Source organism: Mustela putorius, unplaced genomic scaffold (assembly GCF_011764305.1).
Source record: "Mustela putorius furo isolate JIRA1106 unplaced genomic scaffold, ASM1176430v1.1 tig00000460_pilon_pilon_pilon, whole genome shotgun sequence".
Classification (NCBI taxonomy): Eukaryota; Metazoa; Chordata; class Mammalia; order Carnivora; family Mustelidae; genus Mustela; species Mustela putorius.
This window is the reverse complement of record NW_025421389.1, coordinates 12,138,236-12,210,324: the sequence shown is the minus strand read 5'-3', so window position 1 is coordinate 12,210,324 and position 72,089 is coordinate 12,138,236.

Here is a 72,089-nt window from a genome sequence, read left to right as displayed (position 1 = left end):
CCACCTGTTTATCAAGTCAAGATGTTGCTGTTAATCTAGACACTCACAGTTATGCCTTAATTCCATGGATCCTCAAGCAGCTTTAAACAGTTAACGCAATTTTAAGATTATTTTCAGTTCTTGAAATTGTTGAATACACTGAGACGAAAACCTTGAAAAATCTTAACTATTTCAGGTCATAAAGAAATCAATACTGGATTTCCCTGTTTTGAATTGTTATTTCATTTTTTTTTCTCACCCCAAAGGTTCTCAGCCCAGGCTGAAGCAAATAAGTTCTCTTTATTCACCTCAAATATAGGATTTGCTGTTTCCTTCCTTATACAACTTCCTACTCAAATCCCCTTTCTTCCCGAAGGCCGTGAACGCATTCTCTGCTCCCTTATCCTTTCAACCAGTCCCAAAAAGTTGTTTCCCTTTTCGTTAAGAGGTATAAAAATGTCAGTGCCACTGAAAATACAATATCTTTATTCTCGTCGTCTAGGAGACAGGATGTGGTGAGGGTGTTAAGTGTCACCCATGTCAGATTTCACTTCCTGCATCATAATCAATACAATATGGGTCTACCAGGGTCCTGCAGTGTCCCAGCCTTTCCAAGGAGATCTTGCTTCTAATCTGACCTGGACTGCTCTCACTTCAACTGCCCAGGGAAAAAGTTAACAATACCTGGCAATATCCCTCTCCTTTATGCACCTCCTGGCCCCTTTTCCATCTTCAGGGTTATAAAAATGAAGGAAATTTGTTACGACTGATTCACATGGCTGGGGAGTTGCTTGCTGAATGATTTCATAGTCTAGCTATTAGCTGTGAAGAAATATAATGTCATCTTTACGTATCTGGTTTTAGTTGGGAGGGAAAGGCTCAAATGAAAGCCTCGGGAGAGCAGAGGGGAATGGAGAGCGAGCGAGCAGTCTGGGGACTCAGTCTGATGATTTAGTGGGGTGATTAGATGAAATATTTGTGGCGTGAATGTTGGAGTTTGGCGTTCTAGCTTTTGTACTTACTGTGTGTGTGCCAGCGTAGAAAGTGACCCCGGGGAATTGCCATGTTAGTCCAGGTGGAGGGAGCTCGTTGGGAGGGAAGGCACAGCTTCTCAACTAGTTGATTTCCCCTGGTGGAGGTTCTAATGATGACTCTGGCAACCAAAGCCAGTGCTCTTGGGTTCAAGTTTAGGTCCCTTTACAACATGGATGGGTGGTCTTGAAGCAAAATACTGTCATAATTAGGAGGTAGGACTCTGGGATCAGGTTAATGAAGGCCCACTCTCTGTGGCCTTGTGAAAATAAACTCCATGTCTTTGTTCCTCAGTTTCCTTAACCATAAAATGCAGATGGTAATTATATATAAATGAGAAAATGTATAAATTATGCCAAACATAGAGTTTGATGAGTGAAGATGTCTCAAAATGCAAAAAAAAAAAAAACACATAAAAAAATAGTGAATTTCTGGGAGAATCCCTTGATTCAACAAATGATTATTGAGCACCTATTAGGAATCACTATGCACCCATAATATTTTGAAAGAGAGAAAGGCATCCTGGCCTCAGCTCCTCTGTGGGGTAATTACGTTCTCAATAGAATCATTCTGATACAACTTACATAACAAGCTATTTAAATAATGAAAGCCTGGGAATTCAGGAAAGGGAGTGATTATTATAAATTGGAGTAAAACATCTTATGAGACATTAGAAATATTTAATGTAATTTAGAAAATATTTAGTGCTATTTTCAGAAACAGCTGTTCCAGAGTAAAAGGGAACATGAATCAGAAGATAGAGACTGGAATCCAGTGGCTTTCTCACCTTTTTATGTGTCATCCTTGGAAATCATTTTACCTCTCTTCATTTGAGAGGAAAATGAAGATAAGCTTCATAGGTTTGGTGAGCATAGACCAAAATAACATGCATTAAATAGTGCCTAGATTTGGTTCTGCATGAGGGAGCATTTCAAGAGGTAAATACAAAAATAATGCAAAGTCAATGCTCCGTTCCTCCATCTTTCACTCAGAGCTACAGCTTTTCTCATTTGATTTTTTGGTCCCTATGAACTTCTTAGAGAGGGATGGACTCATCCAGCTAAAAAGCCATTGCAAGCCTTCTGTGATGGTACACTGGACGACACGTTACCCTGTTTCTGCTGCATCATTTTGCTACCTCCTGCATGGTCTCAGATCAGAGCTCCAATAGTCAGTGATCATTCAAGTGACAGCGCCCAACACTCAGATGGCCGGCCCCTAGTCTTCATTCTCTAAGAGCATCACTGGTGACCCTGGTTAACTTACCCTTCACCTCTTGCCTGTCACAGGGAAGCAAGGGAGACAAATTAGCTAATGCCAGAAGTTATAAGTTGGAGATTCTTCTAGAGGAAAGGCCCTGTTTCAATTTTACATGATTCCTCTGTACTGTGTTATCCTTCACTTCACTGGGTGACTCTGTCACCTCTACCAGATCTAAAAGGGCTTTAAGTAGTGTGATAAAGAGATCCAGTGTTTTCCCTCCAAGCCTCCTTGGCTGCTTTTCTTGGTCTTAATTTCACAACATGCTCCCCTCTCCTCATATGGTATTGTGTTAGAAATAAAAAATACTTCAACAAATCATAGGATCACAGAATATTTGATGAGAGACTTCCTTGAAAGAGCAGAGTGCTTTTGAAAAATGTAGTTTGAAATGGTAGTTTCTTTTTCATCCTATTTTCAATTTTGAAAGGAATCTTCCAAGCTAGTATTTATAATACAGATGGCCCTGTCTTCTACAGGCAAAGTTTGGATATCTAATGGTTATTTTTTAAAGTCTACTCTATAGGTTGGGTGGAGTGCAGATGTGGGTGACCTACCTACATTGTATCGATCTATTATTCTATTACTTTATTTAGCTATTTATTTATTTATTTAATTTTTAAGTACGTTCTGTGCTGGGCGGGGCTTGAACTCACAACCCTGAGATCAAGACCTGAGCTGAGATCTAGAGTTGGACACTTAAGCAACTGGGCTACCCAGGTGTCCCTAATCTATTTTTAATCACAGCTTTATTGAGACATAACTTATATGTCATGCAATTCACTCATGTAAATTGTATAATTCAGTGGTTTTAATATATTCACAGATTTGTGCAATCATCACCACAATGAATTTTAGAATTCATACCACACCAAAAGGAAAACTCATACCATTAGCCATCACTCCCCATTTTCTCCCCAATTCCCTCCAGCTCAACCGAGGCAACCACCAACCTATTTTCCCTCTCTATCGACTTGCCTATTCTGGACATTTCATTTAAATTATTGCATATGACATGTGCTCCTTTTGACTAGCTTCCTTTAATTTAGCATGGTGTTTTAATGTTTATTCATGGTGTAGTGTGTATCAATACATAATTTCTTTTTATTGCTGAATAGTGTTCCATTGTATGGATATTCCAATGTAGGGGCCAAGGCTGGGCCACCCAAAATGTAGCACATGGCATATTAATGATTTTGATTGAAACTACTTTGGAAACAACGAGCGCAAGGAACTTCAAACCCTCCTCTGTTCCCCTGGAAGCAGGTAATAAATCTCCTATATGAAAGGCCCCCTCCTCATACCAAGCAGTAAAAAGGTATCCTTATTACTCAAGATGGGAACTTTAAAGCTAAGAAAGCTACAGAAACAAACCTCATTACATTTTGCTGATCTACTACCTCAGCGCAAATTCCACTTAGAATTCCTTACTAATTAAAGCACTCAAACATCTGTTTTCTTTATCCTGTCACTTTCTCACAAATTAATTTTCTCTTTGTTTAGAATGTATGAAAATAGCTGGCCGTGGTTATCTGTCTAGGTCTCCATTTCTTTATTGGTCCTCTGTGTGCACATTATAAAACTTGGGGTTTTTTTTCTTCTGTTAATCTGTCTCTTACAAATGTAATTCTTAGTCCAGACAGAAGAACCTTGGACACAGGAAAATTTTTTCCTTCCCTTCAACACATTCTATTTATCCATGCAGTAGTTGACAGACATTTGAGGTGCTTCCACTTTTTGTGTATTATAAATAATGCTGCTATGAGCATTAGGTATCTGTTTGGAAGTGGGATTTCTGAGTCATATGGTCATTCTCTGTTTAACTTGTTGAGGAGCTTCCTGATTTTCCAAAGGGAAGACACCATTTTACTTTCTCACCAGCAGTGTAGGAATATTCTAATTGCTCTATATCCTCATGAGTACATTTTTTTTTTAATCTGTCTTTGTGATTGTAGCCATCCTGCTGGATGTGAAGCTTTTTATCTCTTTACTGTTTCCTTTTGATCCTTTAGCCATATCCTTTATGATTGTAATTAAAAATTAATCCATGCTTATCTCTTCTCTAAAACCTAAATGATGTCTGGTCCTCAATATCTCCCAGGTGAGAACAGTTCAACGCTGGGAAATGAGGAGAAAATGTCTACCACAGGAAAAGGTTGACAATTTTAACAGGAGAAAGCACAGTCCAGTCATTTTTCTAGGCTTTTCTTTTCTCTGGCCCTATCAGCATTTTCCCCAGTGGAATCACAGAAAAATGGTGAGGGGATAAAACCATGTGAAATAAAAGAACAGTGCTTTGTATTTACTACTTCACTGAACAAAGGATGCTAGCAAAGGGGACTCACTACTCTTAATACACAAAAGCTGCAGAAGGGAGACTAACATGAAAGCATCTTTCAAAGACTACATGACACTTCTGGGGAAAAATAAATTACCCAGACCAAAAAAAAAAAAAAAAGGACTAGAGCTTTTCAACAGCCTCCTATGGGACATTTTTCTTCTGTTTTACTCACAGAGCATAGCATGTCATGCACATGATAACTGATAGTGTTGAGGCAACTGGGTTGCAGTTATTAAAGGTAACATTAATGAGTACTTAATAGATGTCAGACATTGGGAGGGGTATTTTAAGTATGTTTATGCAACAACTTGATAAACATGTGTGTGTCTGTGTTATTCTCATGTTACTCAGGAAAAAAATGAGGCACAGATAGTTTAAGAAACTTGTATATGGCCACCCCAACTAGTAAGTAGAAAATTGGAATTCAAATCCATTTCTGCCTGATCTGGAATCCTATAAATTACCCATTTTATCTCACAGATTCTAAAAATATCTTATTAAATAAATGGATAATTTCAAATGCCAATTTTAAAACATCTAGGGAAGGAAAAATATTATTTTTCAAAAAATAAAATGTAAGTAAACAAAAAAGATGTTGGAGAAAACTAACCTATACTTATCTATCTATTGATATATTAAAAATTGATTTTTTAAAGATTTTCTTTATTTATTTGACAAACAGAGATCACAGGTAGGCAGAGAGGCAGGTAGAGAGAGAGAGGGGAAGCGGGCTCCCTGCTGAGCAGAGAGCCTGATGCGGGGCTTGATCCCAAGATCCTGAGATCATGACCTAAGCCGAAGGCAGAGGCTTAACCCACTGAGCCACCCAGATGCCCCAATATAGTAGAAATTTAAATAATTTTATATCAAATAATTTATATATATCTCTATCAAATCAATTTATATCAAATAATTTAATATACATTAAATAATTATATCAAATAATTTAATAATTTAATCAGTATCAAATATTTTAATATACATTTCTACCAGTTTTCTTTTTTTAAAGATTTTATTTATTTATATTTGAGAGATAGATTGGGAACACAAGCAGGAGTGGAGGGGCAGAGGGAGAAGCAGATTCCCTGTTGAGCAGGAAGCCTGCTATCAGACTCCATCCCTGGACCCTGGGATCATGACCTGAGCCAAAGGCAGATGCTTAGCTGCCTGAGCCACCTGGGAGCCCTTCACAGGTTTTCCAGCTGTGATTACAATTAGTACAGCATCAATATCAATAGCTTCACAAATGCTATCTCCAAACTGCTCCTACAAAAACTCTGAAAATCTTCAACATCACATCTGGTTGTTCCTTCGAGGGTTATTTTCTGTTTGAAAATAGTTCCTCAGCCTGGGTGGCTCAGTGGGTTGAAGCCTCTGCCTTCGGCTCAGGTCATGATCCCAGGGTCCTGGGATCGAGCCCCTCATTGGGCTCTCTGCTCAGCGGGGAGCTTGCTTCCCCCTTTCTCTCTGCCTGCCTCTCTGCCTACTTGGGATCTCTCTCTCTGTGTCAAATAAGTAAATAAAATCTTTAAAAAAAAAAAAAAAAGAAAATAGTCCCTCAGTTACAATAGCCACGTGGCATCAAGGAGATACTTCCTCTCTTATTTCAGGGCCTTCTTGCGTGTTGCCTTCCTGATTAAACCCAGTTACCATGCTACACATGTTCCTCTCTAGCAGTGCCCGCTATGGAGTAGCTATATCCATGTCAGAAAATCTGCACACACTCTCAAAGCCAGGGTAGAGCTCTCAGTACGTCAAAGCTATGCAGGATTTTGCATAAAGGTGGGTAGAAGCTCCTGTCCTATCCTTCCTCAGTATAATACAGAACTGGTTGTGCTCTAGAACCTTCCAAGAGATTATGACATGGTTCCCATAGCTCAATTATCTTCTAGCTGCATCTTGCCTTCTATAGGACTCAAATATCAGCCACTAACATCTGTCCAGGGACTTCAGACTGTCCTCTGGATATTTCACCCCTGCCCTTGAGGTAGGCTCGTGCAACTTAACCCATCCAACTAGATCCCAGCGTGTTACTCGCCCCACCAGCTTGCCAGTCAAACCCAGGCATATCGGAGGTCCAGTGGTGGGTGTAGCTCAGGCTCAAGCCGAGACTGCTTCTATGTTATTCTTTAAACACATTATTTGAAAAATTTGATCATATATTTTTGTATAGTTTGGTGCGGAGAGAGAGGAAACATGTTATCCTCTGCCAAATATAATTTGAGAATTGCAGCTTAAATATTTTTCCATCCGCAAATGCACCCAATCAAGTAAGATTAGGATGATGGTTAGGAGGCAGCTTGTTAAAACATGAACTTGCCAACGTCATAAAGATGGAATGTGTTTCATAGTTAAGCAAACAAAACTGTGTGTATGTGTGTATGTGTCTATGACTAACAGAATTTGAAATTTAAAGGGTGATATGTAAGAAAAAGCAACAGATTCGTGATTAACAAATAAACTCAATGACAAAGACAAGTCAAAACAGAGATAAAGAGATAATCATTATTTTTATTTTTTAACTAACTAAGATACATTGATTTTTTTTTCCTATACCCAAAGTATTAGGAATAGCAAGAAAAATATAGCACGCCATACAAAATCATTCAAGAAAACATATTTTAAAATAAAGAAAACAATTATATTTGCAGCCCCCATAAAGGAGGGTTGAATCCTCCCAGGATTATCAGTGATAGATTCATCTGAGAAGCTGGCTCACGGGGTGCCTGGGTGGCTCAGTGGGTTAAAGCCTCTGCCTTCAGCTCAGGTCACGATCTCAGGGTCCTGGGATCGAGCCCCGCATCAGGCTCTCTGCTCAGTGGGAGCCTGCTTCCCCTCCTCTCTCTGCCTGCCTCTCTGCCTCCTTGTGATCTCTGTCTGTCAAATAAATAAAATCTTAAAAAAAAAAAAAAAAGAAGCGGGCTCACATTAGGAATTTGGCAGTTTTACAAGGTAGATCAAAATACACAAAGGTACTAATGCTACTAAATTACAAAGTCTAAATAATAAGCATGAGTGGTGGTATGGGGCACCTTCTGAAAAGAGCAATTCTGAGACAGGTTTAACCTCCTATTATGTGGTTTGGCTGGATGACACCTTCCATTCTGCCTTCCCAGACTCACTTAACTGTTTGCCCCAATGCCCTCCACTTAGAGATTTATCCAACCCCAACCACTTAGAGATACTCGGTATCTGAGCCAATAATTGACGGAGAAGGGAACATTCTGCAATCTACCACTTGGAGGTTCTATGGGTAGCTTTATGGCTGAAGGTCCATTATCTCTGTACACAATCAACCCCTAACTTTTTGACCCAGCCTCCACTTCTATCTTGGTTTATCATCCATCTCTCATTTCCTGCGGAGCCCAGGGTCCTAACTTAAACTAACCTGCTTGTCTGGGCCTGAGTCATAGGTCTACTTGCCACTTGAGTCTTCACTCATGATCAGAAACTTAATTCTACCTCCCAGACTGACTAAAGTCCCTTTGACTTCCTGAAAACCCCTGCTATTGCCGCTTTCCAATCAGATGGGCGGCCACTGCCATCAATGTCACTGAGGCTTGAGCTCGCTTTGCCCTCCTTCCTTTCACATTGTATAGAAGTTACTGACTTTCCCCTTCAGGAACTCACCCCAAAGCCCCTGTTTCATCTTCCCCTATTCTCCACCGACCTATGCAACTCATGCCTCCCCTTGAGGTCTAGATTTGTCCAGTAGCTTCACGAATGTCTTCATTCTTGCAACGACAACTTATGGTCTTCACAAACTCAGCACACGTATTTGAAAAAACTCAGTGATGTCTTCCCACCACACCAAAAAAACCCCAGCTCCTTTATATTGCATCTTACAGTTTCTGCTCAATTGCCCAAGCCAGAACCGAGGGACTTCCGATATTTTACCTCCATAGTTACCAGTTAGCTGCTGCTGAATCTGTCTAGTAAATTTCCCATAGTTTCACTCTATTTCTCCTTCCCAAATATTGCTGCCCTGGTTCCTGTCCCAGGTATTGCTTCCCAGACTCGACTCAGGGTTTTCTTGTTAGTACTGCAGTCTGCCCCTTCTTCCCACATGCCAGTCCACGTGGTGGACTGCACCGTTCCTGGAAGCATCTCGGAGTCTGCCGTATTGCTAAGTTGAACCCTGTGATGACACTCCACTGTCTGTAATGTTCAGGGGCAAACTCCTAATACTAAACCTAAAGTCTTCGTAATCCGTTCTACAGCAGCCCAAATTATGGAGAGTTTCCCCCCAAAGACCGTGCTTTCTCACCATCGTTTCCTAGAGTTATTCCCCAATGTCCGTAGAGTTATTCGGCCACCCCATTAAACTTTGAGGAAGTAGTTCTGCACTTGCATCCCACATGAAGCCTTCTTGGACAATCTTTATAGCCACACACACACACACACACACACACACACACACACACACACACACACTTCCTATGTTTTTCCCTTGTGCTACCTCCCTAACTTGTACATATTTTAAATGAAGTACTTAACTGTATGTACTACTGTCATTTTTTGTTCTTTATGCCCTCTCTACTACATGAACTGCACAATGAACTGTTTATGACACCTCGGATTATTCTATATCTATTTAAACTTTCCTCAATGACGATGATATTGACATTTTGGATCAGTAATTCTTTGGTTTGGTGGGATATTCTGCTCATTGTAGAATATTTAGCAGCCTCCAAGGCCCCTATCCAGTACATACTAGTAGAATACTCTCCCTGACCTTCCTATTAGTGACAACTGAAAATGTCCAGATATTTCCAAATGTTCTTTCCAGGAGGGCAGGACATGGAAGAATTAACCCTTCATGAGAACCACTGAAAACCACAAAGTTGTGCCTATAGTGTAATCAACACTATTATTTAATGAATGATATTAGTTAATATTAATAACAAGTTAATATTAACTAATTAATTAATTAATATTAGTTAATATTAATAACTAGTTACTATTAACTAATAATATTCATTAAATAATAGTGTGACTTAATACTCCAGTGAAGGAAAGACTGTGGAAAGGAGGGATAAAGGAAAGGAGAGAGGAAGGAAACAAAGGAAGAAATATATGAAGGGGGGGACAGAAATATATCTCACAATATGATTAGTTGTAAGGAAAACTAAAAATTACACTCCGTTTAGGATCTGTTGGCCTAGAAGCCCAACATTTAACTGTATCTATTGATATCATAGTAGTGATAAGGCACAAGTCAGAAAAAATGAGAGTAGACGTATGTCAGAACTAAACTAGCAAGAAGAAGGATAGAGAGAGGAAGCAGGAAACAGAAGAGCTGGTTGTAGAAAGTCAGGCATCCTCTGTAGCTCCCAAGTTATACCCTGGGCATCAATGAGGGGCTGCATGGTTAAGGGCACAGGCTCAGGAACCAGGTGTCCTGGCATCAGAGCTCGCTCTACTTCTTAATACTTAACTTCAGATTCCTCATCTGTACAAATGACATAACTCTACAGTCTATATCTTGGGCATTTGCAAAGGATATATGAGATACTCTGTGTAAAGGATTTACACGAAAGGTGTCTGGCACATTCTAAGTGCTTCATAAATGGTAACTATATGGGTTCTTCTGTACTTATTTCTTCTGTGTGGTTTAACGGACCCAAATTTGAACTACAAAGATTTGTACTCCCAAATTGATAATAATGTCAAAAAATGATAATCTGGAGTACAGTTGTAAAGTCACCAAAATTCACAATTCCTTGGCATTTATACAGTCAGCGATTCTGCTTCAGGGAATGTTTGGGTAGTACATTTGTGTTTTCAGCCCATGTATCCTTGAGTTTTGATTATCTCTATGTAACGTGTAATTTGGAGCAAAGATTCAAGTCAAGCCTTGAGTCTTTTGACTCTCCCTGTCACTCAGTCACACATGGCTTCCCATGAAAGCTATTAACTGAGAAACACTCAGGTATAGAGCCTAGAAGAACTGGTATAAGGCTGGGCCCGACAGAAGCTAATATATTTACTGCTGTTGACCTAGTCATAAATGTCTTCTCATGCTAGGAGCCTTGGACACTGGGGATTGGGTGCTAGAGGACGGGATGATGACGGTAAAGATTCTCTTAAAAAAGGGAGGTCAGAAGTGAAGACAGGCCTCATTGTCCAATGTGTGCTTGAACAGGGGGCAACAGTCCTATTGGGATGAAGTACTGGCTTTGGGCTCCTGTGGGGAGGAGAGCTTGTACCTAAATCCAAGTAGGAACTTTACTGCTAGTGAGAGGCTCATGAACTGATATCAGCTCATAGGCTGATATATGAAAGTCCCTGTGGCATTTAAGGGAACAGCAGCTGCTTCCTTCCTTCCGCATTCCCATTCCTTCTGGTAGAAAGGAGCTCAGATTGGCTGAGCAAGCACAGTTGAATGCGAAGAGTACTTTTCAGGAGTTTGGTCCTACTTACGCGGATATCAGTCTTTTCAAAATTGTCGTTTCACCTCCCAAGTAAAGGAAGACAGTTGGAGTCTTTGATTTCTAAAACCTCTGAATTTCTGTGCTGTGAACTGGGAGCATGGCAACGAAGAATTGATTGGTCCATCACGCATGGGGGTTTTCTCAGCTGTCTGGATTCTTGCCTACCGTGACTGCAGTGACCCCCTCAGGATGGGGTGGGGAGAGGAATGTCCATCCATGTCTTTGCCCGATCATTCTATATAATCCTGAGGCTCATTTTACAGAATAAGCCAAGGGTTACCCTGGTCTATTTAATGTTCTTGTTTTTAAATGTGCATCATGGAAACATTTCTCTTTGTCTGTTGAATATACTCTAAGTGAGTCATCCCAATGTAAAGGTGCTAGATTTTTTTTTTTTTAAGATTTTATTCATTTATTTGACAAACAGAAAGAGATCACAAGGCAGGCAGAGAGGGGAGGAAGTAGGCTCCCCACCAAGCAGAATGCCCGATATGGGACTCGATCCCAGGACCCTGAGATCATGACCTGAGCCAAAGCCAGAAGCTCAAGGCACTGAGCCACCCAGGTGCCCCAGGTGCTAGATTTTTAAATCCCATATTGTGCGTATATGTGTGCATGCACATGTGTGTGTCCTGGGGCACCAGAAACAGAGAGGCATCAAGCACTGGTGTTAACAGTGTCTATAGAATGAGGACACAAGGAAATTAGAGAACCAAGGAAATCTTCCGCTAGGATCTGCATCATATTTGTGTGTTTAATTTTCTTTCTACCCTCCACATTACCCACATACATGCAAGTTGGGTTTTTGATTCTAGTGCAATGTTTTAGTCATTTTCATGTTCCCTATAGGCATTCACACATAGGAGGTGAATGGATTTAAACCTTCCGAGCCACTTCCTGGAACTTTACCAATGATTCCTTTGGCTTAAACCTTATTCCTGCTCATACATTCTTCTTTTAATAAATGTATATGTAATATATGACATGCCGTTCTAAGTATTTGACATTCTTAGGACAACTCTGTGAAGTAATACTATTGTTCTCTCCACCTGAAGATAAAAAAAATGTATCACCCAGAGATGTTCAATAACATATCCTCTAAGACACAAAGATAGTGAGTAGTGGAACCAGGATCCAAAGCCAGACAGATTAACTCAGGAACTCCTGCTGTTCCCCTGTCTGCAATTCTGCCTGGAGGTTGAGATAATCACCAAAAAGCAGCATATTAGCTATGAAACACTTCCTCACAAATAGGTGTAAGACACACGTACAGACCCCTGGGATCTGGGAGACGAGAGAAGTTGAAATGGTAAGGTAAGAAAAAGCTTGTAGCATTGAATACAAAATTTGTCTATTATATTGTTTTAAAGACAGTGAGAGCAGTAAGAATTTCTTTACCAGGGGTTACATGTATACCACAAAATTTTAACAATGAAATGCCCAATCGACTGGTTTTGATCTATTCTTTCTGCCCACATACACATACATATTCATCAGATGCCAATGGAGCTTCAAAATGAAAACAACACAACAAAACAACCTCAAAAACAAAAATTAGGGGTGCCTGGGTGGCTCATTCTCTTAAATACCTGCCTTCGGCTCTGGTCATGAGGCTCAGTGGGGAGTCTGTTTGTGCCTCTCTTTCTGCCTCTCCTACCACTTGTGCATTCTCTCTCTCTCTCTCAAATAAATAAATAAAATCTTAAAAAACAAAACAAAACAACAAGAACGACTTGCATACACTGCTGGTAGACATGCAAAATGGTACAGATAATTTGGAAAACAATTTGGTAGTGGTTTCAAACAGTTAAACAAAGATACTTAATTTATAATCTCGCAATTATGCGCTAATTATCTATAAATAGAAATAAAATCATGTTATTTATGTAGACTCATCCGCGAATGTTCACAACAGCATTACTCACAGTAGCCAAAGCCCGGAAATAATCCCAGTATCTGTCAAGTGGTGAGTGGATAAGCACTCTGGGGAACAACCACATAGTAGAATACCACTCGGCAGCAAAATGAAGTGTGATCCTGACCCATGCAGCAATGGGGAGGAATCTGAAAATTGCCATCCTTAAGGAAAGAAAGCAGACACAATTACTACATGTTCTGTCATTTTGTTTTTATGAAACTTGTGGAAAAGGGAAAGTTAGCCAGGCAGAAAGCTTACAAGTGTTTGTCTGAGCCAGGTTGGGAACAAGTAATTAACTGCACATGTATACAAGGTAACACTTTGAGGTGATAGAAATATTCTAAAATTGGATCATAGGGATGGTTGTACAAATGTTTAAATTTGGTAAAACAGCTGATGGCTTTCTTAAAATGGGTGAATTGGATGGTATGTAAATTATGTAGCAGAGTAAAACTTCTTAAAAAATATTTAAGTCTACAGATGAACATAGATCAAAGAAAGGAAAAATTAAATGAGATAAAAACAGAGAGGGAGGCAAACCATGAGAGACTCTAACTCTAGGGAACAAACTGAGGGTTGGTGGAGGGAAGGGGGTTGGGGGATGGGGTAGTTGGGTGATCAGCATTAAGGAGGGCACTTGAAGTAACGAGCACTGGATATATTGTATCTAACTAATGAATCACTAAATTCTACCTGTGAAACTAATATAATACACTATGTGTTACTAACTTGAATTTAAATTTTTAAAAAATGAAGTCTTCCTCTGGACTCAATGAACCAGGGTTTCCTGGTATTATTATTTTTTTTTTTTTAATTGTGGGAAAATGCACATAACATACTAAGTCAAGCCTGCTGTGTTTCAGGCTGAATTGCTCCGTATTTGCAACCCATTATACTAAGTCAAGCCTGCTGTGTTTCAAGCTTGGTCACAGCGAGATCCTGCATTCTTTAAGAGCAATGGGTGAGGGGCGCCTGGGTGGCTCAGTGGGTTAAAGCCCCTGCTTCAGCTCAGGTCATGATCTCAGGGTCCTGGGATTGAGCCCCACATCTCTGCTCAGCGGGGAGCCTGCTTCCTCCCTCTCTGCCTGCTTCTCTGCCTCCTTGTGATCTATTTGTCAAATAAATAAACAAAATCTTAAAAAAAAATGCCATTTTAACCATTTTTAACCATACAGTTCAGTGGCATGAAGTACATCACCACCATCCATCCACAGAATATTTTCCTCATCACAAACTGAAACCCTGTACCCATTAAACAATAAATCCAAGCCCCTCCCCCCATTCTTGGCACCCACCATTGCACTTTCATGTCTGTGAATTCGCCTGCTCTAGGTACTTCAAGTAAATGGTATAGAATGTGATTTCGTTGGTGTCTGGCTTATTTCACAGCATAATGGTTTCAGGGTTCGTTTATGTTGTAGTATGTGTCAGAATTTCGTTCCTTTTGAAGAAATGAATTTTTATTCCATTGCCTGTACATGCAACATTTTGTTTATCCATTCATCTGTCAATGAACATTTGGCTTATTTCTTCTTTTTGGCTATTGTGACTAATGCTACTAAGAACATCGGTGTACCCTGGTACTCTTTTTAAAATGTGTAACTTTTCTTCTGGAAGAAGAGAATCCATGGCTTTAATTATATGTTCAAAGGGTTTTGTGATCCAAATTCTAGCCATGTGGCTGACTACAGAGCACATAAATAAATAGAGGTTTCATGAAACGTTTTTTCCCTGAATGGGGAATGAGTTCTAGCAACTCCAAAGGTAATATACTTACTAGAATTAAGGGACAACACAGAGACATTGACTATCTTATTAACCCTTTGTTATGCACCAGGTTCTGTACCAAACACTTTCTATTCATCTGTAGTACTTAGCTCTTAGGACACACTTGTGATACATACTTGTGAAGCCATGGGCAACAAATAATGTGTGCAAGGTCAGTAGAGAACTCTTTCCAAACTCAACTTTTTTTCTGGTGCAAAGCTATGTCTGCAAACTATTCTCAACACTACCTCTGGAGAGATACTGTTGATTGGCTTGAGTAGTTTGAAAATGGCTATAAGTTGGCAATGCATTTTAGGAAAGACTGATGCTTTAGTTCTGGAAACAAAGCAAATATGTAGTATACTTTGGAGACTAGTGAGCAGAATCTGGTAACTAGAAGGAAAATTTACGACTCAAGCAGTGATTATGTTTTCAGTCTGATTGGGGACTTTCTTATGCAAAAACCAAGCCCCTTGAAATCAATCCAGTTCTATCCAAACTAAATCTTCTTAAAAGTCCTTGTACCTTCTTCCCCACATCTGGCGCAGAGAGGAAAGGCCACTTTACCATAGGCCTAGGAAATTTTTGGCTCAGACACCTCCTTTTTGAGAATTCTCTCTGTGATTCCTAGGCAGGTGTCAGGAAAGCAGATACAAGAAGCTGTGTGTGTTTCTACCCCTACGTCAAAGTGGTCTTTCCCACCAAAACATTGACGTTAGCCTGGAAGCAAGTCAGGCAGCCCTTCTATGGATGGAGATTGCATTCAGATGCAAATAAAATTCTTCAGGGATACTGTGGTTGTCCTAGCTTTGACAGCTGCTTCCTCACCTGGGTTTTCAAATAACTCCCTGGGCAGAAGCTAATTGATTCTCCTGTTAAAATACAGACGTCTGTCTGTTCCTTTCCAGGGCTTTGTTTTCTGAGCCTTAGTTCCTATTAATAGAGAATTTGGGGATGAATACCAAGAACGGAAGAAACCGCTCAAGTATGAGGCTCTCTTATAGCCCACGAATCTGATCAAAAGTGTCAGTTTGGAGAACAGAGCAGAACAGAGGATGAATACATATAGGATTTTATAAAAGCAACGTGGCTCATGGTAGGCAGGCTGAATTGCTCCGTATTTGCAACCCATTATACTAAGTCAAGCCTGCTGTGTTTCAAGCTTGGTCACAGCGAGATCCTGCATTCTGTAAGAGCAATGGGTGAGGGGCGCCTGGGTGGCTCAGTGGGTTAAGCCGCTGCCTTCGGCTCAGGTCATGATCTCAGGGTCCTGGGATCGAGTCCCGCATCGGGCTCTCTGCTCAGCAGGGAGCCTGCTTCCTTCTCTCTCTCTCTGCCTGCCTCTCAGTGTACTTGTAATTTCTCTCTGTCAAATAAATAAATAAAATCTTAAAAAAAAAAAAAAGAGCAATGGGTGAGGGGTGCCTGGGTGGCGCAGTGGGTTAAAGCCCCTGCTTCAGCTCAGGTCATGATCTCAGGGTCCTGGATTGAGCCCCACATCCAGCTCTCTGCTCAGCGGGGAGCCTGCTTCCTCCCTCTCTGCCTGCTTCTCTGCCTCCTTGTGATCTCTCTATTTGTCAAATAAATAAACAAAATCTTAAAAAAAAAAAAAAGCAACAGGTGAATTGCCATCATCTTTGGATCCCCTTCCCACCCATCCTCAAACACCCAAGCTTTCTTTTGGCAATAATGCTTCAGCAGTGTTTCTGCTTACTTTTTAAAGACGTCATCAGGGATAACATAATATTTAGTTTACCCTCTTTAAGTGATGTTGAGATTGACAAGTAGTATCTCCCCCCCTCCCCATGGACTGATGATATACCCAGAAAAATATCTCAAGAGGATTACCTTTGTGTCACTGAGGTCTGTGCTTTCCACAAACCCACAGGGAAGTTAACAGACTGTTCTTGTTTTAGTTCTACATCCATTAAAAGGATCAGAGGGATGTTCTCAAAGGGGAAAGAGATCTAATTTGTTCTATTAGAGAAAGGGAGGACTTGTTAGAGGTATCCTGGTCACTGGAAAATAATAGGTTCTGAGTTGTAAGGGAGCAAATAGCACTCTCCCTGCAGGGGCCAGGCTCTCAGGGAGCAGCTGGTTGTCTGAAGTTCATGGAGGCTGGGCACTCAGCATCATGTTTTTGAGAGCTGCATTAAGGATCCACATAATGAACTTGCATTATGACTGGCGTCTCTGTACACCCAGTGACCTTGAAGAGCCCTCACCTGCTTGACGATAGCATGGTATGGCAGAGGGTGATGATGAATATAAGTGTAGATCAGTAATCAATAATCAATAACCATGTGCTTATCCCCACATGGGCTGCAGAAGCTCAGCCTTTGTACCACCACAGGAGGAAGAGGCAGCCACCAACACGGTTTGTATCGCATGTCCTAAGGACTTCAGTGAGTGAGGCTTTGGGGCCAGATTGGCTTTGACCTAGCGAGGGTATGGTCATTATAGCCAACATTTCCTGATGTTTCTATATGGGCCGGGAACTGTTTCAAGCACTTATATTTACTAACAGAATTAATCCTTATATTTCACACATGAGGACCTGTGGTTCAGAGACATTAAGTAACTTATCCAAGTTAGCACAACTAGCAGGTGCCGAGCCAGGACTGGGAGCTCAAACAGTACTCTGGTCCTGAATCTGTGCTGCTCATGTAGAGGAGGCATGATTTCTGTCCATTAGACATTTAAGAGAGTGATGGCCGGGTGGTTCAGTCAGTTAAGAGTCTGCCTTCGGCTCAGGTAATGATCCCAGGGTCCTGGGATTGAGCCCCGCATTCCGCTTCCTGCTCGACAAGGAACCAGCTTCTCCCTCTGCCTCCTGCTCCCCTTGCTTGTGCTCCCTCTCTCTCTTTCTCTGACAAATAAGTAAAATCTTAAAAATAAAAAAAAAAAGGAGAGAAGGAGGAGGAGGGGGAGAAGAGGAAGAAGATGAAGAAGAAGATGAAGGAGAAGAAGAAGGAGATGGAGAAGAAGTTATTTAAGAGTAAGGATGAGACCCTTTCTTAGCAAATGAGACTCTGCCCCTCCCCCATCCCCACCCAAACCTTTTTTCAGGAAATATGTCAATGATTCTCTTGATTTACCCTCAGGTAATGGTAGGAATAATGTTTAGATTGACAGACAGGTGTTGCCCTGGACTGAGGTCCCCTGGAAGCCATCAGTGCTCCACTCATAGTTGTAAGGAGTATCTTGGATACTGAAGAATGAAGTCTTCTTATTTCTCCTCTCTTTCCCCCACATCTGTGTTCTTATTCCCAAGACTCTGGTCTGCCCACTGATAGTCTAGACAGCAGGGAATGGCTGAATACCCAACATCTGCAGAGCCTAGTAGATTCCAACAGCCACGCATGTCCTGCAAATGGAGTCTTACTCAGAAAGGGTAGATACAGTCAGGTCCTTGGTCCTGTTTCTTCTATCAGGCAGTACTTGTGTATTTCTTCCTCTTTTTCTTACCTCCTATCTTCCAAAATTTTCTGAGAAGAAACCCGTTCAGCCCCAGACAACTCAGCCATTTCAAATACCGTCCTGCCCTCTCACAAACAGCTTTACACTCAAGTGAACAGCACGGCTTGGGAGGTCTGTGGTGCTACTGGATGACCACCGGACCCTGCCCAAACCCCATGTACCCCATGCCCACGCTGGGTCTCATGGGGTACATTGTCACATCACATAAGATTTATTGCCTCTGAGCCTTTCAAGAGCAAGAGGGGCATTCCATTTTCCTACCTTCTCACCCTGTGATTTCCACCCCATTCTTTTTTTGGGGGGGGGTCTTTTCTTTTATTTATTTATTTTTTTTAATATAATTTTTTATTTTTTATAAACATATATTTTTATCCCCAGGGGTACAGGTCTGTGAATCACCAGGTTTACACACTTCACAGCACTCACCAAAAAACATACCCTCCCCAATGTCCATAATACCACCCCCTTCTCCCAAACCCCCTCCCCCCAGCAACCCTCAGTTTGTTTTGTGAGATTAAGAGTCACTTATGGTTTGTCTCCCTCCCAATCCCATCTTCTTTCATTTATTCTTCTACCCACTTAAGCCCCCATGTTGCATCACCACTTCCTCATATCAGGGAGATCATAATGGATGAAGGACCTCAATGTGCGAAAGGAATCCATCAAAATCCTTGAGGAGAACACAGGCAGCAACCTCTTTGACCTCAGCCGCAGCAACATCTTCCTAGGAACAACGCCAAAGGCAAGGGAAGCAAGGGAAAAAATGAACTATTGGGATTTCATCAAGATCAAAAGCTTTTGCACAGCAAAGGAAACAGTTCACAAAATCAAAAGACAACTGACAGAATGGGAGAAGATATTTGCAAACGACATATCAGATAAAGGACTAGTGTCCAGAATCTATAAAGAACTTAGCAAACTCAACACCCAAAGAACAAATAATCCAATCAAGAAATGGGCAGAGGACATGAGCAGACATTTCTGCAAAGAAGACATCCAGATGGCCAACAGACACATGAAAAAGTGCTCCATATCACTCGGCATCAGGGAAATACAAATCAAAACCACAATGAGATATCACCTCACACCAGTCAGAATGGCTAAAATCAACAAGTCAGGAAATGACAGATGCTGGCGAGGATGCGGAGAAAGGGGAACCCTCCTACACTGTTGGTGGGAATGCAAGCTGGTGCAACCTCTCTGGAAAACAGCATGGAGGTTCCTCAAAATGTTGAAAATAGAACTGCCCTATGACCCAGCAATTGCACTATTGGGCATTTACCCTAAAGATACAAACGTAGTGATCCAAAGGGGCACGTGTACTCGAATGTTTATAGCAGCAATGTCCACAATAGCCAAACTATGGAAAGAACCTAGATGTCCATCAACAGATGAATGGATCAAGAAGATGTGGTATATATACACAATGGAATACTATGCAGCCATCAAAAGAAATGAAATCTTGCCATTTGCGACAACATGGATGGAACTAGAGCGTATCATGCTTAGCGAAATAAGTCCACCCCATTCTTAATATCAGTTTATGTGGCCTAACCAAAAGAAGAGCTGAAGAAAATCGAGAGTGTTTTCTGCAGAGAGCCCTCAGTTCCCCTTTTATCTTTTCACTCTCCTCCATCTTGCTACCTGAACCCCTCTTGTCCTTCCACCTCATTGTGTTTTATTCCCTCCATTTTGCTTTTCCTTTATTTCTGTACCAGTGCCTTCTTTGTATTTTTTAGAAGATTTATTTATTTATTGGAGAGAGAGAGAAAGACTATATGAGTGTGCAAGCAGGGGGGAGAGGCAAGGAGAGAGGGCAAGAGAGAGAGAATCCTCAAGCAGACTCCCAGCTGAGCACAGAGCCTGACTCCGGGCTCATTCCAATCACCACCACTGAACCTCCCAGGACTGATGATATACCCAGTGCCTTTAGAAGAACACTGGATGGCTAAACAAATAGCTTTTAAATCCTTCAGATTCTTCATGGTTTTAATGGTTACCTCGTAAATACAAATTTAATTTCTTCAGAACTGCCTTGTTACCTCAGTATATGAAGTTGTTGTAATAAGAATGGGTTGGAGGAGTATCAGAGGTGGGTCAGGAGATCAGTTCTGAAGGTCCTGCTCTGTCCCAGCAAGAGATGGAGGTGGCTTGGAGAATGAGGACAGAAAAGCCCAAAAACATTTAGGTATGAGAGTGAGACAGGCAACTCTGTATGGGGAAACTCTTGCTTAAGAAAACACCTACAAGTGGAAATTTAGGTTTGGTCCATTTCTAACATAAAAGCAATCAGAGCTAGTGTCATTCATACTCAGTAGCAAAGAGCAGTGATAATCACATTTTTGTGCAGCTGCCTTCTGCAGGGATAGGAAAACAGCAAATATACCATATGTGAATAATGAGGCAAACTATTTGTCCCAGTGGCAAAATAAATTTATAATTTTTAAAACATGCTCATGGGAGAAATATTCTTGCAGTACTATAGGCTTATAATTTGTTGTTTGGGAAAAAAAATAAAACTTGGTTTTTTTAGGTACTTATTTCATAAGTGAATAATAAAAGGAACCAGGCAGCTGGGCTTTCACTGGAAGTGAGGCTATGCTTGAATTGTAACTCACAAGGACATAAGGTCAAAGGAAGACCTCCCAAATGCCAAATCTCAAAACAGAAGGAAAGAAGTCACCATGAGTGACAGTAAAAATAATAAGCAGTATAATTTTATCTCCAAGAGCTTCATATATTAGAATAGTAATGTGCAAATTGTAAGTGTTAAATAGTTTAATTGAATTGGGAATTTAAAACATGAATAAGGGATGATAGAATATTTGAAAATAACGCTAAAGGAAATTAATTATAGGAATAAAAAATTTATAACTGACATTATATATATGTACATATATATATGTATATTTGGGGGGGGAGAGCACATGTAAGTGGAGTCAGGGGAGGGGCAAAGAGGAAGGGAGAGAGAATCTTAAGCAGGCTCCATGCCCAGTGCAGAGCCAATGTGGGGATTGATCTCAGGACCCTCAGATCACGATCTGAGCTGAAACCAAGAATCAGATGCTTAACCGACTGAACAATCTTCAAGAGATACTTTAAATAGCAGATTAGACAATCCTTCAGAGAGAGTTGGTGAACTGAAAAATGAATCTGGAGAACTTACCAGGATTCCAGAGAAACTAAGAGATCTGAAACATAAAGATAAGGACATGGAGGAAAGACTGAGAAGCACTATCAAGTAGCTGATTGAAAGTCAAGGAAGAATGGATGAAAAACAGTATTTGATGAGATAAATACTAAAAATATCCAGAAAAGGTAAGAAGAAGAAGAAGAAGAAGAACCCTCTGCATCAAGAAGCCCAAAGCATGTTAAGAATATAAATAATAGTAATAATAATAATAAGCCCAGTAAAACTGCAAAACACAAAAAAGAGAAAACAAAAAAGATATTAAAGATTTTCAGAAAGAGGCACCTAAGTGGCTCAGTTAGTCGAGCATCAGATTCTTGATTTCATCTCATGTCATGACCTTGGAGTCCTGTGATCAAACCTCCCCTGGGACTCCAGACTCAGCAGGGAGTCTGCTGAAGATTCTCTCTCTCTCCCTCTCCCTCAGTCCTTCCCCCAACTCACTCCAAATAAATACATACATACTTGCATACATATATACATATATACATACTTAAAAAACATAAAGAGTCCCAGAATAAAAAACCAGACTGTCTATGAAGAAATGACAGACTTATATGTGAATTTTCAGTAGCATTTGTGGAGAAAGACAGTGAAATAATGATTTCAAAATTCTGAAGGGAATCCAAATAAATTATTGTTGAAGGAAGAGAGGGGAGTAAATCCATTTTTATTAAAACAAAACTGACAGTGTTGACTCAAGTGACTCTAACATAAATAATTTCTGAAAGAAATACTTCAGTAAAAGAAAATAATCTCGAAGTCCTCAGATGTAAGAAAAAATAACAAATTGGCTTACGCAATCATAATAACAATGTCTAATTGTGAAGGTAGAACATAGCACCAAAATATTGGAAAAGATAAAATGCTATGATGGAGTAATGGAATTGAAATTAATATTATATGTTAACTTCAATTCCACTCCTATTTTTTAAAAGATTTTATTTATTTATTTGACAGATCACAAGTAGGCAGAGAGGCAGGCAGAGAGAGAGGGGGAAGCAGGCTCCCTGCTGAGCAGAGAGCCTGATTCGGGTCTCAATCCCAGGACCCTGAGACCATGACCTGAAGGCAGAGGCTTAACCCACTGAGCCACCCAGGCGCCCCCAATTCCACTACTATTAATTTATTGTTCCTAGACATTGACTTCAGGTTTGTAGTAAAATATGCATGTATTTAGATGTTACTTAAAAAAAATAACTGGTGTGTAGCTTATAAAACAGTAGAGTGGAAAGGGAATATAAAAATTCAATAAATATATTCAAAGTCAAAAGAGAAACTAACGAACATGAAAGGAGAGGCATAGAGAAAGCAAAAAAAATGTTAGAAATCATAATATGCAATATATATATATATATATACATACACTGACAGCAAATTTTTAAGATAAAAAACAAAACTAGCTATATGCTACTTAAAAGAAATTATTCTACAAATAGAAAGACACCAAAAGGTTGAAAATTTTTAAAATGGAAAAATACATATTGGATACATTTTACTTTAAAAATGTAGTATTTTGCCATTTAATAGTAGAATTCTGTCCTAGCTTGAGATTTTAAGGTATATTTAAATTTAAAGTAAATTATTAAATTTATTGATCTGCAGATACAGAACACACTAACAAAAAATTTTATGAGTTTCAATTCACTAGTACATTTACAAGTACACACAATACATACATATAATCATAGTTAAAAAAAAGCCTTGACATATAAGAAGTAAAATTTGATGGATAAACAAAAGAAACTGAAAGACTCACCAATACGGGAAATATGTCAATATATCTCTCTTAATAACTAATTGATCAGTTAGAGAAAATAAGTAAGGATGTAGAACAGAGGTGGAAAACTATGGCCCACAAATGAAAATGTCACGTGTTTTTGTGAATATAGTTTTATAGGCACAGAGATATGACCATTGTTTATGTACTGTTTATGAACACTTCCCTGCTAAAATAGTACAGTTGAGGAATTGTTAACACAGACAGTATCATCCTCTAAAATATTTACTATCTGGTCTTTTACAGAAAAAAATTTAACAGCCAGTGATATAAAAAAATCAATTAATATTTTTTAAAAATAATGTTGGGTTATATGAAATAAAATACCCAGATTATAACAATTTAGTCAGGTGAGATTTGACAATTGTAAACACCTGTGTAATTACCACTCAAAACAAGATTTAGAACATTTCCATCATCCCCAGAAAGTTCCCTTCTGACCATGTTTAATTTCCTCATTTCTTATTATCCATTCCACCTCTCCAGAGGCAATGATTTTCTTCTATGTATCACTGTAGATTAGTTTTACTTATGATGGTATCATATAGTATGTACCTTTTTCTGTCTGGCTTTTATCACTTTTTTAATGTCATGTTTTTTTAGATTCAACTGTGTATGTCCCAGTTATTGTCAAGTAATATTCCATTTTGTGATAATTCCACAATTTGTTTACCTGTTCTCTTGTTGATGGGTATTTGGATGACACTCAGTTCTGGTCATTGTAAATAAGACTGTTAGGAGCATACATAGAAAAGTCTTTTTGAGGACATATGTTCTATTTCATGAGTAAATATCCAGGGAAACTGGGTTACGGGGTAGACAGATGTTAATTTTATAAGAAACTGACAAAGAGCTTTTTAAATGTGTTATTCTCATCAGCAAAAGATAGCCTCAGCCACCTTTGAGTTCAGTTGCCACATGAATATGAAATGCTGTCACATAGTGGTTATAATTTGCCCTTCCCTGTTGACTTGTAATGCTGAGCAATTTGTTATGTGCTTATGAGCCATCCTATGTCTTCTTTTGAGAATTATCTACTTGAGATTTTTGTCTGTTTTATATTAGCTTATTTGTGCATGTTTTTAATTATTTATAATTTTCCCCTTATATTCTGCACGTAAGTAATTTGAGATATATAGATATCTAGATATCTATAGATATGTAGATATGTAGAGTTATGTAGATATCTAGATATTTATTTATATATCTATAGATATGTAGATATATATAGATCTATATATCTATAGATATATCTGTAGATATGTATATATCATGTATATATATCATATATATGTATCTATGTATACACATATATATATAAATATATAAATTGTATATCTGGTCTCCTTATATTTTGCTTGGCTACCCATTTTTTGACATACAATGTATTATTTGTTTCAGGGGTACAGGTCTTTGAATCATCAGACACAATTCACAGTGGTCACCATAGCACAGACCCTCCCCAATGTCCATCACCCAGCCACCCTACCCCCTCCACTCCAGCAACCCTCAGTTTGTTTCCTGAGATTAAGAGTCTCTTAGGGTTTGTCTCTCTCTCTGGGACATCTTTTGATTAGCAGCATATTTGACTTTAGTTAATCCAATTTATCAAGTATTTTCTTTTATGACTAATGTTCTTTATTTCACCTGTGGACATAATATTCACATTTAGATCTATCTCTAAGTGTTAAAGAAGATCTATAGTTCTATAATACAAGTCCTTCATGTAAATTCATGGCAGAATTAGAAACAAAAATGACCTAACTACTGATTTATTCCCTGCTCCTTTTGGTAAGAGGTGTATTTTTTATATCTTGGTGAGCATGTGTGTCACAAGGGTCATTCCTTTACTCAATAAAACATTATCCAATAGGGGTGCCTAGGTGGCTCAGTCAGTTAAGCATCTGCCTTTGGCACTGGTCATGATCTCAGCATCCTGGGATCCAGCAACATGTCAGGTTCCCCATTCAGTAGAGAGTCTGCTTCTCCCTCTCCCTCTGCTCCTTCCCCTGCTTGTTTTCTCTCTCTCAAATAAATAAATAAAATCTTTAAAAAATTATTTAGTGTTTGATGTGACAAGTACACAATATTATCTGGGAATAATTGTGAGCAATAATTATGCCCTACAAATTGCAATCTCTATTTCCCAAATCATTATTTGAATTTCAAAAATGTATTTCCATTACTGAATGTATGTCTTAGGATTATAAAAGTAAAATAATGTCCAAAGGTTTTGTAGAAAAAAATAAGCTTTTTTTCATGTTTCTCATTTACCTTTCTTTAGGAAGACTCACTATATACCTCTTGCAGATTTCTTCCAACATCAGAAACATTATAAAAAGATCACCCTGGGAAGCCTCCCATAGGAAAGTCCACTTGGAAATTCTCCTATTTAAAATTAAGCAAATGGGGATCAGTAATGAGAGGGACTTCCACCTATACCCCAAGGTGAAACTCAGGGCAGTGCCATTTCCAGGAACATATTAGGAGTACACCACTCTTAGCTTTTAGCTTCTTCTCATCCTCCTCCTTTCCTTGTTCCTTAATATTTAAGCCAGAGCCACCTCTGTGCAAACTTCAGCAGAGGAAGACATTCATATATTCTATTTGAAAAGTCTAAGTCTTAGTAGCATGTAGTTTGAGCATTAAAAGTGTTAAAAATTTTTGCCTCACAATGTCAGTATGAAGACTTGCTCCCTAATGCTGTCAATAGTCTGAATTTCTGCAATTTTGGAGTGTGGGGAGCAGTTAACAATTGTTTTTCAATCACTATTGCATTCAGAGGAAAAGAGATAGGAATTTAGTTTAGCTTAGATTTGTTTTGGCTTTTTAATTTATTTTTTAATCAGTGGGCAAAGTGTTTGCTATGAAGAAGGTTTGTATTTTTTGAGTCTCCTAAAATATCAAGTCATATTTCTCACGGCACAATTTAACCTCTGAGCTATGTGGTTTAAGCCATTTGTTTATCAGTGGTTAGCGCTGGAGTTTGGTTTCCAGTGGCTTTGGGGAACATGCTCTGACCTTTACTCTTGATAAATTTACCTTCACATCCAAACCTGAGGATGATTTATTAGAATAGTTGGCCAACTTTTCAAACCAACTTTGTTTTGGTTCTTTCCAAGGAGTGAGGAGGGGGGAGAAAGATGTTTCACTGCACATAAAAATAAATCTTTCATTGGGTTGGAAAATATTTGTCCTGGGGAGAGTTAAGACCCAGCTGATTTCACTCCATTTTCCTGTCCAAGGATGAAGTCAGAGGTTAATATCTTGGCCAGTTTCTTCCTGAATAGCACCAAGGGGAATAAAACAATTCTCCCCGGAGCAGGAAGGCTCTGGGTCTCACGTGACTTCAAGATCTCAATGATCTCTTTGGAGTTATTAGGAGTCTATAATGTCTTTTGAGAAGAAATGGTATCATTTTAATTGTAAGTTACACATTATTCTTGGAGTTTATGTTCTAAAGAAGTCATTAAAGATGATAATATAATTTGCAATGGTGGTACATACTGATCACAAAGGACTATATACAAAGTAAAGTAAATACGTGCAAAGTTACTACAAAGCAAGATCATGGGGAAGAGTAGCAGAGAATTTCAGGCATGGAGGGGATGCTGTGTGTTAAATAGAGTCAAGGAAGAACTCTAGAGGAAATTCTGAAAGAGAACACACCAGAGAAGAATGTAGCTGTGCAACAATTTGGGTTGAATATACTAACTAGGCAGAAAGGTCAACAAGTATCAAGGTTACATAATGGACATAGATGTGGGATATTCAAGAAAAAGTCAAAGACTAATGCTGCTGGGACATCATGAGAAGAGAGAGAAAGTGGCAGGAGAGAGAGGTGAGGGATAAGTCATATAATGTCTTCTAGGTCATGGTCAGAGATTCGTTTTAAGTATAAAGGAAAGCTGTAGGAAGGTTTTATGAAGGAAAGAAACATTTATGATATTCATTTTTATTTTTATTTAAAAAAAATTTTTTTACCAAGATTTATTTATTTACTTTTGAGGGAGAGAGAAGGAGAAAGTATGAGTAGGAGAGGCAGACAGAGGGAGAAAAAGAATCTCAAGCAGACCCCATGCTGAGCCCAACATGGGGCTCCATCTCATGGCCCTAAGATCATAACTTGAACTGAAACCAAGAGTTGGATGCTTAACTGACTGCCCTTATGATATTCAATTTTAAAAGATATTTATGTCTTCTGTGTGTAGAAATTTCTGTAGGGAGTCAAGATCAAGGGTCAGGCAGAACAGACAGGACAGGTGAGGCAGCCAGGTAAGAGACGAGGTATAAAACAATGGCAGCCTGGACTGGAGATCCTGCTGTGGGGTGGTAACGTGTCAGAGGCAGAACACACCCTGAGGAAAGAACTGACAACATTTGCCAGTGGATTAGATTTGCAGAATAAGGCAAAGTTTTTGGCGAACATCATGGGAAGAATGAAAATAATACTTCATTGCTTTGGAAACAAGTTTAGGAGGAAAAAACAAAAATTTTCTTATTAGTCTTATAAAATTAGTTTGATATGCCTAAGTGATAGCCAAGTGGAAATGTGAAGTGGGGCATATAAATTTCCAAGTCTGAATTCACCAAAGAAGTGAGGGCCAAAGATGTAATTCTAGGAGACACCACGTTAGAGATGGTGTTTATGGTCAGGTTTCTGAGTGAAGGAGAAAATGCATGCAAAAAACAGTAGACTAGGAACTGATCTTGGAGAAGTCCAGCATTTGGAAGTCAGAAGAGAAGGGAGTCAGCAAAGAAGAATGGGAAGAGATGGACAGCCAGCCAGGACAAAAACAAGGAAAGTGGGATGTTCCTGAAGTCAAAGTGAAGATAGCTCCTTAAGGACAGGCAGTCCCAAATCAGAAGCTGTATGAGAATTGAGTAAGATGAAGAGAGAGAATTGATGACGAGATTTAGTGAGATAAATGTCATTAGTAATGTCATTAGTAACCTTGACAAAAACAATGTGAACACAGTGATGGGAGGAAATCTTAATTAGAATGGATTAATGGTGGACGAATTTTAAGGAAGTGGTGGCAATAAATATAGATTATTTGAAAATTTCTGATGTGAAGTGGGGAGAGAAATGAGGCAGGGCTGGGGATTGAAGGTTTTTTTTTTTATTTTTAAGAATATGAGAATAAAGGGAGGGTTTTTTTGGTTTTTGTTTTGTTTTGTTTTGTTTTTTAAAGACAGAAACTATCACAGCTTGATTCTGTGTTGATGGAATAAATAAACCAAGGGAGAGGGGAAAATTGGCTATTAATCTGGGGAGGAAATTTCTTTGGAGGCCAAGAATGGCTGGTGTCCTCTGTGTAACTAGAGAGAGTGGCAGAGAAGGACTGTTCCAGGAGCAGATCCAGGGAATAAAATCCTGTAGAAACTATTTCATAGGAGGGAATAACGGCCAGAGGGAGGCCTCAGCCATAATTTCCTATCTTTGTAATAAACTGAAAAGATAAAGACACTCCAGAAACTAGAGCAAAATGGAAATTGAAAGGATAATCTTCATGTGTGTTAGGGGTAGACTGTGGGGAAGGACACAAATTTTTCCCTTTACCTACTATGCTCTCTAACTGGCCCTGCAAATGAGACTGACAAAGACAGATTAAGAAGAAGAAAGAGGAGGTGCATCACATGTAGGAACAGGTATAGTCAGTGACAAATAACTCAAAGGCATGATTAGAACATGGGACTTACACAGCATCTCAACCAGAAAACAATGATATTGTAGGAAGTGACAAGAAAAGAAAAGAGGGTTTAGACTATTAGGTGGCAAATTATGGGAAGGTAAATATCTGGGAAGCTAATGGAAGCTAAGTGCTAGTAAAGTTTGTTATGTAGATTTGTTCTGTTGCTTTCTTTGGGCTGATAAGGTCCTTACTTTTCTCTAGTGATTAACTTCTGCCTTCCTGGTAGAAAGGAGAGGGGGGACAGCTTTACAAACATTCTTACTTTGAGGCAGATAGGTGGAGGGTAGGGAGTTTTTCTTCTATCAGGTTCTTTTCAGATGCCTTCATTTTGAAGTACTCCTTTGTCACCCAGTGGCGTATTTTGAGGTGACGTGCTCTGAATTCCTTCCGTAGAACAACTGTACTTAGGGAATCTGGTTACTTCCTAGCTCTAAGGAGAGATCATTTCCAGATTTCACTGGTTGGGCCAGACTTCCACTCAACACCCCTGAGCGGAGTCTCCCACTGCAGCCCTAGAGAGCAGGCTGGCTCCGGGGGGCTTGGGCAGAAGGGACTATAAGTATTGTTTGGATTTACAACAATAGTCTATATTGATTACTTTATTGATTGATATAAGAAAGATCGTGACTATTCTCTTTTTAACTGGTTAATGAGTGAAAGCCAGGCATTGCTTCCAGCATCTGAGGGTGAGGGAAATAGCCTCAGAAAGTATGCCAGTTAGCAAGGACAAACCAGCTGGAGATCAGAAACCTCATAAATCATCCTAAGGAGGATAATCACAATGAGAATAACTAAAAATTGGCTGTATGTATAAAATGTTTTTACAAAATCATGAAAGCTGTTAGATATTTTTCAATTTTAACAGTTTATTATTCTTTTCATTTTTTGAGGAAGAGAAGATAATACAGAAATGTGAATAAAACATTGTATATTGTTTAACAGATTATCATAAGTGACTACCCTTATGACTTCACAGAAGATAAGAAACAGCACTACCAAAAGAACCTATCCCCTTGCCCTGTAATCCACTCTACTCCCTCTCTGCTAGAAAGACAATACTGTGACCTGAGTGATAATCATTGACATGCTTTTCTTTGTAGTTAATCATATCTAGAGGCATCCCCAATGCCTCTTTTCTCTCTCTCTTTCTTTCTCTCTCTCTCTCTCCTCTCTCTCTCTCTCATACACACACACACACACACACACACGTGAAGGCCAAGAAAAATTAAGGCCATCCCACCTCAGGTTTAGCCTTAGCATAAGTAAAGCCATCTTAGCTCCAGCAGCCATCTCAGACCCCTGTGCCCAAGGGCTGAACTTTCCCCTACTTTACTTTAGTTCTAGAGACCCCTACCCTGCTGTAGTAACAGGAAGCCCCACCCTGCTTTTGTTCCAGAAACCCCCACCCTGTTTTAGTAACAGGAACCCATAAATACCCCTGCCTTAACTAAGCTTGGGGTCCAAGTCCCTACTCCACTGTGTCGGGTATACTTGGGCCCAAGCTTAAGCTTGTTAAATAAACCCTCATGTGATGGCATCGGTGGCTCCTTGGTGGTCTCTAGGACGTGAAAACTCGGGTACAACAAGACACACACACACACCCTCCAAGGTATGTCTGTTCCCTTCAGTTTTTATTTGTCTTTTTGTCTTCATTTCCCCCTGTGGATATGGCCACCTACATCTATATCTCAAAAGAGGAATTTGCAATGACTCCTTTCAAGGGTTGTTTCAAGGGGCTGCAAGGGCAGAAATGAGTATAAGGCGCAATCAACCAGGTACTTGGTGAGGTGTGAACCCAACCTCTATCACATTATTCAACTTCACACTTGAAGAAAGTCATCAAAGTACTGTTTAAGTATGAACATTCTTCCCAAGGAACCTTAGACCTTAAGCAATTTGTTTTCCTAGACTAGCCCTGGAGAAATTGGGGAACTGGAGAAATTAACCACCCTGTGGCACTCACATTTCTAACCCCTCGTTTTGACAGCTGGTACCCTCAGTGCTGCCTGACTCCCCAGCAGGTGATGACTCCTCCTTCAAAGTTTTTGAATTTAACTTTGCAAATCATATTTCCTTCAAAACTTACCAACTCTTTTCCCCTTCCTGGACTGTCTGATCATCAAAGATAATAACCACATGGCCAAAATTTAGTGAAAGTTTTACTATATTTCAAGTATTTTGCTAGGCATTTTATATCTTTGCATGCATTATATATCATTTTATCTTGACATTAATCATACAAGATATGTCCATTATTAATCCTTATTTTACAAATGAGAAAATTAATCATACAAGATATGTCCTTATTATTCTTATTTTACAAATGAGAAAAACTGAAGCCCAGTATAATACACCTAGTAAATGTCAGAATTTTGACCATTGGGAATATGCAATATTCTCCCTAATTATAGGATACTTTCTTTTTTTCATTAGCTAATTCAAGCTCAGGTATACAAGATATTGTACAAATAGTATAACTTGAAGGTAGTAAGTTGGCTAGTGTCTACTCAAGCTACCAAACATAGAAGAGGTATTTTTAGTTAACCGGTACCTCGTAGTAGTTGTGCAGACTATAATGCATAGAAAATGTTGGTTTTATGCCCAAGGATTTATTGCCTCCAGTTATCTTGGATTAGTGCCTCACCAAAGGTAAATTTGAAAGGATAGAAAAAAATTATATAAAATGAAAATTTATCAAGTAATATTTCATTAAGATTTAAACTGATAAAATTAGGAAAGCTGGACATTTTATACAAGTGTAGGGTACTACAGATTTTTCTGTTACTATACATGGATTACAAACTCTGATGGGTCTTACTATAACAAAAATGGATCTAGATAAATTATAATAAACTTTCAAAAAATAGGGTACTCTCGGGGCACCCAGGTGGTTCATTCAGCTGAGCATCTGCCTTCAGCTCAGGTCATGATCCCTGGGTTCTGGGATCCAGCCCCGCTTTAGCCCCACTGCTCAGTGGGGAATTTGTTTCTCTCCCTCCCTCTCCCTGCTGCTCCCTTGCTTGTGCTCTCTCTCTCTATTCAAATTAAAAAAAAAAAAAAAAAATCTTAAAAAAAAAGTGTATTCTCAAACAAGGAAAATATACAGATTCAAACAGAAACCAACCACTGAAAACATCAACAACAAACACAGAAACTAATAAACAAATGCAAAATTAGTAATTGACCTACAGATAAATGTCATGGCCTCTCACCAAAGGTAAGGAATAGGAACATGAGACTCCCACATTCATTACGTATCCGATAAGTGAGCTAAAGCAGTCTTGGGTAGATACTAGCACACCGTTCCTGGGTCAATCAAATGCAAACTGTTATCGAGTAAATCATTCATGATTTTACCTCTCAGAACACCACATTTTGAGTTGATACTCATCAGTATCAAGTATCCAAGGAAACGAAGCAATAGCAGAAACAAACATAACATCAATTTAGACACCTCAAAACTTAAGATATCGAATTATCAGATACAGGATATAACGTGTATGAAATGTTTTAAAGAACTAAAACAAAAGAATAAAAATGATAATCAAGTAAGAAGAACATATCCTTAAATTTAAAAACAACCAATGAGCCTTTTATGTTTATGTTAAATTTTTTGTTCATATTAATGTTCTACTTATATATAATTTATAGTAAATTTATATTATCTTAAAAACAAAAAAGAAGGGTTAAATAAAAGACGAAAAAAGAGTTAGTACACTGGAAGATGGATCCAAATAAGTGACCACAAAGGGACACAGAAAAACAAAGAGAGAAAATATAAGAGGGAGATAAATAGACAGAGAGATTAAAATAAGGAAGTTTTAAGACATGGCACCAAAGTCCCAGAATGAGAATGTGGGGAGAATGAAGAAAAGGCTTAATTTGAAGAGATAATGGGTAGGAATTTTCCAGATATTTATAAAAAAATATAAGAGGTAAATATTCAGTAAATTTTTAAAAAGAGAGTTGTCTACTCCAAGGCATATTTTAGTGAACTGGCAGAACCCTGACGACAAATGGAAAATCTTGAATACATGAAGGAGGGAGAGAGAGAAATCAATTGCAATTAAATAACTGGAAAGACAGTATACTTTTGTGGAATGGAAGTCAGAAGAAAGGAAATATCTTTAAAAAGAGAATTCAGAGAAAACTTCTTTTAAATTAATATTGCAGTCCTAGAAAACCTGTGTTCTAAGGATGAGAGGGATAGAGATATTTTCAAAAAAGGAAATTCGGAGTGAGCGTAAGACACATAGACTCTCACTAAAGGACTTCCTAAAGGATTTAATCAGGAAGAAGAAAATGATCTTACAGATATGATGATATAAAAGGGAAAATAATGAAAAGTGAAACTGGTACATGTGAAAGTAAAAAAAAAAGAAAAGAAAACAAAAAACACATGGTATAAATAAGTAAAAATAATCTGTGGAGATATCAAAGGATCAAAAGGGGCACCTGGGTGGCTCAAATGGTTGAGCATCTGCCTTAGGCCCAGGTCATGATCTTCAGGTCCTGGGATCCAGCTGCATACTGAACTGAGCTCCCTGCTCAGTGGGGAGTCTGCTTCTCCCTCTTGCTTTGCCCAGATATCTCTCTATCTTTCTCTCTCTCTCCCAAATGAATAAATAAAATCTTTTTTTAAAAAAAGACAGAAATACAGTACTAGATATGAATAGGATGTAAGTTATCTTTATCCTTCCCGGAGGGACACAGGGTAAGACCTGGTGATACAGTTACCTAGGTTCTTGAACTGATCCTCCTAATTAAAACAACTGAAGTTCTTAGATAAAATTAAAAACAAAAGGTTTTTAAGGCATTAATATGCTGCTGCAAAATTTAAAAATTCTCAGACCAAGATCTGAGCTAACTCTGGAAACACAGAAGGGGAATAAATCATTCCAGCCAGATTTCACCCAAAAAGGGCAGTTGCTAAACTTGGGAAATTCACTTCAGTTTTTACAGACTAAAGTGGCACAGAAAACAGATGAAACCTCAGGCCCAACCAAAGGTGGGAATCTAATACTAGATCAACTTTTTTAAAGTTGCCACAAAGGTCTTGTGTGGGGTAAACAAGAAATGCCCTCTCCTCCCCAACCCTGTCCCAAAGCCAAGGAAAAAGCGGGGTGGGGCGGGGGAAGAATCTCAAAACTTGGCAATGAGCAGAAGGAGGGGAAATATTTCATCTAAGAATTGGAAAAAAAAAAAAAAAAACTAGCCTCATGCTGATTTGTAGCCCATTTGGACATACCCAGTAATACATAGGATTTAAACTCAGTATTTTTAGTGGTTTGAGACCAGTAGTGTCTATACGTACCCAACAGAAGTAGATGAAATAACTTTGAAAGAGCCAATAGATGCTCCGTGTGTCAAATAATTTGTATTAAAACAAGTATTTTAGGGAAAATAAGAAATTCATGGTTAAAAATAACTAAACATACCAGTGAGGTACAGTTGCATGAGACCAGCAAAAATATGAAATAGCTGAAATAGATCAGTAAAAATTTCATATACTGGAATGGACAGACACACACCCCAAGGAAGAGAGTGAGAAAGAGAATAGGGGAAGATGAGAGAGAGAAGGAGAGAGAGAAAAAGGAGAGAGGTCGGGGGAGAGGGAATATATTTAATATTTTGAAAGAAATAACAACACAAGTGTGATAATGCACATAAGGAAGAAAAATATAAAAATGAAAGGAACCTACTGGAATTTTAAAGATGAAAATGTGCATATTTAAATTAAAATTACAACCAGTTCATTACACCAAAGATTAAGCACAACTGTTGAGCTAAATTGAAGAGAAAAATGAAGAAATTATCTGAAATCCTGAAAGAGAAACAGAGACATGGAGGGTAAAAAGAGAGTTCGAGACCCAGAGGTATATATGAGAAGGTCTAATCAAAAGACCAAGAATAAGAGAAAAACAAAATATGTTAGAGACAGTATCCAAAGAGCTATTATCTCAACCTTTTCTAAAACCAATAAAAGGCACAAAGCAATAGATTCATGAAGCCACACGAATTCAAATCAGGATAAATAAAAAGAAACGCAAAACTGGACACTTTCCAGTAATGCCTATAGAACTCCAAAGATAAGAAAAATGGCAGTAGCCAGAGAGAAAAGATGGTTAAATATTGATTCCTCATTAGCAACCATGAAAGCCAGTGTAAAGTGGCTTTTATGTGTAAAAAAAAAAGCAATAACCCCACCCCATAATCTCTACTGAGCAGAAATAGCTTTCAAGAAAACTAAAGGGAATAAAATCTGAGAGTTTGCCATCAGCAGACTTTGTGAAAGGAGATTCCACAAGATATACTTTAGGCAGAAGTGACATGATCCCAGCTGGACAGTGTGAGGTGTAAGAAGTAATAAATAACACAAAAAGTGATAAATACACGGAAAATATAAAGACAGATGGATTAGAAAATAATATCTTGTGGATTCTTAATAATATAGTTAAATATAATAGGATGTAAATCAAGGGAAGGCAAATGAGGCTGAAAATGAACTAAAGGTGGGGGTGTCAGGATTTAGGGAATGACAGAATAAAGAGCACAAAGGACTCTCTCCCCAGCAAAACATTTAACCAATGAAATTGTTTGTTGTTGTTTTAGAGAAGGAGAGTGAGAGAGAGAGCGAGCCAGTTTGGAGTGTGGGGATGGAGCAGAGGGAGAGAGAGAATCTCCAGCAGACTCATTGCTCAGCGAGAAGCCCAACACAGGGCCTTGACCTCCCACCCTTAAGATGATGACCTGAGCCGAAATCAAGAGTCAGAAACTTAACCCACTGAGCCTCCCAGGTGCCCCTGTGAAATTGTTTTTAAAAAGTAATTTGAAGTATCTGGAAATTGTTCTAAGAGCATAAGAGTAAATGGAGAAATAGTCATTGGAGAAAATCTACCAAGTGTTTATGAACAGTCATTCCAGGGCATTTGGGCTATGTGCTGTTCTCTAACCTCTCCCACCCAGTTTCTGTGTTATAAAGGCTTTACCTTGGCTGCTCTACTTTGGACTGGTGTGGCCAGTTAAGACAGCAGTACCTTCTCCCTGAAGATTAAGGTCTGGGGCTAACAAATACATCCCAGAAAGTATAAGCTGCTGGCATTTCTCACTTCCTCCAAGTCCCACATTGCAGAGGCCCAATTCCAGTTCAGAGGATGCCTCCCCTCCCCTCACTGAGCTCCACTCTAGGCATGGCAAACTTCTACTCATTTACTTGTAGGATGGATGTTCCTCTCCAGGAACAAGCTGAGAAGAGTGGAGGCTCCTTCTTCTCACCTCTAACCCCCTGGCCCAGTGTCTGCTCAAAAGAGAGGACTGCACTCTGGGAAAAGCATGTTCCCTCCCCCAGCTCCATTGTGGTAAGGAGAGAGAATAAGGACTCCAGGGCTCTGTCTCCGGGAAGGGGCATTACTTTCAACAGGTTGTGGAGAAATCCCTATCTAAGGGCATCATTGAAAATAGTGGAAATCATGATGGAGAGCAATTAAAAGGAGGTTACTAGCAACTTGATGCAAATAAAACAGCAGCAGAGTTATAAGCTTAATAGAGACAGCAAGGGATGATCCTTCCTGGAATCATAGGCAACACTGAGGTCAGGAGCTGAATGGGCACTGTAAGCCCAGGAGTGATCAGAGCAGGGCATGTATGAAAGCATTCCCCAAGCAGCGTAGACCCGTCAGCCCTGAGTGGAAGCCTCACTAGAAGCCGGAGCTTAAGCACAACCTTCATCTAAACACTGACTGATAGGAATCCCGGCTGAAAAAACCACACTCATCCCTAGCAGTCTTTAAGACGGTGTGCATGCTGCATACCTCAGGAGCAGTCTAAGAGGAAACCTCTGAGCCAGTAGTCCCTGGGTAAATCTGGGGCAAGAATAATGCAAACTCTCAAAAAAAAAAAAAAAAAAAAAGCAAACTGTCTGAACCATGATAATGATCTCAAAGCCACATTATAGCCAATGGTGGAAGGTGAAGTTCTTACCAGCTAAGGACTTATGCAGAACATTTGAGCACTAAATGGTGGAGGGAAGGAAAACTAATTTTACCTCTACCCTTCTGAGTTCTTAGCTTAGACCACCATAATAAAACAAAGATGAACAAGTGGAAAACACGGAAGTTTAAGAACATGCAGGATTCCTGTATAGATGGGAGATTCGTTGGGAGAAATTGGAAATCCTCCAAGGTGGCTTAGAATTCAAGATTGAATGCTTTTTAACTGTCTGAGCCACCCAGGTGCCCCAGGATTGAATGCTTTTTAAATAGAGAAAGGCGTGGGGGAGGGGTGTTAGATCTCTTAGGGGAGAATAAATGACCTCTAGGAAAGATGAATGGACCCTTAGAGAAATAAAGGTATGATAGTTTGTGACAAGGTTTGTCTGGGTGTGGTGTGGACTCCTAGTCTCCTTTCCTATGATAAAAGTTAATCCTCTCCGATTGTTAAATTTCCTGGGGAGGGCATTTGGAACAACTGAGTTCCTTCAAGAGAATCTTAAGGAGGGCACGAATTGCATGGAGCACTAGGTGTGGTGCATAAACAATGAATCTTGGAACACTGAAAAAATAAAATTAAATTAAAAAAAAAAAAAAAAGAGGTTCTGTCTTTAGGCAGAGAAAGACTCTCTCTGCATTTGCCCTGTTTGAAATACCTACAGCTCAAAATAATCCATATATCGAAGGGACATGTTTTGGGGTGGTATGTCATAAACTCTTACAGTAATATTTTGGAGTTTATACCATTCCAGAGGCCACCCCTAGGAAGCCAGGATAAAGAGAAAAAGAGAAAAGTAATATGAGCAGGGGGTATCGGAGACTTCTCACAATGGAGGAAATATACTTCGCAAAATTATTTCCGTCAAGTCACTAAACAATAAACAAATTGCCAAGCATCTGACAACAAAAGAGCCCCTCTTGAGTGACAAGGGAAATCAATATCAGAGTCACGTCAATACCATATTGAAAATAGCCAATATTCAACAGAAAACTAGGAGAATTATCTGGAATAGTAAAGTGTGACCTACACCTAGCATAAAAAGCAGGCGATAAAGTCTGCCTTGGAAGAGGCCCAGAGACTGGACTTAGCTGACAAAAAACACGAGCAGCCATTTATTTAAATGTTCGGAGAACTAAAGGAAGCCATGTTTTAAAAAATAAAAACAGGTACAATGACAATATCTCATCAAATAGAGAATATCAATAAAGATATAGAAATCATTTAACACAGTTGAATAATAACACAGTTGAATTTCAGCACAGTTGAAAAGCACACTAGTCAAAATGAAAAAAATTCTTTAGAGGCTCATAGTAGCGTTGAGCTGACAGAAGAATCCAACAAAGTTTCAGATACATCAATACGTGTTATATAAACTGAAAAAACAGAGAGAAAATAGTTGAAGATAAATAGAGCTTCAAGGAAAATATATGGAGAAATAATCACTGAAAGGATCCCAAATTTGATGAAATTTCTGAGAAGGTTAACAAACTCCAAGTAGGATAAATGCAAAGTGATACAGTAAAAATGCCGAAAGAAAGAAAATCTTCAAAGCAAAAACAAACAAACAAACAAGACTCATCTTGCATAAGGAAAATCCATCAATGTTAACATTTGACATCTTACCAGAAACAACTGAAATCAGAAAGCAATGGGATCATGTATTCAAAGTACTGAATTGTTTTTCAAATCCAGTCAACCAAGAATCTCATTTACAGCTAAATGATCCCCCCAAAAGAAAGATACATGAATTATATCTCAATAGAGTTATAAATAAGAAAAAGAAGGAAACCAAAGATCCTTCTAGATGAGGATAAGGCTACTGTTCAAATTAGACTTCGATTACTCACGTGCATGTTGTAGTTACCAACATAACCATTAAACAAAAATAAATAAAATTCACGCTTTCCATACTGGTATAGGTGAAAAGAGAATCAGGAAGATGTACTTAATTAAGAAAAAGAGGATAAGGAATGAGAGGAAAGAAACAGAAAGGTAGGGCAAGTCATAGGCATATAATAAGTGGTATATAAAAAATATTAATCTATATGTAATTATAATTAATGTAAATGATTACGTGCTTTTGGTAAAAGACAAATGTCATATTTGATTTTTAAAACTTCAGCTTTATTCTTATAATACATGCATCTAAACACAAAAATACAGAAAGTTTAAGATATATATATAGGCCATACATTTTAGGCACATTTCAACCAATATAAAGGTGATATAATCATAGTAATCTTAGAAAAAATACACCATAAGGTAAAACAAACTTGCTAAAAATAAAAAAAAAAAAAAATTTAAGTTAAGGAGCACCTCAGTGAGTTGAACATTTGACTCTTGGTTTTGAGATCAGGTCATGATCTCAGGGTCTTGAGATTAAGCCCCTCATCGGAATCCACACTCAGTGGGGAGTCTGCTTGATGATTCTCTCTCTGTGCCCCTCCCCCCATGCATGCACATGCACACATGCTCTCTCTCTCTCTCGCTCTCTCCCTCTCTCTCTGAAATAAAGCTTTCTTTAAAAATATAGTTCATAAGCAGGAAGAAATAGTTAATAAGGGAAAGGCATAAATAAGTAAAAAAAAATATGATTAACACACCTAAAATTTAAGTATGTGAAACAAATATAATTTTTTTAACCAAATCTTTTGGTAAGATCGACCAAGACAAAAATAAAGGACACAAATAATCATCATTAGAAATGAAAATGAGTCCGAACTGCAGAGAGTCTAGACCCTCACAGTATAGTAAGATGTTATTATGAACATTATGCCAATAAATTTGGAAACTGAAATGGATATATCCCTGGAAAAATGTAATTTAACAAAACCAACACAAAAATTAAAAATGTGAATTCTCTTATTTCTAGTCAAGTAATAAATCTGTATGTAACTTTGTACCTTCTCACAAGAAAATTTCTATACCTAGCTGATTTCACAAGGGAGCATTACCAAATATTCAAGGAATAAACAATTTTTGTCATATGCAAAGTATGGAATTATAAAGAATGGTTACTCTCCAACTCCTTTTATGAGACAGCAAAACCTAAGAGGAAGTAGGAGAAAGGAAAATTTTAGGCCTAAAAGCCATGAACATGCAAAACTAATTAAGAGGGGGGTGGTGGTGACACCCAAATTATAGTGAATTATATAGGAAGGAAAAATGGGATAGAATTATAGATCTTATAGGCATTAAAATAATCAGGAATATAATAAACAACTTTATGCCAATAAATTCAACAATTTGGATGAAATAAACAAATTCCTTTTAAAAAATGCATCTTGTCAAAGCTGACAAAGAAGGAATAGAAATGGATGATTTCAAGTAGTGAATTCTTCCAAATATTCCAGTCTTACATGGTCTACCAAAGAGTAGAAAGCATGTCTCAATTTCTTATATAAAGAACTAATTCCAAAACTTGACAAGGCCATAGCAAGTGTGGGCAGGTATAGATCAAGCTTTCTCATAAACATAGATGAAAAAATCCTTTAAAAACCAAGCAAATTAAATCTAACTCTCTCTCTCTCTCTACATACACACACACACACACACACACACACACACATATATAACTGTATTATCATATGTGATAATACAGTTCAACAAACTAAAGCTGATTTCAGGAATACAAGGTCACTTAACATTTGAAAATCAGTTACTCTAATTCTCCAAATTGAAAGAAAAAATATAAATTATAATGCTGATAGGTTAAATGAAGCAAGATAATTTGAGAAAGTTCAATACCCTTTCATGATAAAATGCTTTGCAAGCTAGGAACAGGTCTTACTTCAGCTGAGAATTTGTATTTTTAAAGAAGATTTATTTATTTGTTTGAGACAGAGAGAGAGAGGATGAGCAAGGGGAGGGGCAGAGAGAGAATCTCGTGCAGACCTCCCGCTGGGCATGGAGCCTGACTTGGGGCTCACTCTCACAACCCTGAGATCATGAGCTGGACTGAAATCAGGAGACAGGGGATTAATTGGCTGAGCCACCCAGGTGCCCCAAGATTTTATATTTTTTAAATCCTACGATTTCATGTTGTAGATTATGAAAGAGTTATGCTAACATCACTTTAATTCAAAATTATATCAGAGGTTCTAGTCAGTGCAATGACGGGAAAAAAAGTCCAATTATGGGAAAGGAAGTAAGGAATCATTTATAGACAGCATAAATATACATGCAAAAAGAAATCAAAAGAATACAGAAATCTATTAGAATTAACAAATTAATTCAGAGACACACTCTGTACAAAGTCGATATGCAATACCAGCTGCATGTCTATAAATTGGCAACAAATAGAAAACAAAAGATAAAATGATACCATTTATGCTAGCACTAAAAAACATCAAGTATTTAGGAATAAATTTGAAGAAATATGTGCAATGCATCTACACTGGAAACAACAAAATGTTATTGAGATAAATTAAGTAAGAGCTAAATAAATAAAAGTATATATTATGCTCATAGATCAGGAGACACAATAAAGGAAAAATGTCAATTCTTCACAAACTATCTCTAAATTCTATAGCATCCCCATTAAAATCCAAGAAGGTGTTTGTGTATGTGTATATATGTGTGTATGCAAATTGACAATCTGATATCTACAAAAAATTGATTGTATAAAGGACCAGGAATAATCAAAAATAAAGGTGAGGGAATTACTTAATATACTAAGGCCTATTACAAAATTCCCATAATTAACAGTATAGAATTACTGCACAGATAGACAGACTAAAGGAAAAGAATACAAAGTATAAAAATAGACGCTCACATACTTAATTAGCACCTGGTTTACCATAAATATGACACTTCGGTAGGGAGAGAAGAATGATATCTCTAGTCAATGGTGATGGATCAGTTGAACAACTAAATGAACAAATGTGTGTCTTGGTCTCCACTAATCAGCGTATGCAAATATCAATCCAGATACTTAGAAGGTAAAAATAGAAGAGGTATACTAATAAAGTTTTAGAAGCAAACAGAGAAGAACATCATACCGTGAATAGAGTAAAGATTTCTTAACTTGGTCACAAAGATATGAACCAGAAATGAAAACAAACTGATAAATTATTCTATAATTATATTAACTTCTGTTTATCAAAAAATCAAAACAAAAGCAAGAATAAATAAAGAATTCTTATAAAGCATTAAAAAAAAGTTGTGCTAGCATGTTCATAGCAACATTCTTTGTAATGGTTTCAAAAAGGAAATCACCAGATGCTCATCAACAAGTGTAATTTAGAAGCAAATCATAATACATTCATACATTGGGATATGTAAGGCATTTGGAATAAATTATCTTCAACTACACACAGATATAAATGAATATCACAATTGTAATTTTGAGTGGAGAGAAGTAACACACACAAATATATATACTATATGATTACATTTCTATAAAGTCCAAAAGCAGGCAGAACTCATTTATCCTGTTAGAAGTCAGGATAGCATCTATCCTTCTGCAAGAAATTTAATGACTGGGACTAGGAGAGGGGCAGCTGGGATACTGTTCTTCATGCTTAGTTTCTTGACATGGGTGCTATTACATGTGTGTTCATGTGCTCAGATTGTGAAATTGATAAGATTTTAAGTGCACGGTGCGTGTACTTTTCTATAGGTATTTTATACTTAAATGAAGTGTTTTTTAAAATATTTTTGCAAAGCACACCCAATTGGAGCTGTGCTACAAATTTTGGGATGTCACCACCCCCAAAATGGCTTTCGACACCCATGAAGTTAGTAACTGCAGTACTATTACAGGAAAAAAAAAATCAAAACAAAAGCAAAACTTTGACAATGTTGCCTCCAGACCACCAGTAACATCAGAAACAAAAGCAAACTGTCCTCCCTCTCTCCCACCTTCCAAAGATTGTGCAAATTCTTCTAATGAGTGGAACATGAGTCACACCCAGGGAAATACTGCATATGGTCCCCATCCTCTGGAGTACTGAAAAGCATGCCTGAAGAGAGTCAGAATGAATACCGAGTGCCAATCCATTATATCCACCACAAAGAGTGAGATACTTGTTCCACACATGGGCGCTTCCCAAGGAGTCAGATACCACACTTGAACTCCAAGAATAGCCGTGATGTCCCCTTGGGGCCCTCAACAAATGGGAAGATAGACAAAGCAGAACGGATTATCTCACCTAAGGCCAGTAGGAGGCAGTGGAGAGAAATGTCCCAAGAGTGAGCTCTTGGGGCAACACCAACACTTCAAGGAAGCCAGAGAAAATGATCCAGCAAAGGGGATTGAAGAAGAGCCTTCAGAAAAATTAGAAAGATGCCCAGAAAAGAAAAGAGCCCCCAAATACCCCAAATGGAAAAACATTTTAAGGAGTTCAAATATGGAAGAAGAGCCCCTGGAATTTGCTTGTGGCCAAGAAGAATATCATATTTGGAAGACACCTTGTAATGAACATCTTCAGTCTCTTCACTACCAACGAGCAGGAAGGTAAGTTCCAGAAGGGCTGAGTTGTGAGCAAAAGCATGACAAGTTGCAAGGGTTTGAAGGATTTTGAAATCTGTTGACAAGTCGAATAGGATTAGATGAACTATTTCACCTCTCTTGATGTGTATTTATTCATATATATATATACACATATATATGAATAATTTATATGAATGAATATAGATAGATAGATAGATAGATAGATATGGAAACAGCAGTTTGGCGGGAGGGTTAAGTAGATGCTGTCACACACCTAGCAGAGAGCTGTCACATCATGCACGTGAAGGTTGGTGTTTTAATTTCTTCTTTACAAGTTCCTTGAGGACAGGGACCACTTTGGTCCCCGTGGCGTCCCCAACATTAGCACCCTGCCTCACACAGAGAGGCACTCAAGAAATATCTCTTGAATATAGGAGGGAATTCTTGATAGTAGAGCTGTTCAACCAGCATTGCAACGGGTTCCCTCGTCCCAGCTGCTTGTCTTGGGGAAATCTTCGTTGCCAGAGGCCACGGGGACAGAGTGGCATCTGCTGTAGTGGGCTGGAATGGCTGTAGCAGTGTGGAACTCCATCATCCTGCCACCTCCTGAGGCCATAGGAGTGTCCCCCTAAAAGTGCAGTTTCATAGATTAGCTGCCCGTCTATTCATGTTATTCTTGCTGCATCTGTTTGCAATCACTCACGCCACTATGCCTTTCAAGCAAGCAGAGGCTGACCGAACAAAAGGCTGTGGGGTGGTGTGTCGTGTGAATTCCTCAACCCTTGCACTGTTCATTCAAGTAAGCATAGTTCAGGCTTTTAAAACAATGCAATTTCCTGATGCCCCATCAGCATCAGCAGAGGCTGCTGGAACGAGCTCATTCTTGCTGCTTCTTCGGGTCCTGGAAAACAACAGAACAAGAGTTTCAATTCCAGATGGAAGGTGTGCTTGAGAACTTCACGTGTTGTCATTTTTCTCATTGTTTTTTTTATGGTGAACGAAGACCAGTGGCCCTTCTCCACTGGACAAATTGAATCTCAGGGCTCCACCTGATTGACCTGTCGGGAACCCCGTTCTCCCCATGGAAACTAAGCTCAAAGGGTGTGATGAATTCCAGCTCAGAGAGCCACAGACTTTCGTAGGGAGAAAGGGCATGAGGGATTATCTACTGTAGCCTCCTTTCCCTGTAGAGTAAAAGCTGGAAAGCAAGCGAGGTGAACAATTTGCCCACAGTCTTTTGAGGCTGAACAAAATTTAGCATCTCTTTGATCTAATGCTTCTTCCTTTCATTTAAAATGGTGTGGATTTTAAGAGAAATATAATCCACATGCTTCTGAATGAGTTATACTCACTGCATCCAAAGATCATTTTGTTCAAGCCTGTCAGTGCTCAAGCCACCCTCTGAGCTCTTTGCGAGCACTTAAGACTTCTGGAAGTGTGACGTGGGATTTTTGCCATGGCAATGTAAAATCTCTTTGAACTAGGGCTTTTGTACTGAGAGAGGGAGAAAGAGAAAAGCACTAGCTAAGGCATAAAGAAGAGAAGGGAGAAAATAAGAATTAGCACCTAAATATTATCTCTTGGTGAGTTGAAGCTATGTTTTCTCATGCCCGTGACCCCCAGTAAAGTCTGGGCTGGGACGTAGTGCCTTCCAGCTTTGTTTGAAGAAAGGACTGCTTAAGACTTGGAATTCCCATTCTCAAGGGACACTTGATCAGGTACAGGTAATTGGTCTTTTGATCAGTAACATCTGTTGATGTAGCCACAACCACCTGCGGACTCCTCCCCATTAGGACCCCGCCTCCCACCCTCACCTTTTCCCTCTGAGTTCGCCTCTTATCCTTACAAACCCTGAGCGGGCTCTAGGGATAAGCAGGTTCCTCCATCTGTCCTTCTGGAAGTTAGAAGCAATCAACCCTGCTGAACGGGATTTATTATGTTAGAAATAAAAATGGTGGCCAAACCCCTCACCCGCACACAGATTTGGGAGCAGAGATTGACTCTCCAAATTGCATTAAGATAAACTGAAAACTGTTTCGGGGAGCCGATCACCATAAAAAGTGAGACAGATGAGGAGACATGCCAGGAGAACCATCACCACACTAGCTCCCCCCTTCCCACTGCTGAACAACCTGATCCAAATGAAAAGCTGTTCACTCTCACTAAGCTGTGGGAAAGAAGCAGGTGGTGCTGAGGTGACCGGAACCCTGCTGGAGTGGTGCCACTTGGAGGTGGCTCTGTTCAGGAAGGGAATGATGGTTCTCAGCCGTAGATGGAAGAATAAGGACTAGTCCAACGAGAGAGCCCGGACTTGAGTGTTTCCATCACTCCTCCTCTGATTCTGATTCCAAGGAGATGAGCTCATTACTGGAAAGATCAATTCTAATGTGACTTCAGCCCCCTCTAGTTTCAAATGGGGTCTCAGGAGTTGCTAAGCACACTTCATAGAAGAGGGTCCTACAGGGCTGCTGGGTAGGGAAGTCCATTCTCCATTTCTTCTAGACCCTCTGGTCATTTGGTTCCTAGTCAAGTGGTTTTCTCCATCTGGGCTGTACTGTCATGCGGCCCAGATACTTCTGTGTTGTAGGGGGCTGTCCTGGACACTCTAGGGCATTTAGGTAGATGCCAGTAACAATTCCTTCAATGCTAACAAAAATGTCTCCTATGTCCAAGCATCCCCCGGGGAGTAAAATTGTCCAACAGACAACCAGTGGCCAAAAGAGTTCAGGTGCATTTCACAGGACCCCCAGATGACCCACAGTTTTAGACCAAAACCACTTCTCATCCTTTCCCATTGTGCTGTTTGAAGGCCATCCCAGAGCCTGGGCACATTCCTGCCAGGGCTCTGACCCCACTCTCCCTTCTCTTTGCCCCATGCCCACACACCAAGAGGTTCTCCTCTGCATGATCTTGGAGTCCTTTCAGCCTCCTTGGAGAAGACTATGAGCAGGAAACAAATGGGGGGCCGTGGTAGGGGTGTTAAATGAGAAAAAAAAGCAAAGTATTTAAAAGTAAGCAGAATCTGGGGATGGGGAGAAAACATGATTCCTTTTCCTTCTCTCTTTCTCTCTCTTTCTCTCTCCCTCACTCTCTGTCTTTAAATAAAGGTCCTGGGCTTTCTCAAGGCAGCCCACATCTGAATCTGGTTTTCATTTGCACGCCTCACAGCCATGAGCCTAGCTTCTTCTCATCGATAATTTGACTTGATTACTTTCTGAAAGGGCAGACAGAGCCAGAGCAGCCCTGCACTCATTTACTTGTCACTCTCCACACTGCCTTAATTTGGGTTGAGCTGCACCTCCCCCTGTTCCCCCCCAGGAATGATTCTGAGACTGGACACAAACACCCCCCCACCCCACCGCCCCAGGAAGAGTTGCACGAAGACTGGCGTTCCTCTGGCCTCGGGTGCAGAATGCCTGACAGTGTTTGACAGCAAAGGAATGGTAGTTTAACCAAAGACTGAAGCAGCATATTCCCTACCGGGATGGGTGGAGCCTTCCCCCTGACATCACCACCAGCTAAGATATAAAATAAAAGTCAGGGATTATTAAAAATCAAATTGGTGATTTTGTGAACAGAAGAACCCTGGACTGTACTTCTTTTGGGTTGGGTTTTATTGGATTTTATTTTATTTTTTTCTTTTTCCCTCAACCATCTGGCACAGCACTGATGTGCTGTGAGGTGTTGAATCAGTTTTAGCTCATTCACTGTCACAGTACGTAGAACCTGTTTTCGTGTGATGGAATTGTGGGTGTTGTCCTATTGTCCCAAAATATTATTACATAAATTATGATATTGTTCATATTTTCTTATACTGTAGTGAGGTAGTCCAAGACCAGATACTTCCATTTTTTTAACATTTTTTTTAAAAGACTGTATTCATTTATATGAGAGAGAGAATGTGCATGTGTGTGAACAGGGGTGTGGTGGAGCAGTAGGAGAGGAACAAGCAGACCCCCGAGTGGGCTCAGAGCCCAATATGGGGCTCTATCTCACAACCGTGAGATCATGACCTGAGGCCAAATCAAGACTCAGATGCTTAAGCAACTGAGACACCTGTGCTCCAATACCAGATACTTTTAAAATAAATGGTCCATGATTATTTCACTGTAGTTCTTTTTATTTCTATTCTACCCTTTCTAAAGGGCTCATCAAGATTCTACATTTCTGGGCAGCTTTCTGAAAACTCCCATCTTTAGTTAATTTTCCATCTTCTAATTACTAGTAAGTCTGTTTTCTAAGCTCGGGTTGAAAACTGGTGACACATATTTTTTGGCCCACCGATAAATTTATGTTTTTACTCGTATGTTTCTTTTCCACAAATACCTTTGGTCAAGGCCTGTCCTTTCCGGTTCTTCCCTTGTGCAGATATTCCAAAGCCTTCTATCTAATGTTTCACATACTTAACATTTCCTGCCACACTCTTGTTTGAGATACCCTGGTTGGTACCAAACATGTAATACTGGGCATATAAAGCCATATTAAATCGCCATTTCTGTTAAAATTGGTCAACAATCAGCAATACAGTTCAACCTGTTCATTCCTGCTTTGGGATTAGGAAGGAATCTACTCCTTTCTTCATAACCAGGAAGGGGCTCAATTCAAGATTCCCAAGAGATGCATCAAAGTCTTCTTTTGGCTGTTTGAAATTTTAGGTTTGGGCATATGTATGGGAATGAGTAGAAGAGAGTAGCCACATTTTGGAATTTAGGATCAGAAACACTTTGACTGAGAGCCAGTTCAGACACTGGGTCCTTGGGCAAAGTCTGCTTGGACTTTGGTTCCTTCATCTAATATATTCAAATGTTAAAAACAGTATCAATGATCCAGCATTTACGGGAGGGGAATTGTACCTATAGAGCTTAACACAAAACCTTACATCTAATAAACATTGGTTAGCTGTTGGCTATTATGACTGTCAGCATAAATGTTACTATTTATAGTTAATTATGAAATGAGATAAATAACAGAGACATAAGGGAAACAAAAGTCTATCATGAAAAACTCCAAAGATACTAACAATACAAATTATTCAACAAGAACATGTATACATGATATGTGAGTGTATACACGTGTGTCTGCGTGTCTAACGCTGAACACGTGTGTGCCTGTGTTTTGTGTCACTGGCCTGTACTGGGAGTGGTTTCTCACATCCAAGTTTTAGTTTTCCAAGTTACCTCAATTTGACAACTGAAAAGAAGCAGGGAGGTGAAGCATTATAGGCAGAAGAAACTCATGGCAGAGAACTAGCCAGGCTTTGTCACATTCTGTTGACTCAAGGTTGTGAAAATTAAGTATAGGAATGTTGCTTTCTTTTTTTTTTTTTTTTTTTTTTTCCTCCTGGCAAATGGAAAGGCCAAAGCTCAGAATGGTTGGAAGTGACAACCCAATTACTCAGGCCCTGTGCTTCAAGCTAGGTGTAGAGTCTGCCCATGACTGTGAAATTTTAAAATGGCCCCTTTGTCTTCAGGAGAGCCAAAGTGAAATTCTTGTGGGATCACTTGCTTCTTGGCACCTGGTGTCTGACCAGTAAGAATGTGGGACAGAAAGTTCTTTAAGGAGCAGCCAAGCTGTGCATTTGTTTCCTCCGCAAGCAAATGCAAAGGATGCACTTTTCTAGAACACAGCAGTTTATCAAACCCCACTCCCGTGTGTGCCCCTGGCAAGCAGTCTCTACAAACAAGCGGGGTCCAAGTCCAAGTGACTGGGGAAGCTGTCACTCACAGAGGCAACAAAAAAGAGAAGTTAGAATCCTCATAGACTTGTGGAATGGAGAGCAGCGAGGAATCTTTGCATTTTATTCCTCTCCTTCCCTTCCACTCCTCCAGTTTGTTCTCAGATGATAAAATGGAGAACGAAGGGGTAAAACTGCAGGCAGATACCATTCGAATGAGAAACATGATCTCCTGGCCCCCTGTGCAGGTCCCCGCATCACGGTGAAGACGCCATAAGAGGAGGTCCGTGGGTTCTCTTCCTCCGTTCGCTGTTTATACCGATTTAGAGACAAATCCAGCTTTACAAAGCCCACACAGCATGTCCACTTTATCTCAGTTTTTCCTGATTCTAGTACTGGGAATTAGATTGGACGAGTATCACTGATATTTTACTCATGAGGAAACGGAGACTCTGAAATGTTAAGGGGCTTGGCCTGAAGTCACAGGGAGCTGAGGCTCCTACCTGGGTCTCTGAACCCCAACACTCTGTATTAGGATGCGATGGGATTATTTCAAACGATACATGACAGAAAACAGAGATATTAAATAATGCATCTGAAGTTAGACAGCCATCTCAGATTAAATAACTTTCCCTGCAACCTGAAATGCTTGATCATTAAGGCCTTTTACTGCCGTTTAAAGAAAATGTCAGCACTGATAACCTGTGACGTGAACACCAAAGAAGCAAAAATATGCCTCGCCTGCCAATAACTTGCTCAGTGAATACTTTTTTTGTCACTTATTATATATTTGCTGGACACTTGATGTATATTTAAAATTTACCTCAGTTGAACTCTGAGAGCTAAATATTACTGATCCAATTTTTCAGATGAGGAATTGGGGCTTTGAGAGAAGAGTAAACAACCCGAGTCATATGGCTAATGAGTCAAGGTAGAGCCTGTTGTAAGTGAATTGATACCTTGTAGACATTTATGGCTTGATTCAAGAGCTGGCCAGGTGCAGGGCCAAAGGGAATCAACCAGCAGAGTTAAACACCTCATCTCACTCTATGTGTATAAAGTCTACACCCTTTCTTCTACTGCCCAGTCCCTCCGCAATGAAGATTACTTCTGACCTAACGCTCCTTCTCCTCTGAACAGGAGTCTAGAGGTTATTTTCCAAGGCCTCAAGATCTCCCGGATAATACATATTCATAAAATAATACTTAACAACCCTCTTGAAGACACATGGTCTGATTGCTGCTAGAGTCTTGACTGATTCATTTAACTTCCCTATAAACTTTGCATAATTTGCTTTATTTCCCACGTGAGTATTACAGTGTTAGAGTAAGTAGAAGTTAAAAAACAACACAGTCCTCTTTAGTATACAGTGAATTAGATCATCGCAGCCCAATTTAGCAAGTCCTTTTCCCTAGGCAGGCTTCCTTTAAAAGCAAGGAAGAAGCTTCCAATGTAAATGCTTTCAACTGCAAAAAGCAGCTTCTAATCCCAGTGAGATAACGCTGGGGTTGGGGGGACAGATTTGCTTTCCAGAAGCTTTGACGAGGTGGTTCCTCTGTATCCTGGGCACAAGCCGAGCAAGAAAGTGCCTGCTTTGCCTCAGTTTCCCGGTCCTCTTTGATTCATGCCTGGTTCACCACCTCTTTAATTCTCTCCACTCTCCAGGACGGTAGCGCCTAATTTCCTCCCCCACCCAGCTGATCTTCTCAGTAAGTCTTAAGAGCCTGAGGGTGGGCGTCACACACAGTAGCTTTGCATAGCTGTCTCTGAACTTGTCTTTACAGGATGTTTGACTTCTTTATCCTGTATCTCTGGTAACATGAGCAAAGCAGCCCTTCCAACAGGTATAGGGGAAAATGTTCCTGAAATACATACTTTTGAATACAAGCCTTCCTGCCGTTACCCTCTTGATCAGTCTTTAAGAAACACGGTATACTCTGCTTCCTGCCTCCAGAGATGCATATGGCATACTAGCACGTTAAACTTTATGAGAAATTCTGCAGTAGAGAAACCTACTTGATTGTATTCAACCCGATCAATAATTAATTTGTTTGACCCCAGATCTGTGTTTTCCACTCAACACTAATTAACATCCTCTAGCACTGGTTGTTTATGGAACATACTTTCCCAAAATGCCAGATGAGGAAGTTCTTTGTTTTGTGTAAGAGTTCTCCCTGTTCCCAAATTTCAAGTGCATGACCACGTTGAAGACAGTCTCAGAGGCAATCAAGCCCCAAATTTATCCCTTTACTCTGAACCCTCAATCAAACCTCCCACATCGTCACATTCTCTTTGCTGGTGCTGTCTCCAGGACTAAAACTAAAATGTCATTCAGGTCTTGGCTCAAATGTTTAAATCCACAGAGAAGTCTTGCCTAATACCCCTTGGCTTAAGTCCCATTATTAGGAAAAAAGAAATGCTGCAAGGATGTAATAATATACACTGAAAGGGGAACAAATATTACCTTGGGCTTTAAGATTAAGTGGGGTTTATACTTCTCTTTTTATTCTTTTCTATGTTATCAGAATTTTCTATAACTACTTGAAAATAGAAAAAAAAATTCTCTAAAAAGAGGAAAATAAAGTTCCAAACAACGCTTGCTGATTTCTTTGAAGTGCTCATTTTTAACTTCTCCAGTGTCCCTCTATATATCTTGCTTGTCCTCTTTCAAAGCCAAACCATAAACTTTATAAGTTTTATTGTATTTTTTAAAATTTAATTTGTTTTTCATTTCATATAGAAAAATGTACAGATGTTTTAGTTTTACACACTTATTCATACCATCTGGTGTTCCAAAACTTCACCCAAATGGTATCTACTGACCCATGGGATTATTATCCCATAATTAGGCCAGCATTGGCCTCTATACGAGTCTTGCTTCAACTAAAGGCAGAGTCTGGTTTCTGCCTCTGCCTTATTTGTTGTAGTATATGCCTTGCCCTCATCTGTGTGATTTGACTTTCAGGGGAATTTTTTTTTTTTTTTTAAATTCAATTCATTTCAGCATATTTATTTAAGTGAACTAGCCTTCTGCCAGGTCCTGGGTTAAAATAGAATGCTCCAGACCACTCACTGAATAGTCCAACACCCACATGACCTTAATACTAAGAAGTCTAAAAGTCTGATATATGCACGTATAAGATCCCCAATCTCATCCCCCATTATGTACTCAGGGTTCCTGTAATGCTTAAGGAGATTTCAAGTTTGGAAATTCAATTCTTTTTTCATGACCTCTTTGCAGCAGCAGAACACTGGCTGCTGAGCAGAAAGGGCCCTGATAACACTGGATATATCCTTACATCCCATATAAGACCCATACTACCTCACTGCCATCTTGCAGGACTCAATCTTCAAGGGTGAGCTGCTCTTTCTCCACTTAATGAAGGTGCTTTAGCTAAATGGTTATGCTCTGAATCTAGAACTCTGCCAATTTCTATACCTTCAGCAAAGAGCCTTCTCAGAATTGGTTAGGGAGCTTCTGGGTGAGCTTTGGGCAAAGCGCTGCCCCCAAAACTAGAGATACAGGCAGATATAGATAATTAGGGGATAGCAGAGCAGATCCCAAGAGCAGAAGCTAGCCTCTGGAGACAATACCATGGTAGAACTTAACCTAATTGCTGAGTTTCTGGAAGCTCATTGTGGACAAGCTTGAGAGTTGCGTAGGGAACTCCCCACACTTCCATCAGTTTTACCCCCCACCCAGGTTGTTAGGGTGAAGATCAGAGAAAAATTCCACCTTCCTTCCTTTGGGGGCAAGGGAAAAGTAACTATTCTGAAATATGCCCAGAGTATTCTGTTCTCTTTAACAAAAAACTACCCTTAAGGGAAATCGTTTCATCAGAGCTTAACTACTTCAGGTTTTATAATAGCCTGATCATCCTAGTGGGAGGGAAATACCTAACTCTAGCTGCTCTAGCCTTCTATGTGGAGAAATGGAAATACACAATTCCATTCCTCTCTAACTCTCCTGTGCCACTAAAAGGAGAGAGGGACTGAGAAGCATTGTGATGGTCACAATAGGGTCACAGGCTCACTAAAAGACTGAGGCCTAGTCATAGGACTATAAAGAATGCCTCGCCCACACATACTACTTCATCAACAGGGTTCCCATATAATAGCAGGTATCATAACCAAAAAAAGTGCAAGTCTCAGAATATATTTAAGGAAAAGTTTCTAGGAAAACCAAAGACAACAAAGAAGACAAAAACAAGAGCACCACAAGAAATGTTAGCCTAATTTCTAGCCACAAAAATATAAAACCTGCCAGTAAAGGGCTATTTGCCTTTCCTTTTACCCAATACATCATATCCAGCACTCAACAAAAAATACAAGGCACACAAAAAAGCAAAAAAAAAGTTTGAAGAGGTAGAGCAGGTATCAGAACCAGACACTGATATAGCAGAAATTTTAGAATTATTAGATAAAGAATATAAAATAACTAGGATTACTATGTTAAGGACTCTAAAAGAAAAGGTGTGTAACATGTAAGAACAGATGAGTAATGCAAGAAGACAGATTAACAAGCTAAGAATGTATGAAAAGAAAATACTAGAAATGAAAAGTGACAAAAATAAGCAATACCTTTGTTAAGTAGACTAGACATGGCTTAGGAAACAATCAATGAGCTTGAAGATATGTTAGTAGAAACTTCTCAAACTGAAAATCAATAAGAAAAAAGGAATGAAGAAGAAGAAGAAGGAAGAAGGAGGAGGAGGAGGAGAAGAAGGGGAGGAGGAGGAAGAAGGGGGGAGGAGGAAGAAGAGAAAGAGAAGAAAAATGAGGACGGGGAAAGGGAGGAGGAAGGGGAGAAGGAAGAGGAGAAGAGGAAGACAATGATGGCAAGGGGCCATATGCAAGAACACTGGGACAATCTAAAAGACATAACATACGTGTAATGGGAATATCAGAAGGAGAATAAAGAGAATTGAGAAGGGGTACCTGGGTGGCTCAGTGGGTTGAAGCCTCTGCCTTCAGCTCGGGTCATGATCCCAGGGTCCTGGGATCGAGCCCCACATCGGGCTCTCTGCTCGGCAGGGAGCCTGCTTCCCCGCTCTCTCTCTGCCTGCTTCTCTGTCTACTTGTGATCTCTATCTGTCAAATAAATAAATAAAATATTTTTAAAAAAAAGAGAATTGAGAAAATATTTGATGTTATAATGAAAGAGAATTTTCCCAAATTAATGATAGGCACCAAATCGCAGATCCAGGAAACTCAGAGAAGAGCCAGATCTACCAAATATGTGCATCTAGATGTTATCATATTCAAATTGTAAGAACCAAAAGCAAAGAGAAATCTTCAAAAAAAGCCAGAGATGGTGATGTTAGGGATAATCCCTAAAGAGGAAGAAAAATAACCATTGCATTGGACTTCTTGTCCAAAACTGTGCTAGCAAGAAGAGCATGGAGTGAGACATTTGAACTGTTCAAAGAAAAGAGAAAGTCAACTTAGGATTCATTACAGAGTGAAATTATCCTTCAAAAGTGAATGAGGAACAAAAACTCTCCAAGACAAACAAAAACTTAAGGAAAATGTTGTCAGTAGACCTGCCATATGAGGAATTTTGCAGGAATGATTAAAAGAAGTTCTTCAGAGGCACCTGGGTGGCTAAATTCAAATCTTGATTTCGGCTCTGGTCATGATCTCAGGGTTGAGAGAGTCCTAAGGTGATTCTCTCTATCTCTCTCTTTCTGCCTCTCCCCCACCTCAGACCCAAGCTTGCTCTCTCTCTCTCTCTCTCTCTCTATATATATATATATATATATATATATATTAAGTTCTTCAGAGGGAAGGAAAATGAAATAGGTCAGAAATTTAGAATTTGCATAAAGAAAGATAATCATTAGAAAATGATGGTAAACATCTTCTATTTAACTTATTATTAACTGATCTAATAAGTACTTGTTCAAATTCATAATAAAAACAGTTTACTGGGTGATTATAACATATGGATAAGTTGAATAAATGACAGCAGTGTTCAAGGAATAAGAAAAAAGAGTAGGAATACTCAATTATAAGTAGGAAAATTATAAATATTCAAATATTCCTTCACTACAAATGAAGTAGAATAATGTTATTAGAAAATGGACTTAGATTACTTATAAATGTTTATTAAAAACTTAGATTTGCTTTTTAAAAATATATACAATTGATACACTGAGAAGACAGAAGGTAGAATAATAAAAAAGGCTCAAATAAAATCAAAGAAGTCAGAAAAAGAGGGAAGTTAAAAAATAAACAGAGAATAATGCAACAAATTGAAAAATCATAATCATAAGCACTTTTTATATGGGTGTTTTAAATGTACCAATGAAATAACATGGAGATAGGACAGATATGAAATCAAGACAAGATTATATATTGTTTCTAAGAAACCCACTTTAACTGTGAAGACACAGATATGTTAGAAGTAAAAGGATGAAATAAAGATGTATGGTAACGCTAATCAAAACAAACACAGAGTAACTATATTAATTTCAGACAAAGCAGAATCCAAAATAAGGTAAAATATCAGGAATAAAGGGGGTATTACACAGTGATTAAGAAATTATTCTCTAAAAAGACAATAATCTTTAGCTTGCATTCACCTAACAACATGAAGTCAAACTACGTGAGGCAAAACTGATAAAACTGATTGAAGAAAGGACAAAACCAGGTGTATGGGTGGCTCAGTCAGTTAAGTGTCTGCCATCAACTCAGGTCATGATCCCCGGGTCTTGGGATTGAGTCCCACATCAGGGTCCCTGCTCAGTAGGGAGTAAGCTTCTCCCTCTCCCTCTGCCCCCCCTCCCTGCTCATGCTTTCTCTCAAATAAATAAATAAAATCTTTTTTAAAAAGAAGAAGAAAGGATAAAACCACTCTTCAAGTTGGAGACTTCAGCACCCCTCTGTCAGTAATCAACAGATCCATAAGCAGAAAATCAAAATCAAATGAGAAATAAATCATTAATCAATGGGATCTAATTCACATTGATAGAGTATTTCATCCAACAGTAGCAGAATACACTTTCTTCTTAAGCTCACATAGAATATTCAGCAAGATAGACCACATGCTGGACCATAAGACATACCTTAATAAATTTAAAAAAGAAGAGTCACACATGGCACTGGATTACACATCCTTGAGATCATGACCTCAGCCCAAGTCAGGCACTTAACCTACTGAGATATCCAGGTGCCCCTAGGAGAGTTTTTTAAAGTCATAAATGCATATTAGATTCTTCTCAAAAGTTTTTCTAGCCCTTATTATTATTGTCATGTATTTTTATCTATTGATAGGCTGTATCACATTAGTATGCTATTGGTTTTTCTACTGTTATTATTTTATTGATATTCTATATTATATCAATTGACTTTTTAATGCTATTCCAACCTTGCATTCCAGGGTCATGTTGCAGAATTCTTTTTCTATGTTATTGATGTTGATCTACTAATATTTTCTTGAAATTACTGTATCTATATCCATGAAGGATTATGGTTTATAGTTTTCTTTTTGTCATGATGTTTCCCTGTTTCTGGTATCAGAGGTAGTATTCCTTAAGGAATGAGTTGAAAAGTAATTCTTGCTCCCTAATTTTCTGGATTAGTTTATGAAAGATTTGTATTTTTTTCATAAATGTCCTATAAGATTCACCAGCCTTCTGGCACTGAGCTCTTATCTGTGAGAAGATTTTAAATTACTAACTTATTTTCTTCACTTCATATAGGTGTCTTCAAATTTTTCATATCTTTTGGAATCAGTTTGGTACTTTTGTGTTTTCCAATAATTAATCTATTTAATCTACATTTCCTAAATTATAGACATCAAGTTATTTCAATATTATTTTATAATCTTTTTTGTTTCTTTAATATCCTATTGGTATATTCTATTTTGTTCCTGGTTTTGGCAATGTCTTCTCTCTTTATGTCTTAGTTGCTGAAGATCTGTCTATTTTGCAGATATTTTCAAGGACCACTTTTCAGTTTCATTGATTTTCTCTATTATTTCTGTTTTCCCCTCATGTTATTATTGCCATGCATATTGAATCTTTATGCATTATTAATCCAGCAATGCAGTATTATAATTATCTATGTACATAATCATATATGACAAGAAAGAAGAAGAGTATATTTGTAGTGTCTTTTGTATTGATCCACACATTTATTATTATGTCTGGAGATCTTTATCTCTTACTTTGGATTCAGGTTATCTGGTAATCCTTCAAGTTAACATTTCTTTACCTCAAAATAACTTCTTTCCTTCATTCTTCCTTTGGACTATTGCCATGATAGTAATTATGTAATATCTACTACATCTTTAAATATTATACTTACAATACAGTTTTCTAATTATTGTTTTACACAGTCATCTTAAATTAAGAGAATGGAGAAAGATTAGCATTTTTGCAGTTTTCTATTTTTACCTCTGTAATTACCTCTTTACTAGTACTCTATTTTAATGTTTTCATTTCCTTTTAACTAAAGGCACTTCTTTTTGTATTTCTTATTTCTTGTAAAGAAGGATTTAGTATTAACAAATTCTCTGCCTTTGTTTATCCAGTAATATATTTGTTTGCCCTTATTTTTAAAAAGAAGATTTTTTAGATATAGATGGTTGGCATTTTTCTTTATGTACTTTAAATATGTTATCACACTGTCCTCTGGCCTCCTTTCCTTTTATAGAGAAGTCAACAGTTACTTTTATTCTGGCTCCTTCATATGTGATTTTTTTTTTTTTTAAATCTCTGAATCACATTCCATTGTATGGATGTACAAGTTTACTTATCCATTCACCTATTGAAAAACATCTTTGTTGCCTTCAAGTTTTGGCAGTTATGAATAAAGTTGCTATAAACATCTGTGGGCAGATTTTTGTGTGGACATAAGATTTTGACTCATTTGATAAGTATCAAGGAGTATGATTCCTAACTTATATAGTGGGACTATATTTAGGTTTATAAGGAACTATTAAAGTGGTTTTACCATTTTGAATTCCATCAGCAATGAATGAGAGCTCTTGTTGCCTCATCCATCCAGCAGTTCTGTCAGTGTTTTGGATTTTAGCCATTCTAACGAATATGTAGTAATATCCCATTATTGTTTTAATTTACAATTCCCTAATACATTCAAGCTTTATTGTTGAGTTTTAAGAATTTTTTTTGGAAACCAGCCTATCATCAGATACGTATTTTGCAAGTATACACACTTAACAGTGCCTTTAACAGAGCAGAAGTTTTTAATTTTAGTGAGGTTCAAATTACCAGTTATTTCTTTTACAGACTGTTATATCTATAAAGTCACTGCCAAACCCACAATCACCTAGATTTTCTCCTATGTTATCCTCCAGGAGTATTATCGTTTTGCATTTTACATGTATGCCTCTGTGTTATTTTGAGTTAGTTTTTGTGAAGGTGTAAGACCTGTGTCCAGATTCTTTTTTTTTTTTTTTTTTTTTTTTGCATGTGGATATCCAACTGTTCCACTACACTTTATTGAAAAGACTATCTTTTCAAAAAGACTACTGAAATGCTTTTGCTCATTTTTCAAAGATTGGCTGTATTCAAAGATCTATTTCTGGGATCTCTAATCACTGCCACTAATCTATTTGTCTGTTCTTTCGCCTAGACCACACTGTCCTGATTATTGTAGCATTATAGTAAGCCTTAAAGATATCATAGTGTCAGTCACTCAACTTTGTTCTCTTTTAATATAGTGTTGATTATTTTGAGTCTTCTGCCTTTCTACATAAATTTTAGAATTAGCTTAGGAATACCATAAAATTACTTGCTGGAATTTTGATTGCAATAAATCTGTATGGGAGTATGGAAAGAATTGACATTTTAACAATATTATGACTTCCTACACATGAATATGGAATGTCTGTCTATTTATTTAGATCTTTTTTTTATTTCTTTCATCAGAGTTTTGTGTTTTTTTTTTTTTCATATAAATTTCATATATGTGGGGCACCTGGGTAGCTCAGTGGGTTAAAGCCTCTGCCTTCAGCTCAGGTCATGATCTCTGGGATTGAGCCCCGCATGGAGCTCTCTGCTCAGCAGGGAGCCTGCTTCCCCCTCTCTCTCTGCCTACTTGTGACCCCCCTTCTCTCTCTCTGTCAAATAAATTAAAAGAAAATCTTTAAAAAATTTAAAAATACATAAATAAATAAATTGCATGCTTTTTAGAGATACAGCTAAGAATTGCATTTTTTGGTGTTAATATAAATGGTATTGTGTTTTCAATTCCAAATTCCAATTGTTTATTGCAGGTATATAGGAAAACAGTTGACTTTTGTATATTGACTTTGTATGCTATAACCTTGCTATAATCTCTTATAGGTTCTAGTATTTCTTTTTTAATTGGGGAACTTCTAAATAGATAATTCTGTCATCTGTGAACAGATATAGTTTTATTATCTCCTTTCCAGTATGTTTAATTCCTTTCCTTGTATTATTTTATGAGCTAGGACTTCAAGTAACATGTGGAATAGAAGTAGTGAAACAGTATATCTTTGCTTTGTTCCTGATCTTAGGAGGAATGCGTCTATTTTCTCACTTTAAAGTATGATGCTATTTTATAGATGTTCTTTATCAAATTAAGGATGTTTCTTTTTCTTTCTAGTGTAGTTGTCAAATGCTATTTCTGCATATATAAATATGATCACTTTTTTTTGTTGTTAGTTTGTTTCTCTGATGAATTGAATTGATTTTTTTTTTTTCAATTCGGACCAGGTTTGCATACCTAAAATAAATCCCACTTGGTCATGGTGTGTAGTTTTTTTTTGTTGTTTTTTGTGGTTTTTTTTTTAATATATTGTGGCATTTGGCTGATATTTTGTTGAGGATTTTTCTATGACCCATCTGTGAGTCAAGAGAGATATTTGTATTTTCATTTCTTATAATATCTTTACTTCTGATAATAGGATAATGTTGGACTTACAGAATCAGAATAAGATAGGAAGTAATTCCCCTGCTTCTATTTTCTGAAAGGCATTGTAGAAAATTGGTAAAAAAAAATTTTCCTTAAATATCTGGCAAAATTCACCAGCAAACCCATCTGGGTCTGGTGGTTTCTGTTTGGAAGGCTATTATTATTGTTTTAATTTCTTTAATAAATATAAGTATACTCAGACTACCTATTTCTCCTTGGGTATGATTGGGTGAATTCTGTCCTTCAATAAATTGATGAATTTCAACTATGTTATCAAAGTTCTGGGCATAGTTCTGTTCATGATATTCCTTTATAATCTTTTTAATATCTAGGAGTTTTCATTTCTGATGTTAATAATATACCTTTTCTCCTTTTTTTCTTCATTAGCATGTCTAGGAGCTTATCAGCTTTACCTTTTCAAAAAGCTAGTTTCTGGTTTTGTTGATTTTCTCCTTGATTTTGTGTTTTAAATTTAATTAATTTTGTTCTTTTTTAATTTTTTAAAAATTTCCTTTGGATTTAAGTTGCCCCTCTTTTTTCTAATTTATTAAGATAGAAAGAAAACTAGAGTATTAATTTTTATATTTTCAATACACAATATTATTCAATGCTATACACAATAGCAATACACAATACACAGTATTATTCAATGCTATATATGATGCAATACACAATATTATTCAATGCTATAAATTTCCCACTAAGAATTCCTCTTGCTGCATCCCACAGATACTAAATATTATTTTAATTTTCATTTTGTTAAAATATTTTAAAAACTCGTGAGTTCTTTGGCCCATGTGTTTTTTAGAAGTTTACACTTAGAAGTGTTTTTTGATTTCCAAATATTTCGGAATTTTCCATCTATGTTTCTATTGTTGATTTCTAGTGTAATTCAATAGAATTAATAGAGCATATTTTGTGTGATTTCTATCATTTTAAATTTGTTAAAGTATGTCTTCTGGTCCAGAATGTGGTCTATCTTACTAAATATTGTGTGTGAGCTTGAGAAAAAAGTGTATCCTGCTAATGCTGGAGGATATATTCTGCAAATGTGAATTACTGATTGATGATATTTCTCAGCTCATCTATATCCTTGTTGATTTTCTGCTTATGGGTCTACCGACTACTGACAGAGTGGGGCGTAACAGGGAGTCTGCTTGTTCCTCTGCCCCTCCCCTTGCTTGTGCTCTCTCTCTCTCTCTTCAACAAACAAACAAATAAACTCTCCTAAAATTGAAGGGAACTTCCTCAACCTATAGCTAACATCATAATTAATGGTAGAAAACTAAATGTTTTAGGATAGCCATTGTCATCACTGACATTCGACATTGCACTCTTTATAATAGAAAAGTCAACAGGTATGAGAAAGACATTCGGGGTTCATGGGTGGCTCAGTGGGATCAAGCCCCACATCTGGCTCCTTGCTGACCAAGGAAACTGCTTCTCCCTCTGCCTGCTTCTCCCTTTGCCTGTCACACCCCCTGCTTGTGCTTTCTCTCTCTCTCTCTCTTTCACTGACAAATATATAAAATCTTAAAAAAAGAAAAAGAAAAAGAGAAAAGAAAGACATCCATATTAAAAAGGCAGAAGTAAGCCTATCTTTATTTTCAGTGATCTTGTGTGTAGAAAATACTAAAGAATACACACACACACACACACACACACACACACAACTAGAACTTATAAACAAATCCAGCAAGGTCTCATGTTACAAAATCAATGTATAAAAATCAGTTGTATTTTTATATATTATCAATGGATTGTTACTGAATTTATTTAAAAATAAAATTAAAAGAACATTTCTATTCACAATAAAATATAATGAATGAAATATTTAAGGATGCGTGTAAGAAAGGAATAGGAAGATTTATATACTGACAGCTATAAACACTGCTGAGAGACATTTAAACATAATAATTAGGGGCACCTGGTGGCTCAGTCAGTTCACCATCAGACTTGATCTGGGTTCAGTCATAATCTTGGGGTCGTGAAATCAAGCTTCTTTTCGGGTTCCTCACTTAGTGTGGAGCTTGTTTGTGATTCTCTCTCCCTTTCCCTTTGTGCTTCTCCCCTCTTAAAAATAAAAATAAAAGCAATAATAACAATTAACTGAATGACATTCCATATTCATGGATTGGAAACTTCGATATTATTAAGATGCCCATCTCCTCAACTTCATGGATAGATTCAGCGCAATCCCTGTTCCAACAGGTATTTTATAAAAACTAACAATCAAAGGACTAATGGGGAGGAATCTATAATTTTCAGTTATTTCAATTTTCAATATTTCCTTTAAAATCGCTGCAATTAAGACAGAGTGATACTGTCATAAAGATACATAGTTACATCAGTCATACAGATACACCCCCACTGGAACAGAATTAAGGATCCATAAATGAACCTTTATTTTATTTTATTTTATTTTATTTTATTTTATTTATTTGACAGACAGAGATTACAAGCAGGCAGAGAGGCAGGCAGAGAGAGAGGAAAGGAAGCAGGCTCCCCACTGAGCAGAGAGCCCAATGTGAGGCTCTATTCCAGGACTCTGGGATCATGACTAGAGCCAAAGGCAGAGGCTTTAACCCCCTGAGGCGCCCCACCATAAATAAACCCTTATATGTATAGTCAGCTGTTTTTTTAAACAAGGGTCCTGAAGCAATTCAATGGGGGAAAGAACAGTCTTTTTAACAAATGATTTTGGGACAAGAGAATATCCACAGACAAAAGGATGAATTTAGATCCTTATCTCATACCATACATAAAAATTAACTGAATATGTATCACAGACTTAAGTGTAAGATTTAGAGTTAAAACTTTTACAAAAACAAAAACAAAACAAAACAAAAAAACAGAAAAAAATATCTTTGTGACCTTGCGTTAGGCAAAGACACCAAAAGCAAGATCCATTAAAAAAATAAAAAAAGTTAAGTTAGAATTTATCAAAATTAATTGTATTCTAGTCATAAGGAGGGCAGAAGAATGGAGGGACAGCCCCTTACCTTGGAGGTTACATTTCTTTGGGGATTTAGTAAAACTTAATGCCCACACCTAGGGACAGGTATGGTTTTAGAAATACAGTGTTTGGCATGGCCACCATATGCAGACCTAAAACTCAGAGGTCTATATACTGCTAAAAGAAAGGATGAATGAATCCTATTGTGATACATTTCATTTATTTGTTCCAAATACTCATTGTCCTTCTTTCCTGGACCCAACCCTATAGAGTTTATCGCTACACCACTTATGGTTGACTTGACTACATTTTTTTTGAGCAGATACTTTAGGACACTTGAGCACATGCTGTAAGAAGTTTCCCTAACATGTGAAATCTCTGGTGTCTACAGGAGCTACTTGTCCAGTGTGGGTCCTCAAATAAAGAAGACATGGTACAGAGCCAAGCACCCCAGAGCTGATGTGCATGCGACTAAGAAATTAATCATTTTATTATTCACCTCGGAGATATGGAGGTCACTCGTTTCTGCAGCAAAGTTAGACCAGCTGCATTATGCTTAGACTCTCACACTGACAACTAACGATCTTCGCCATATTCCCCAAAAGACAAACTTTAATTTTTTTTCTTTAGTTAGAAACATTTATCAAGCATGACCTACGTGACTGGTATTTTGGGGTGCACAGAAAACCATCCACCTAATAGGTATGGAGTTAATAAACAATAACCGTGGAAAAGTGCTTTGAAGTCTGTAAGTGAAAGATCCATATTCCAAAGCAAATTGGACATGATACATGAAAAGGAAAATAAAAGTAAACACGTAAGTGAATAAAGAAGAAAATAAAAGCCAATGGCCTATAAGCCCATGATACATGGTTAACCATAAAAAGGTGTAAATTGTCTCAATAATGCAAGTATTTTTTCCAGTCAAATGAGGGCAGTTGCAAGGCCATAAATTAGAGAGGAGTGTTTGTGATTCTATAGCTCTAATGGGTTTGACTAGAACCCATGGAAGGCCCCACAATAAAATGCAGAGACTACAAAACTGGGTAGACTGTAACCTTGGCAGTTTCCCCTTACTCCTACTTCTGCTTTATTCCTATATGCCATTTTCTTAAAGGTGGTTGTTCAAACTCTTTCACTAGATTTTTTTTTTTTAACTCACTGAGCCACCCAGGCACCCCAATAGATTTTTTTTTTTTTGAAGGATCAATAGCTTCCAGTGAAAATGCTTTATTTTAGTTAAAATTTCATATTTCCTCCCATTCTCTCTGGTCAGGAACATCATAAATTCCTTTGCCAGTCTGTCAGGAGAAAGGGTACAGGTGTGGTGAGATGGACCTGGACCTAGGTACACAGTATGGGGATGGGGTTGATAGCCAGTCTGATTCTAGCAGCTTGGTAAGTGAGCCCAATGACAAGGGGAAAGGATACCTTGTGCTCCCAACAGCACTCCTGCAGCCACCAAAGAACTCTGAGGAGGTATCTATGCCCCTCACTGCAGAGTTCAGACACCAGAATGCTCAGATTTAGAGCATTCTGAGCATTAGAGAAACTTGAGACGCGATATCCATATTGGAGATTTGGGAGCCAAGGTCAATCACTGGGATTATTCTGTAATATTATACCTCAAATAAAATAGCCATCAGCTCTACGGAACTCATCCTTTACCAGCTGAATAGTTATTAAATGGATACTGAAATGCTAAGCTATAAACTCTTCAGAAATGTCATTTATTTTCACCAAAATTGAACAGACCCATAAGCTGGACTTCTAACTTGTTAGGCAAAAAAAATCACCTTCTAGGATGTCTTTCAAGTACTTATGGCTATTTTACGACTCTTAACAAAGGTGGGGTACTGGATGATGATTGGAGGGATCTGGGGAAATCAAGAAAAAATGGAATTACAAAGCTTTTTGGAGTTCAGAACACTGGGATACAAGATTATTCTCAGACATTGCAAGCCCCCTGTTTGCAGTTTTGTAAGGTCTGTATTGCAAAGAGAGTCGGTATAGTTTTGAGGAACTGATTTGTAACCCTGGGAAAGTACTTCCTAGCTTTCCAACCAAGCATTACAACATCCATGGTTAGCTGATCAGCTGTATCTCTGTGGTGTTTAAGACAGATGCATTCAGCCCTGTGTTATTTCTGTTGGGCATTATCCCTAGTTGCTCTGTTTCTTGGGTCCTATGCCTTCAGTTTTGTTCTTATTCATCTATCCATCCATCCATCTGTCCATCCAACATTCAATAGATGATATAGCATAAAGGATAAACTCTTGGACTCTGGCATCAAATTTCTTGGGCTCAAATTTTGCCTCCCAGAATATATTAGCTCTGTAACTTTGTACTAATGACTCTCTGTGGCTTGGTTGTACTAATGACTCTCTGTTGATAAATTCGTTTACCTCATAGAATTGCTAGGAGGATTAAATCAAGTAATAATGTCAAGTACTTAGAATAGTACCTGGCATACATTAATTACCAATAGATGTTAAGATCACTGTGAACACCTACTCTGGGAAATGCCCTGTTGAAGAAAACAGGAAAGACACATAGATCTATCTTGTTCTTAGGGAGCAGTAGAGGAGAGAAGACATGAACACAAATAAATGTTATCATTACGCATTCTCAAAGGCACCAAATGTTCTCTCCCTTCCTCTTCCCCAGGCCAGCTATAATTCACTTCTCACATCTCCGCTTCAACGTCACTTCCTCCTAGAATCCAACCCTCCCCTGAGTTAGGAGGTCTTCTGGGATCCTTCTGGAGCACCCTGAACTTTCTGTCCCACGACACTGACCTCGTTTTGTTAGGAATTATTTAATTGCTACACCTCTACATTGAGTATTAGCTACACAAGAGTAGGAACCATGGCTGTTGTTCATTCCCTCCTTAGTGCTCAATAAATACTTGTTAAATAAATACATAATGAATAAGTGCAAGACAAAATAACCTAATAACATTAAATTGTTTAACCTTTTATCCTACCTGTCTTAAGATTGTTAAGAGTGATTAAGCATAGGGCGCCTGGGTGGCTCATTTGGTTGCGCGTCGGACTCCTGATTTTGGCTCAGATCATGATCTCAGGCTCGTGAGATCAAGCCTCATGACAGGCTCCGCAACAGGCATGAAGCCTGCTTAAGATTCTCTCTCTCCCTCTCCCTCTGTCCCTGTAGTCGCTTTCACTCTTTCTCTCTTTCTCTCAAAATATATACATTCTTTAAAAAGAATGATAAGGCAGTGAAGTTGGCCTTTCTGACTATATCAGGGGTTGGGTGGGAATGAATGCCACCCAGACTGTGGCAATTAGAATATTCATTATTCTCGTTTCTATCAGAATTCTCCCAAAGTAGTTTTCTAAATGGAACTGCTGGAGAAAACTTTCTTATGGAGCTTTGAGAAAGTAATCCCAGAGCTGAAAAAAGACAAAGAACAGATCTACAGTCTAGAGAAAAAGAAAAAAAAAGTTTGGAAAGGGAGAGAAGATGTTTTGGATATCAGTGTGTGTGTGTGTGTGTGTGTGTGTGTGTGTGTATACACTTATTTGAGAGAGAGAGAGTGAAGAGTGAAAGAGAGGGAGCATGAGCAGGGGCAAGGGCTGAGGGAGAAGCAGGCTCCCAGGGAGCCCAATGTGGGATGCGGGATACAGGATTCAATCCCAGAACCCTGGGATCATGAATTGAGCTGAAAGCGGACACTTAATTGAGCCACATAGCCACCCCGGGATATCAGTTTTTAAGATCCCTGAAAGCAGTTTTGGTTTTTCAATTCATCCCTCACAACCTTTTCACTTAAGCTAGTTTGTGTTGAGCTTTTGTAAAACATGTCTGAAAGAACCCTGATGATAAACACATCCAGCAGGAATTTTTGCTGGGTAAAGATACATAAATGTCACCATTTATGTGGTTACAAGCGCAGATCCATCGTGGGAAAAGAGAACTTTCAAATATGAATAAAACTTTGGTCAAAGATATTTTTTGAACTGTTTTTTCTACTTAGGTGTTTTTATTTTATTTTTTTTTAAAAGATTTTATTTATTTCTTTAACAGAGACAGATCAGAAGTAGGCAGAGGGGAAGGCAGAGAGAAGAGGAAGCAGGCTCCCTGCTGAGAAAAGAGCCTGATGTGGGACTCGATCCCAGGACCCTGAGATCATGAACTGAGCTGAAGGCAGAGGCTTTAACCTACTGAGCCACCCAGGCGCCCCTACTTAGGTGTTTTTATTTCTGTTTTTGTTTTCTGCCCAACAACATCTAATGGTCTCAAAAGCGAGTTCCAATTACTGGTTCACACCTAGATGGCCAGCGTCAGTCATAGGGCCTGAGACCTGCAGGTGCTTCTGAGTGGCCAGGCCAGGTTCAGACTACAGACCAGACCGGAAATATGGGGAATAAAAACAAATTCTACCGAATTTCTTAAAGGATCTCTAAAATGAGGGTTTATCCTCTTTATTAAAATGTTATAAGATAGAATTCTCAAACTTTCTCAGACCAGCAATGTCTGTGTGGCTTCAAACCAGGTGCACTAAGAAACTCAGAGAAATGTGAGACCCCTACCCTACAGAGACCCCCATAGTTTAGTTGAGGGAGAATAAGCCATAAACATGGAGGGGCATTAAATAGCTATAAAATGAAAATACTAGTTCAATAATGCAATTAAAGGGAAGGAACAGTGCGTGCCCCTCCTCCTACTACCAGGAGAATAGGACAGGTAGCGCTAGAGGAATTTGAGAAAAGCCAAAGTCACTTCAGGCTGAACTGATCAGGAAACGAAGCTGGGCTTAAAGTCAAGGATAGCTTGGCATGAGGAGCTCTAGGCCTTGATGAATATCAAGGATTAGGAGGCAGCAGTGATTGGTGGATCCTAGGAGGAAACAGAAATACTAATAACAACAAAAAGCAGGATGAATAACAACTAACATTTTCTTTCTTCCTTTTTTTTTTTTTAAGATTTATTTATTTAAAGAGTGGGGGAGGGGCCAACAGAATCCAAGCAGGCTCCCTGATGAGTGTGGAGCCAGACGTGGGACTCGATCTAACTACTCGAGAGATCGGAACCTCACCTGAAACCAAGAGTCAGACTTAACCCACTGAGCCAGCCAGGTACCCCCAGTTAACATCTTCTGAGTGCTCAGTAGGTGCACCGTGTTGATGGCCATGCATGCATTCTTAGCCGACCCTGTCTTACCTACATAGCTATGTAAGGTATATAGAAAGACCGTGCTCACTTTCCAGACATGAAAACTGCGTGTTTCTGGGTTACTCAACTCCAGAACGCACACACCCATGTACCACTAACCAACGCTGCCCAAGAGCACAGGCTTTGAAATCCGGCGCTCCCCAGGGTGGGTCCAGATCCTCCATCTGTAAGATTTGAGCTGTAATTTTGGGCAAGCGGCTTGATGCAAGGAGTCTTCTTTTCTTCCTGGTAGAAGTGGACGTGTTCATCGGGCATCTCCCACCTGATACAGGGGAGTTAGAGCCCACGCATCCCCCCCCTTAAGAAAGTGCCAGGTGCGCTAGAGTTGCCTGATTAATACAGGGCTTCTTCTTCATATGTGCCTGTTGCCAGGTCTCCCGCTGGTCCTCTTTTAGCTAAATCGACAATATTTAAAAATGTAACCTCCATCCAAGAGGCCCACATGAGTTGTATCTCTTTGCTCCTTCCAGCGTGCCCGGGTTCAGACTTTGCATGGGAATCTGGGTGGGGAGGAGGCAAATCCCAGAAGGCTATCGTTGGGTCTAGCTTGGCTCGCACAGGGGATCCTTCAGTGGCAAATTTTGGAAATACTTAAAACCCCTCTCGCCTCCCTCCTTCCCATCAACATGCCAACACACCCTTTAAAATGCCCTCAGATCCCGCTTCCACCAGACAGCATAACAGTCAAGCTAATTAATGGTCTGCCTTCCCTTTCACAGTCTAAGTGTGCACTCCCAGTGGTTTAAAGGAATGGGGGACTCAGAAGCAGGGGGGCGGACTTAGGGCTTCTGGGACTTGACCCCAAAGCTGTCTGAACTTCAAGAGTCAAAGCAAATCCAAGGGAAAATGGCAGGTTCTGTTCCAACATCAACCTCCAATCAACATGGTACAATTTCATAGCTCATTATTCCTGTGTGTGCCAAAGCACAATTGGGGAGGGGGTGGGGCCAGTGATGGAGGTTGGGAGGAGGGGCAAGGGGAGAATCATATGGAAGCAATTAGCAGAGCCTTCATTCAAAAAAGCATTAAGGTGCTTGTAGCAACGAAGCTCAAGTGACCCCTAGGCTGGGACCATAATTCACCAACACTTAATACCATTTACCCTGCAGATGTGCATTTTATACAGAAATATCAGCTTACCGCTTTGAAAAATTAACCTATTGAAGGCTGTCAAATTCTGACGCCCTCGTGGGGGTATTATATATTGTCTGCACAACTCTTTGTTTCGCCTCTCACCCCCAGAATCATGGATCCTGAGGTTAATTGGAAAATGAGGTGGTTAACAAGGGGGTGGAGTACGGTAGAAAAATGAAGACACAAATAGAAATGCTGGTTTTCCTAAAGAGAAACTATTCCTTTCATTAGTTCCAAAACACAAAGGGTTCCGGGAAATAATCCCCCCCACCCCCCCAACACACACTGCATCTGGGAGTTCTAAGTCAGAAAACCTAGAGTTAGTGAAGAAAGAGGCTATTAGAGGCATGAAGAGAAAGATGTGTCTAAGTGCGCTAATAAGTCTAAACTATGATTCTTTTTGGAGTTTTACCACTTTTTTATTTTATTTTAAAATTTTTTTTAAATTAACATATAATGTATTGTTTGCTTCAGGGGTACAGGTCTGTGAATCATCAGTCTTACATAATTCACAACACTCACCCAGCCACCCTATTTCCCCACCCCCACGATTTAAGTCAACATTTTTCATTACAATGGTGTTGATATACCTATGACTAATGCAGAAATCCTATTTGGTGAAATAAGTTTTTTAAAACTATTATTTTGTAGTAGGATGAGATGCCAATCATATTTCAATGAACACTAATTTTTACCTATCAAAATGTGATTTAAAAGCCTTGATACCGGGGTACCTGGGTGGCTCAGTGGGTTAAAACCTCTGGCTTCAGCTCAACTCATGATCTCAGGGTCCTGGGATCAAGCCCCTCAGGCTTTCTGCTCAGCAGGGAGCCTGCTTTCCCCCACCCCACCCCCGCCTGCCTCTCTGCCTACTTGTGATCTCTGTCAAATAAATAAATTAAAAAAAAAAAAAAAAAGCCTTAATACCCAGCATGTTTTTGAGGTTGGCGGACATGGGAAGCCTTTGACGATGGAGGTGGAAAACTACTTTAACAAAATAAAACTTTTTTTTGTAGACAATTTTGTGAGTTCTTCACTAGGCCTGAGAATCTGAGCTACATCTCTGGAGGCCAAGCTCTGCCTTTTGTGCCTTTTTGCTTGAGATAAAGTTCTTCTTTAGAAACAGTGCTAAGAATGACAAGATATGAAAAAGTGCTTTAAGGAAAATGCCTAACAGGTAATCACTGTTAAGTATCGCATTCTTTTTTAGCTCCTTGTGAGTCCTCTAACTCCTGCTGTGAAGACAAAGGTGATTTTGATTCAGAAATATACAAAATCAACATAGTCTTAATTTGCAAAAAATAAAGGCAATTCTTTAACCTTAAAAAAACAAGCAGAGAATCAACTTTATGGAGAGTTGCTATAGGAGATTTTATGAGAATGAAGTCTTTTTTGTCCGTTCTCAAGCCAGGGGCTGCAGGTAGCCGCTAAATCCAAGAGCAGCGCCCCCTGCAGAAGCAAGCCATTCTCGGCGGCAGCACGCCGCGCCAGGAAAACACAGGGCCTGTAACAAATTGTTCCTTCTATGGGGAGTCACACTAACATGACATGCTGTGAACCAGCAATTTAGGAAGAGGATCAGAGACCTTAAAGATATGCCTACATAAGATCCAGCACTTCAAATCGTAGGAATTTTACATTAAAAATAAGTAAAGATGTAGAATTTGATATAATCTTTACCATAATTTTACATTATAAAGAGGACAACTGGATAAAAGCTAGTCCTACCATAGGTTAAATATGGCACACACATATAGCGTAATGAAATTCACTCGTTAAAAATCATATTGTAGAAAAACGTTTATCAATATAAACAAATTACTGCATATCTTCAGATTTTGCAAATTAATTTTGCATGTACAGTTGACCCTTAGACAACACAGGTTTGAACTGTTGCAAATCCACTTATACACAGATGTTTTTACATAAATACAGTACAGTACTGAAAATGCGTTTTCTCTTCCTTATTATTTTCTTAACTTCTTCTTCTTTTTTTTTTTTTAAACAGAGATCACAAGTAGGCAGAGAGGCAAGCCAGGGGGTGGGGGTTGGGGGGGGGGTGGGAAGGCAGAGCAGGCTCCCTGCCAAGCAGAGAGCCTGATGCAGGGCTGGCTCTCAGGACCTTGGAATCCCGGGACCACAACCCGAGCCAAAGGAAGAGCCACCCAGGCACCCCTTAACATTTTCTTTTCTGTACCTTATTTATTATATGAGTACATTATATAATACATATAACATATAAAATATGTGTTAATTTACTGTGGTGTTATCAGGAAGTCTCTCAGTCAACAGTAGGTTAGGAGTAGCTAAGTTTTTCGAAGGCATTCAAAAGTTATACATGAATTTTCAACTGTGTGGGAGTCAATAACCCTGACCCCCGAGTTATCCAGGGGTCAAGTATATATGCATAAATTACTACGTCATGTTGACAATATCTTTGGTTAATGAGAATCAGGTTTTCAGGCTTTTGTTGTGTTTGTTTTTCCACTGATGAAGGACTATCCTAGCCCAGAAAGGAGGCCCTATGCCAATGAAGTTGGTATCACTGTCTTCTGAATCTTCTGAACCATCTTGACCTTGCTCTTAAGCCTCATTAGCACCTTCTTTATCCAAAAATATTTGTGTCTGTCAGCACATGCCATACGTTAGATCCCTGGTGCTGCCCGTTCCCCTCTTGATCTGTCCTTTGGACAGAAATCTCTAGTACTCAGTGGTGTACCAGGTTAGACTTAAAGAGGTAGGAATCCAGCTTTCTGAGCTTTAGCAAACTATTTTCTCTGTCTGTGCTCTACTGTCCCCTTTGTAAAATAGAAACCTAATGTCTGTCTCTTAAGATTGATGTGATTAAATTAAATAAGAAAGCATACACAATGAACTTGATCATACAACAGGTCAATATTAATTGATTATTAGCTATCCTTAATT